This window comes from Rhineura floridana, chromosome 7 (assembly GCF_030035675.1).
Source record: "Rhineura floridana isolate rRhiFlo1 chromosome 7, rRhiFlo1.hap2, whole genome shotgun sequence".
Taxonomy (NCBI): domain Eukaryota; kingdom Metazoa; phylum Chordata; class Lepidosauria; order Squamata; family Rhineuridae; genus Rhineura; species Rhineura floridana.
Genome location: NC_084486.1, coordinates 74,472,326 through 74,544,414, shown reverse-complemented (window position 1 = coordinate 74,544,414; position 72,089 = coordinate 74,472,326). Strand labels below are relative to the sequence as shown.

Here is a 72,089-nt window from a genome sequence, read left to right as displayed (position 1 = left end):
TTGGAATGTTTTAAAGAATCAAATACAGTTATAGAATCTTTAGCTAACAGAATGAACTCTGAAAGCAAAAATTATGTCTTTTTTTTTGCTCAACTTCTAATGGGAACTGGATAAATAGTTATGGTTAGGATGCTATGATGTCCTGAAAAGACGTTCTGATGATAATGTTCTTGTACCATTTCCAGCAATAACGCTAGTATAAACATTGTAGAACTTCCATTGACCAAATCTTGCTTACATAGATTTTCTGACTATCCAAATCGACCCCCACCTTCTTTATAGAGTTTTCTACGGATAGACTATAAACAATACTGATTTTCAGGACAATTAAAATAATACCAAGATCATCTGGGATAAATGAGATCTAGTGCAGCTTATGATTTTAGAGGGAGCTTTTACATGCAAACCACATTTTAATGGTTTCATTGCCTAGTAGCAAATGCATGTATCCCAATGAAGGTAAAAGGATTTAGGAGGATGAAACTGTGAGTAGAAGTGAAGTGAAAAACTGCTAATATGAAGCCAGACTTAACTTCCATTACAATAAGTGGTGAACAGTAAGCATCCAGAATCTTTCTCTTTCAGCACTGTAGTAAACTGTGAAGTACTGTTGGTATTTATAAGATGTGGATCATCCATTCTTAAAGCCAAGTGTAAAATTCTTAACTTCTAAAGGTGGGTCAGATATTCCTTCCTTCTCCCCCCTTTCAACTGTTGTTGAAGCATGGGCTCAGGAAGCAGCTATTGTCTAGGAGTAAAAAAGGTTCTCGTAGCTGTTAGAACTTTTCCTCAGGAAAGACAAATGACTGAACTGCTAAAACAGCATTATCAGTAATAGGGAATGTGAAGAGATAACATATTTTGTAGTACGTGTTGTTTTAAGGGGTTACAATCATACAGATTTTTTATTGGATCAGATTATATGGTTCCTGAATGCTGTAGAATACCAAAACCCAGGCAAAAGCATGATTGTTTATTGGCTATTAAGGACAGGAATTTTGTGATCATGACAGTCTATGTAGGCTTTTGAAATGAGAAACTAATAAAAATATCACACTTTTCATGGTGGGTAGTGTGTTTAATTGGCTCACAGTAGGAAACAACCCAAGAGTCAAGAATGTTTTCGACTTCACTCAAAAAACTGTTGTATGCTCTTTCTGTTACTTGTGAATGAAAAGCAAAAATAAAATAAAATGCTATTTATGAAAGCAACTAGCAACGCTTTGAACATAACATAGTAATAGCACTGAACCAAACTGTAAAAATTCATTTTCTGATGGTATAAAATAGGGACTATGTTACTCCTTCAGAGATGTACTCTATGGAAAAAAATATCCAAAAGAAATATTCTACTTATGCAGTAAACTTTATTAGATCAGGACTCTTCATTTTTTAAACAATTCTGCTTTCTAGCAATTAAATGTTTCTTTCAACAGCAAAGTAAAATAAAACCTAATATTGTAGTATTTGCTCTTTTTTAGGTTTTATTTTTAATAATAGTTTGCCACCTCTTAAGGGTAGATTAATTTATGCACGCACAAGCAAAACATTTCTAGGTGGTTCAACATAGTTTAGGCTTGCAGAATTACTAACAAATGCTAAGTGTCGTACTTTATCCACTAGACATGGCTTTTTCACAAGTGCCTGTCTTCAAATCAGCTCTTTCTTCTAGGTTATACTTTACTGCCACCTTCTGTTTCAATTCCCTACAGCTAATAAGCTTGTTGAAAGCAGAAACAGAAAAACAGAAATATGTGTTACTTTAATATACTCAGTTTAAATTAGGCTCTATGTATGTATGTCTTACTGAAACCTGAACTCTTTTTGCACTCTATACCATTTTTTTTATGTTTCACAACAGATGCTTCAAAAAACTGCTGTGAAAATTACTTTCTGATAAGGAAAGGACTATGTGTCCACAAGTGAAACTTCACTCTGGTCATTTGTCCATCAAAGTTTGGTTGGTGTCAGGAAGCATAAAGAACAAAGGGAAGGATGGTTTGTTTATTTATTTACAAAAGTATTTTATAACATAACACATAATTAAAAACAGCACAAAACAATAATTACAATGGCTGGCCAGTCAACCCACCTTCAAATAGCTGCATAGACCTGTTGGCATGGCTACAGTAACATATATCACATCTTTAAAAATAAAATAAAGTATGGCTTGTATAATTTGATAAAAACAATAGCACAGTAATAAAATACAAATAAAACAATGCATAATAACTGAGGTAGCAAAGGTAAGTTTGAAAATGGTGCTGCTATCTGTAGTTAAACTGTTTTGTTAAATTTTATTGCATTTCATTGTTTCCTCAGTTTTATTGTAAATCACCATGGACAGCCTTTTGAAAATATATTGTTAAAACAAATAAATAAAAATGAGTTGTGTAGTGGTTCACAGGATGAGTGAATGAAAGTTCCTAAGTATGTAAACATTTAAAAGCTATGCACTATAAGGCTGCCAGATTTCCAGAGAAGCCTGACATTTCTTTTGGAAAATGCTCTGACCCAAGCCCTGGCAAACCTCCAGAAGAAGGGAGTTCTACAGCTGTGGAACAGCCGCCAAAGAGGATGCCTCTCTATCTGATTTTGCTGTTCATACTTGGCCCATTGATGGTGTCATCAAGAGGTCATTCTTAGCCAATTATAGGAATCACCAGCGGGCCTTCTTTCAGAAATGAAATAAAGTTTTTAAATCCACTTTTTTTTTTTTACAAAACTATTCTTTCAAGTCAAAAACACTTGAAGGAGTGTGTCTCCCAATACCAGTTTGCCTGTGTTTTGAGATCTTCAAAAGAGGCTCCTTACCACTTTCCGCCATTGAAAGAAGCTCACCCATTGGTGATGCAGGATAGAGCCTTCTCTGTGGTGGCACTCTGTTTGTGGAATGTCATCCCCTTAAGGTATGACTGGTGCTGACACTTATCATTTCAGCACCACATTAAGACTGATCTATTGGCCCAGGCATTCTAAGTCTTGCAAACATTATTATTTAATCTTCTCTGTTGTTTTTAGCTGCTTTATTTCTTTAATGGTGTATTTATGTTTTGGTTGGTTGCTTTTGTGTTCTGTATCTGTATTGCTGAAAGGCAGGGCAATCCTAGCCTGGGGCTAGGGAGGATTGAGGTCATCTGAAGCTCTGTCAGCCCATGTCAGCTGACATGAAATGTTGTGGTGCTGAAAGGAGGTAGTTGTGGTTTCTTGTAAAGTTTTGCTATGTCATCTCCACCTTTACATAACTAAGGAGCCCAAGGATCAGTGGCCTCAGGGGAGCCATAGGGCTTTGGATCTAGTGGATCCAAAGTTGTCAGTGTCTTGTCCCCACTCCAAAATGTCCCATTTTAGGTCTTACTGATTGGTACCACTAGTTGGAGAACTGCTGATGGTAGCTTTCCACCCACCTGGACAAATCTAGAGCATCCATTATAGTTAACTGCCAACTCCAACCAGCAGAACTTCTACCTGTTAATGGAGGCAACAGAGAGGCTACTGCATGCAGTCCTAACTCTCCCCAGTCATTAACATTGGGAGGGGGCAAATTGTACTCTAGATAAATACAAATATGCTGTAATTCAGAAAATTCTGAATTTGAGAACAAAAATACTATTTCTACACAACTCTGCATATTTGTATTCTGGATATATGAAGACATTTCCAGCATTGTTATGGCAAGGGCCTTTTCATGTTTACAAACATTTAGAGAAGGAATTATGAGAAATTTGATTTTCTTCTCCATATACAGCAGCCTGACATGTCCAGGTCAGAGCTGTTTGTCATTATTATATGAGTTTAAGGGATGGTGCAAATGTAATAATCAGCAAAGTGGTTTAATCGATCTCTAAACCACAATATAAAACCATGATCCAGGAAAATGCCACAATCTGATCCTGGTTTCACATAGTGGTTTGAAGTGAAGTCCAAAATTCATATTGTGGCTTGGAGTCCAAGATTAAACCACAGTTTTCCATTTGGGTCATGACAGATTTAAAGGAACCATGATACAATTACTGAAGCTGGTGGTTCATTATGCTGAGATTATTATATCCAAACCAGACCTAAGGTTTTCTGGCTCTGGAAAACCAACAACAAACCCTAAAAGGTGGCTTGCAAACAGGTCCACAAACAAGCTACAACCCTAATTGTAAGCACTCTTGTGGCAAAGGTCCATGAAATTGGCTCCCCAATCAAATATATTATATTGGAGTAAATGTGGAGTAAATTTGAGTTATTTGATACAAAACAATTTATCTACATTAGTCTGTAGATTGAAGGCCTGTTCTAGTGGTAGGCCGAAATACTCTGCCCACAGGTTTTTGGAGGTGGGGTGAAAATTCCCACTGAAGATTGGATTAATTTTCAGGAGATGAATGAATTCTTACAATTTGGGTGGAGAAGCTTTCAATACAAGGTGTCTAGGGGTCAATGGCGGAAGTCATTTTCCACCACTACCCCAAATGCCCTGGAAATTATGTTATGCCATAATACAGTATAACATTGCCTCCAAGCACAATCTGTCCCAAGAGCAGCCAAGCGAGGCCTTTCCCCCCATTTCTTTGTTCAACAAAGAAAGGAAAACCCTCAGCCACCTTGCATTTGTTCGTTCATCCTCTTGAAAGTCCCTGAATATCCACCCCCATACAAACACACTTATAGGGACAAGTGATCCCATGAAAGTATGTGAGAGATATTTGGCCCAGATTGAACATTTTCTCATGTCAATGTCAATGCCATGCAGTCCTTGCTGGTGAAAGCATTCCATAGGCAGGGCCATAACTTGGAGAGAGGCCCCAAGCTGCCACCCTTGAAGCTTCTCTCATAGGGGACACTCAGAGAAAGGCCTTGGAGAATGATCTTAGGGTCTGAGTAGATTCATATCAGGAGAGACATTCCATAAAATATTAGGAAACCAACATATAGGCATCCAGTGCAGCTGTGCCAAGACTGGTGTCATATGGTCAGACTATCTACTTTGCATCAACAGCAGCATTCTGCACCAGCTATAGTTTCTGAAACATCTTCAAAAGCAGCCCCATATCCAGTACATTGCAGTAATCTAGCCCAGAGGTTACTACAGCATAGATCACTGGACCCAGGTTATTCCTGTACAGATAGGGACACAGGCGGGCCACCAGCCAAATCTGGTAGAAGATAATCTGGGCCATTGAGACCACCTATGCCTCAAGCTACAGTGATGGATTCAGGAAAATCTATAAACCTGCTCCTTCAGGGGGAATGTGGACTAATCTAGAACTGTCTCTTCACCATTCATCCAGTTAAAGGAACCACCCACCAACAGCATTTTGGTCTTGCCTGGATTGAGCTTCAGTTTATTAACCTTCATTTAGTCCAATGTCGTGACCACATAACGTAATGTTAAAGCACTTCCAACTCCTCATCTGCATAAGATATCAAGGAGAAATAGAGTTGTGTGTCATCAGCATACTGATGGCAATGCACTCCAAAACTCCAAATGACCCCACTCAGCAGTTTCAAGTGGAAGTTAAATAGCATGGGGGATAAAAATCAACTCCTGTGGAATCCCATATCATAAAATCCATGAGCTCAATGCGTATCTTCCTAACATTGGCTGGTATTTTTCCATGTTTACCAGGTGTGTTTTTCTGGCGGGATGCATCAGAGCACTGTCTCATTACTTTTTCTACAGACAGACCTCTTCCAGCCCCCTCTGATCCTCCACCCCCACCACTGAGAAGGAGGAGGCAGGAGAGGAGGGGGGCAGACTGAACTGCAGAGGGGGTGAAATTAGATATTTGCCCTCCCCAGTCTACAGCCTGTCTCTTGTGCTGCAGTGTGGTGCCTCATCTTCCTGTTCCTCATCTTCAGTGGTCTGGCACTGCTGGGGAGGCTATTGTTATAGCCTCCATTCTTTTGTTTGGCCTGGGGGGCTCCTCTCCTGCCTGTTTCTTCTCTGTGGTGGGGGCTGGGTTGGCAGATCAGTGACGCCAGTGAATCCACAGTGGTTGTGTGTGGGAGAGAGAGACAAAGGGGAGAGTAAAAGTGAAAGGGGGACTGCGAGGGGCATGGCTGCCTTAGGGGAAGTAGCATGAAAAGACCCTGCATGTCTAAATTTGCCATTACACCACTGATATTTATTATACACCAATGGTGGAACTATATTATATGATAAGTTTAGGGCTGCTGCCCAAACTGGCAAACTTGTGAGGTGCTCCTCTCCTTTCTGTCTGTAATTTGTGGTAAAATATGTATATATTTCCAACTCTCTATCAATGCCAATCAATTACATGGAGTGGAAGTGGAAAAATATACTATGTGATGTCAGGCCAAAAGATAAATTTTACTACATGTTACAGAGGAATAGATAAAAACAAGTGTACCATTTTCAGAGGACCCCCATGTTTATGATATGAAGAGTTGAGTATTAAAAACAGTTCAATAAATCCAGAATGTCTGTCTTAACTGGTTTAAGGTTGTATAGGATGCAGTCTTTCACCAAAAGGCTTTCAAGATGTGGAGAATTGTTCCTATGTTTACTGGTAAAGTGCTGAGTGGAAAATGGTACTGGAAGGGATTCTGTCAGAGTGGTAAAAACACATATCCTGACTCATTTGTGCTTACTGTTGTAGAATCGGAGATTGTTGTCCTCTGAGATCAACAGTGCAGGTGTCCTACAAAGAAACAATCACCCCATTCTCTGATTGTGCTTCATCTCTTTCTTATTCGTAATGGTGCTTTCCTGTCATGAATAAGAATGTCAGGAAAGCATTAACATTACTCAACCATTCTGGTCACAGTAAGGAAACACCTGGAATTTCCCCAGGAGATCTATGTTTCTATAATAGAAAACTGAACATTTTGCATAAATTTACTTAAATATTCTAATTTATTCTAACTACTTGCATTTTTATTTTTTAAAACAATGATATATTGGGGCATGGGCTGAAATGTTTGAGGAGAAAGTACATACGATAGAATGTGGGTGGGTGGACAATTCATTTTGATTGGCAGAGCCAACAATCATGTTGAAGCCATGAGAAAACAAGGGCTGTGGTTGACTAAATTTCCTGTCCTTTGAATGCTTGTAATAAATAATAATATATCCCTTTAGCATTAGTGATTATAGCGATTATAGAGTCATATATCTATAGAATCATATCTGTATATAGACTTATGATGGAATACAGCTTTTCCTGGGATGATTTGACTTGGTTTCTAGGCAGAGCTTGGAAAAGTTACTTTTTTGAACTACAACTCCCATCAGCCCCAGCCAGCATGGCCACTGGATTGGGCTGATGGGAGTTGCAGTTCAAAAAAGTAACTTTTCCAAGCTCTGGTTCTAGGTGATCCTACTGAAAGTGTTCATGAAAGCATCCCTGGGAAAGACATATGGCTAACCTATAACATTTTTTTAAAAAATATTGCATATGTATTATCTACGGGGATCCTAGTCCTGGTTAGGTTTTGTTCATGGATTTAATCATGAAAAAGTTGCTTGAATTAACTACCCCTAAAGTAACTTTTTCAAGCACATACATTTGCAGGAGTACCTTAAAAGTCAACACATGAGGACTTCCCGGAAGGAGTGCTGGCTGGTGGTTGTCTCTGAGGGAGCTCTATCTCAGAGAAAGCTTATTTCAGTTTAAAGTCAATCAAGAGGAATCTATGACTGGCGTAAATGTTCTCCAAGATAAAAGGAGAACCGAAGATTATCCACGTAACTTCGTCGAGTTGCAGATAGCTGGATTTGATCAGGAATCCCCTGAGATAAGAAGGCTTACCTGGCAACGGAAGACGGAGCTTGGATTTCCAACATGCTGTGCTGAAAGTAAGAGAGACGTTTTTTTTCTCTCTTTAAAAACGTTTTTAACGAGCTAGCCTCCATCTGTCTAAATCTTATCTTGGACTCAAAATACTACTGTAAAAGAGGATTGTTTACGAATCAGCTAATTAAGAAACTTGGGTGAGTCACACTTTTTTTTTGCTTTGCATAAAGTTAAGGAAGAAGGGAGCAATTCAAAGAACCTGTTTTACTTTTCTTTTTTTTTATATGACAAAAAGCTGGCTTAAATTTGGAATTATAAAGATTAAAACGAATAAGAGGCAACCTATTGGACAAGATGTTTTTGATTATTTGAAGGAAATATATCTGAGACTATTTTCTATTCCTTTCTATTTTGGATTATGTTTTTTTTTTCAACGAATCTGCTGTTTGTGTATGTTACTGACTGCTGGACGCTGAGAACTGGATTTGTTTTACATTCTTGAACGTGCCGGAGATAAGAACTGTGTTGGCTAAGATCATACTAACAAGCCTGATTATATTAACTCTTTAGTTGTTGAGGAAAAGTAAGAAACAGTTTGCCACTAAGTTTGGAAACATTGGTTAATAATAGAAAAAGTTTTACTTTTTCAGAATGACAACCAGGAAAGCAGCCAAAGTTTTAGAGCGAAGAGTTTCAACTGATACACAGGAAGGAATAGACATGTTTCAGAAAATTATGGAGGGATTTCATGATTTTAAACAAGAGATGAAACAAGAGATGAAACAGGACAGACAACAATTTAAAGATGAATTTCACAATATGAAAAAGGACTATAAAGATTTACAAGATCATATCAAAACAGAAGTGGGTGAGATTAAAAATAATATTGGGCAATTAACACAGGAAGTAAAAAATGTTAAAGATAAGGTGCAAACCTTAGAGAATAGAATTGACATTGCAAATGTGGAATTAGAAAAAAATCTGGATTATTTTGCTGTTATGGAACTTAGAGATAAAGAATATTGCTTGAGATTCCATGCAATTTCTGAGGAAACAGGTGAAGACATCAGAGAGAAAATTGTTACTGTTTTAGCAAAATCCTTGGAAATGAATGAAGATCGGATGGAATTTGAAATAGATACAGTTTACAGAATTAATTCCAGATATGCAACAATGAAAAAAATCCCAAGAGATGTACTTGTTAATTTTCTAAAAAAAAAGACTAGAAATACGGTATTGCAACACCATTTTAACAATGGCTTCAAAATTGACGGTAAAGAAATATTGGTGATGAGGGAAATTCCTATTAGACTTTTGCGAAAGAGAAAAGAATATGCTTTTTTCACAGAAAAACTTAAACAATGTAAAATTCAATTTAGATGGGATATTCCAGAGGGAGTGATTTTTACATTCAGACAACAGAAGTATCGATTAAATACTGTTCAAAAAGCAAGGGATTTCTTGAGAAAAGCTTCAAAAGATATGGAAGAAGATAAACTCAAAGACATGGATACAATTCCTGGGAAACAAAGTCAACAGAAACAGGTAGAAGAAGAAAAGGATGATGATGAATCAAAGGGAGCAACAGGTACAGACTTTTCTAAAATACATGCTTAAAAATGGATTACAAATATCTAACTTGGAATATAAATGGAGCTAATTCATCGCAGAAGAGAAAGAAAGTATTTCATTATTTGAAAAAATTAAAATTGGATATAATTTGTTTACAAGAAACTCATATTAAGAAGAAAGACTCCAAATATTTAATCTGTAAAAATTTGGGCGAAGAATTTATTTCGGCAGGATCAAAAAAAAAATGGTGTGGTCCTTTACATTAATTCACAATTGTCCCCTAAATTGATATTATTGGATGATAGTGGCAGATTTGTGGGAGTTGAAATTACCATACAGGGTACAAAAATTTTGATAGTGGGCATTTATGCTCCCAATGAAGATAAAACAAGGTTCTATACTGGACTTATGGAAAAATTATCAGAGTTTGTATATGATCATTGGTGTGTCATGGGTGATTGGAATGGGGTAATTTCACCAAAAATGGATAGACTTTCTGAGAAAAATATTAAAGAGACACAGGGCAAATTGCCGAAGATTTGTTTTGAATTGATGGAAAATTTGGAATTGGTGGATGCTTGGAGACATATAAATAATAATGCAAAGGAATTTACTTATTTTTCAGAAAGGCATAAAACATTTTTGAGGATTGATATGATTTGGATGTCTAAAAGTTTAGTGAAAGATATTTCCAAGATGGATGTATTACCAAAAACTTTTTCGGATCACAATCCAGTGATATTGACTTTAAAAAAAAAAAAATCTTGGATTTAAATGGAGACTAAATGACTCTTTATTACAGAATGATAAAATAGTGCAGGAATGTAAGAAGAAATTAAAAGAGTTTTTTGAACACAATTTATATAAAGGAACAGATGAAAATATTGTTTGGGACACAAGTAAAGCATTTATGAGGGGATATTTTATTAAATGTAACTTTGAATTAAAAAAGAAGAAACAACAGAAAATGCAATTAATCTTGGAAGAAATAAAACAAAAAGAGGAAGAATTGAAAAAGAATCCAACCAAAACTTCTACTGTAAATCAAATTAAAATGTTACAGAAACAAGTGTCAATGTTGACAGTTAGAGAAATTGAAAGGAAATTAAACTTTGCTAAACAAAGGACTTTTGAATTTGCAAATAAACCGTGGAAATTGTTAGCATATAAATTAAGAAAAGAACGACAAAAAAATCTTATTTTAAAGATACAAGAAGGAGATGAGATGTTGACAGACAATGTAAAAATCCAAAGGGTTTTTCATCAATATTATTCAACTTTGTACAAGTGTCAGGAAATTCCCTCTGAAAAAATAGAAGAATATATATCAAAACAGAATTTGCCTAAAATTACAGATTTTCAGAGACAAGCTATTAATGGTCCTATTACGTCAAGAGAAATATCTGAGGCTATAAGTAAAATTAAATTAGGAAAGGTGCCAGGACCGGATGGACTATCAGCAATGTATTACAAATGCTTGGAGGAGGAACTTCTATTACCTTTACAGTACACAATGAATTCTATTTTGCAAGAAGGGAAGATACCGGATAGTTGGAAAAATGCCAATATAACATTAATACCTAAAGAAGAGCAGGATCTAACTAAAACAAAAAATTATCGACCAATATCTTTATTGAATAATGATCATAAAATTTTTACAACGATTTTGGCCAAAAGAATGAAAATAATATTGCAACAATTTATTCAGGAAGATCAAGTGGGGTTTTTACCTAAAAGACAATTACGTGATAACGTCAGGAATGTTTTGAATTTGTTGGAATATCTTGAACAACGAAATGACATACAAGCAGCCTTGATTTTTCTGGACGCTGAGAAAGGATTCGATAATTTGAATTGGAAATTTATGTTTAAGGTTCTAGAGCAAATGGACTTTGGAGATAATTTTATAAAATGGATCACATCGATTTATACATCACAGAAGGCACAGATAATTGTCAATGGGGATTTAACAGACTCATGTGAAATACAAAAGGGCACAAGACAGGGATGTCCACTGTCCCCTCTCTTATTTATTTTGGTTCTAGAAGTGCTGCTTAGAGACATAAGGCAAGACAAAAGGATTTCGGGAATAAAGATAAAAAAAGAGGAATATAAATTGAGAGCATTTGCTGACGACTTGATAATTGTATTAGAAAATCCCTTGGAAGGAATCAAAATATTGATGGACAAATTAGAAGAATTTGGACCATTAGCAGGATTTAAGATCAATAATCAAAAAACGAAGATGCTGGTGAAAAATTTATCTTTAAGAGATCAAAAAGAGTTAATGGAGAAGATAGATTTTAAAATAGAAGAAAAGGTGAAATATTTAGGTATCATTATGACAAATAAAAATTCAAAGTTGTTTCATAACAATTATGAAAAATTATGGTCAGAGATTAAGAAAGATTTGTTAAGATGGGATAAATTACAGTTGTCATTAATGGGCAGAATATCTGTAATAAAAATGAATGTATTGCCGAGAATGATGTTTCTATTTCAAACAATACCTGTCATATCCTCTGATTTACCTTTTAAACAATGGCAAAAAGATATTTCTAAATTTGTTTGGCAGGGGAAAAAACCAAGAATTAAATTTAAATTACTACAAGACGCCAAAGAAAGAGGAGGATTGGGTTTACCAAATTTGAGACTTTACTTTGCTGCTTGTTGCTTAGTCTGGATAAAAGAATGGATTGTATTGAGGAACAAAAGATTATTAGATTTGGAGGGTCATAACCTGAAGTGGGGATGGCATGGATATCTATGGTATGATAAAGTAAAAGTTAATGTGGATTTTAACAATCATTTTATAAGACGTCCTTTGTTGAAAATATGGAATAAATACAAAACAAGATTCTTTTCGAAAATACCACTATGCGTTTCAAGTCAAGAAGCATTTTATAGAAGAGAAATGGCTGGAAAAGAGAAATGGTTAACTTACCAAGAATTATTAGAAAATGTGCATGGAGAATATATAATGAAAGAGAGAGAACAACTAATAAAGGAAGGATATAGTTCTCAATGGTTTGCCTACTTACAATTGTTAGAAAGATACAAAATGGATAAAAAAATGTATGGGTTTGAAATAAATAAATCTGATTTTGAAGTAGATTTGTGTACAAATGATGAATGTATAATTGCAAAAATGTATAAATTTTTATTGAAAATGGATATGGAAGAAGAACATGTAAAAGAGTGTATAGTCAAGTGGGCCAAAATTTTTTGCTATAATATACAAATGGATCAATGGGAAAATATGTGGAAAAAAGGTTTGAAATTTACATTATGTTATAATCTTAAAGAAAATTTTTATAAAATGATGTATCGTTGGTATATGACTCCAGAAAAGTTGTCAAAAATGTATAGTAATGTTTCTAATGTATGTTGGAAATGTAAACAACAAGAAGGATCTTTCTACCATATGTGGTGGTCGTGTAAACAGGCAAAATCATTCTGGGCACAGATAGGTAGGATGATGCAAAAAATCTTGAAGATAAATATTCAGTCAAAGCCAGAATTTTTTCTATTGGGCTTTATGGGTAAACAAAAAGAAAAGAAATATGGAAGAATAATATTATATATGATCACGGCAGCAAGATTATTATATGCACAAAAGTGGAAAATGGAATTAATACCAACAATGGAAGAATGGCTATTGAAACTAATGGACTTAGTCGAGATGGACAAATTGACATGCCTTCTCAGAGAAAAAACGACAGACACATTTCTTAAGGAATGGAAGCCTCTTTTGGACTTTTTGTTGAAAGAAAAAAATGAAATGATGATGATGGGATTTGATGATTAATCAAGATAGACTATGGAAAAAAGTGAACTTTGTATGTTTTAGGGGTCAAGTTTGATATATATTATGTACCTATAGCTGATCTGTAACAAATCGGAAGTCAAGTTTTTTCTTTTTATTTTTGTTGTATTGTTTTTGTTGTTTGATTTTGTTGTGTCTGTTTTATAAAAATTTGAATAATAAAAATTATTACAAAAAAAAAAGTCAACACATGAGTGCTGAATAAAATTATTGGAATTGGTTCCAAATCTCCCACAGCTTTGCTATCTTAAAGGGAAAACATGGGGTACAATCCTGAAAATATTAATGTTAAAATATCCTAGTGAAATCAATAGGACATAAAGTTGGTCCATCCATCTTATGATATATGGCTCACACATGGTCATTCAGGACTGTGCATGCTCACAAACACATAGGGAATATAATGAATTAACTGGAATGCTCATATACATTGCTACTTGTGATTGCAGTGATTACCATAATCTCAGTGGCATTTGTGAGGCTGCTCATAGAAAATACTGTAGATGTGTCAACTGACAAGTAATTATCTAAAACATAAATATTTAACTGAAGTTTCTGCTTTAGAACACCTTGATTTCAGTGGGACGCCTATATTTCTCTGGGATATACCTGTAGTACTCTGCCTGTTTTCTATATTAGGAGGAAGGAATTGGAAAACTGGAAAAGTCATAAAAATACATACAAAAATGGGTGCTACAAAAACCTAAATAGATCCTCTCAGTCCTAGCAGTACCAAATCAAGTTCATAACCATATATCCCCATCTTGCCAATCATCAATTAATTAACCATCTTTTACTGCATTTGTACACTGTTCCTTTTTCAAAGGGGAAGGGTTGCAGAGCAGATTCTTTGCATGACATAGGTCCCAGATTCAATCCCTGGCATCTCCAGGTAGGGCTGGAAAGACTCCTGTCTAAAACCCTGGAGAACTGCTTTGAGTCCGTGTCTACAGTAATCTGCATGGACTATAGAATAATAATAATGACAGACAGACAGATAGATAGATAGATTTTGACCCACCTTTCATCATGAAGGCCCAGGGCAGGTTACAACCATTTAAAATGCAATATTAAATACAGTTAAAACAAATTATAGTCAAGATAACAGGGTGGGTCCTAAAATATATATTTCAGGTGTCCAGGGTAAAGAGGTATGTCTTCAGCATATGACAAAAAGTACATAATGAAGGTGCCAGACACACGTTTGTGGGGAGGGAGTTCCACAACTTAGGGGCTGCCACAAAGAATATGTTTTCCTGGGCCACTGCTCCCAAACAACTACCAAGCTAGTCCCCTCCCAATCTTAACACCCGTGAGAGTCTAGGGAAGGAGTCAGGCTTTCAGAAATTTGAGGCCTAAGTTGTTTTGAGGTTTAAACACCAATGTACGTTCTTTTAGAGTGTCCAAGAGTGTAGATGGAGGTGATCCAGTCAACACTGTACTTAAGACTTTCAAAAAGCTTTTAATAAAGTCCCTCATCAAAGACTCCTGAGTGCTGGAACAGGAGGTGAGGTCCTCTTATGGATCAGAAACTGACTAAGGAACAGAAAGGAGAGAGTAGGAATAAATGGAGGGATTTAGAAGGTAGATTCCCCCATTGATTGATATTGGAGCCTGTGATTTTTCACTTGTTTATTAATGATCTAGAGTTAGGGGTGAGCACTGAGGTAGCCAAGTTTGCTAATAATACCAAATTGTGAAGGATAGTTGAAACAAAGAGAGACTGTGAGGAGTTTCAAAAGATTTCTCCAAACTGAGTCAATGGGCTGTAAAATGGCAAATACAATTCAATGTAAGCAAGGATAAAATATTGCACATTGGGGCAAAAAATGCTAATGGGGTCTGAACTGGCAGTGAATGAGATCTTGGGATTGTAGTGGATAGCTCAATGAAGATGTTGACCCAGTGTACAGTGGCTGTGAAAAAAGCAAATCCCATGCTAGGGATCATTAGGAAAGGCACTGAAAATAAAATATGATAATGCTGTTATACAAATCTTTCATGTGACCACACTTGGACTACTGTTTACAGTTCTGGTCATACACTTGGAAAATGTTCAGAAAAGGTAAACCAAACAATGAAGGGGCTGAGACCATCTTGGCTGTAAGACCCTCTCCCTGCTTGCTGGCCTGTTTCCACCTGGCCTAGAAGGGTGGGCCCTTGACTGACTGCAGCTGTAAAAGCTATCACTACCTGAAGATGCCAGAGACCACCTTGGCTGTGGGGTGTTGTTTAGGGGCTTCTGTTTGGGTAAAAGTTTAATTTCTGATGGTCGGTTTTTTGTTTTGCTGTTATTGGGATTATAGAATCATAGAATCATAGAGTTGGAAGGGGCCTTGTAGGCCATCAAGTCCAACCCCCTGCTCACAGCAGGAAATCCTCAGCTAGAGCATCTCCCGCAGATAGCTGTCCAGCCTCTGCTTGAAGACATCCAGCGAAGGGGATCCCACCACCTCCCTAGGCAGTCGGTTCCATTGCCGAACTGCCCTTACTGTCAAGAAGTTCCTTCTAATGTCCAATCTGAATCTATGCTCCTGCAACTTAAAACCATTAGACGTAGACCTACCCTCTGGGGCAGCAGAGAACAAATCTGTACCCTCCTCTATGTGACAGCCCTTCAGGTACTTAAAGACTGCCATCATGTCACCCTTCAGCCTTCTCTTCACCAGACTGAACATGCCAAGTTCCTTCAACCTTTCCTCATAAGACTTGTTCCCCATACCGGCTATCATCCTCGTCGCCCTCTTCTGAACCTGCTCTAACTTGTCTATATCTTTCTTGAAATGAGGCGCCCAGAACTGAACGCAGTATTCCAGATGAGGCCTGACTTATGCTTCTGTATTTTATTGTTGGATTTTATTAGGAATTATAAAGATGTATCTATTTATTGTATGTTTTTATGATGTTTTTCTTAACTTATTGACCATTTGAATTTATTTCTTACAGTCAGTTGTGTAACTTTTCCGTTCATGTTGTGAGCCGCCTTGTGCATAAATTGTTATGGAAAGGCGGCATACAAATAAACAGTGATGATGATGATGATGATGATGATTGTGCCCTGTGAGGAAAAGTTACAACATTTGAGCCTTTTTAATTTAGGAAAAAAGGAGAGATATCACATGTGGCATGGCAAAAATGGTTAGAATTTTTCTCTCATAATACCAGACCCCAGGACCATCCAATGAAGCTGAATGTTGGAAGATTCAGGAGAAACAAAGGAAAGCACTTCTTCACACAGAACATAGTGAAACTAGGGAATTTGTTCCATGAGATGTAATAATGACCACTAACGTGGAAAACTTTAATAAAAGGGATTTAGAAGGATGATGGCTATATTCTATCTCCTTGGGCAGAAGTATTATGCCTTTGTATACCAGTTGCTGAGAATCACAAATGGGAGGAGTGCTATCACACTCAGGCCCTGCTTGTCAGCTTTCCATATGAATCTGGTTGGATTTTGGACTAGATGGGCCATTGTATAATCTAGCAGGGCTATTCTTATGATTTTATGACTAATGGTCTGACTCAGTATAATACGGCTTCCTATGTTCCTGTGTATGACAGCATAGATAGTCTCCCCAAGACCAGATCTGTTTTACTTCAGCAGCAGAACACCATTGTATGCCTTGAGACTGTTTCTGTTATCAAGCAGCAATATAAATCTAATCCCTTTGTCTTGAATTTCCAATCTGAGAGTCAGTTCTTATGCTGCAAAAAGCTTTGACATTTCTTTTGGACACTGGAAGTGAGCCACAATTACAGTGTTCATTTCAGAACCATCTTCCCTTTTTGAATATGCATTACATTTTGAATGTTCAATGCATCTACAACTTTATATATATATATATATATATATATATATATAGTCACACACACACATGCATACACACAAACCATTGTTTTGTCTATTAAAATGGTTTAATCTTAACAGACATTTGTTTAAAAATCACAAAAATGTTTAAATAAGCAGTACCACACGTTGAAAGTTCAAAACTCTTAAGAAAATGGCAAGTCTAGGATAGTTTTCCTAGAACAGTCAAGAGGAACAAAGAGTCTTGCTGCATATAAAACTAACCCTATTAGCTTACATAGCTGGTTTATCAGAAGTTTCAATCTGATCCTTTTGTAGTGGGCATTGGTGATTATTTTATCCAGGAACTTTTCTTTCTTTCTTTCTTTTCTTTCTTTCTTTCTTTCTTTCTTTCTTTCTTTCTTTCTTTCTGCAATGTCATTGTAATCTTCATAATGCCATGAGAGTTTTTCACTATCTCTTCCAGCTTACAGCTCACTTCATTTACATCTGAATGTGATTTGCAGTAGTTCTGATTTCCTATCCTACAGGCACCTTTGACATAGAAATGCACATTGAGTTCTCCTCTCTGCTTTTGACCACATTGTCATTTTGGCGTTGTCATCTTTCTAGTATGTGGCATAATGTAGAAATACTTGAAACTGATACCTCAGCGCCTGTGATGGTCTTCAGATCCTTTCTAGATTTTTTAAAGTCTGTAAACTTTGCAACCATTCCTAATTTTTACTCAGTTAAGATTCACATGTGATTTTAACTATGTAGGGTTTCTACATGAAAAATATCTTGTAAGCTCCAGGATGTAGATAACAACCTAGTTCAGTAACATGAGCCAGTTTGGTCCTTATTTTAGACTTTCTACCTTCAGCAGAAGCAGAAATCTCTGGATGTGGATTAATCTCCCCAATGAGAAAAATGAATTGCATGTTACTGAAGCATTATTGCCAAGCACTGATTTCACAATAATTAATCCAAGGCTCTAAAATATTTCTTGTGGTTTAAAAGAATCTTTAAAAAGTAAAGATGACTCTTTTTTTCTGGTTAGGCATCTGCAGTCTTATTTTGAGCACTCCTGTTGGGACTCCAGGTTGTTTTAACACTCAATTAAATTAGAATAATTGGGATAGAGTTGCAATTCCTTTGCCTCCAGCTGTGAACCATAATCTGTTTAGCACCTGAATATTATTTCACTTTATTTTTAGTAGCAAGCCCATGGCTTGAAAAAGTGGAGATGAATCAAAAGTTTTTAAAGGTGAAGATCATTTATCATTAGTTTCAATGAGGTATTGCTAAAAAGCAACTTACGTTTGCCAAAACTAGAAAGCAGAAAACTACAACTAACTAACTAACTGACAGATGAGTTTTTAATGATGGAAACTGGTGGGATAGAAGAACAACAATAAAATTCATGAATAAAAATAGTTGGAGCTAGCAGTTGGGCTAATAAATGAAAAAATCCTAACATTATACACTTTAGAGCACAATCCAAACTTTTCCCCCACCTCAAATTGATGCTGGATGGGTGGGATGCTGAATAGATTTATCACCTTCACTGGCCAAGAGAACCTCCCCTGGTTGGGGGGGTAGGCTTGGTGCGGTCATTCTCCCATTAGTGGTCGAGTGCAAAGCATTTCAGGACATTTAACTATCACCATTTACTATAGAGAAATAGGATATATACAGTATAGTCTGATCACATAGGATTGCAGCCCGAGGGTAACAAAGATGAATTATCATAATCATATTTATTGAGTTCAACATTTTTATTAACGACTTGGATGAGGAGGTACAGAGTATGCTTATCAAACTTGCAGATGATACAAAATTGGGGGGCATAGCTAATACCGTGGAAGACAGAAACAAAATTCAAAGAGACCTTGATAGGCTGGAGCATTGGGCTGAAAACAACAGAATGAAATTCAACAGGGATAAATGCAAAGTTCTACACTTAGGAAAAAGAAACCAAATGCACAGTTATAAGATGGGGGATACTTGGCTCAGCCATACGACATGTGAGAAGGATCTTGGAATTGTCATTGATTACAAGCTGAATATGAGCCAACAGTGTGATGTGGCTGCAAAAAAGGCAAATGCTATATTGGGCTGCATTAACAGAAGTATAGTTTCCAAATCGCGAGAAGTATTAGTTCCCCTCTATTCAGCACTGGTTAGGCCTCATCTTGAATACTGCATCCAGTTCTGGTCTCTGCACTTCAAGAAGGATGCCTAGACAAACTGGAACAGGTTCAGAGGAGGGCAACAAGGATGATCAGGGGACTAGAAACCAAGCCCTATGAGGAGAGACTGAAAGAGCTGGGCATATTTAGCCTGGAGAAGAGAAGACTGAGGGGAGATATGATAGCATGCTTCAAGTACATGAAAGGTTGTCACACAGAGGAGGGCCGGGATCACTTCTCAATCATCCCAGAGTGAAGGACACGGAATAATGGGCTCAAGTTGCAGGAAGCTAGATTTTGACTGGACATCAGGAAAAACTTCCTAACTGTTAGAGCCATAAGACAATGGAACCAATTACCTAGAGAGGTAGTGGGCTCTCCGACATTGGAGGCATTCAGGAAGCAGCTGGACAGCCATCTGTCGGGAATGCTTTGATTTGGATTCCTGCATTGAGCAGGGGGTTGGACTTGATGGCCTTATAGGCTCTGTCCAACTCTACTATTCTATGATATGATTCTATGAATTATCTACCCACATTATCTGTTCAAAGATTTTAACACTTTTGAGAAGCTTAACCAGAATCAGGAAAATGCGTGTGGTAGATGAAGATTTTGACACAGTCTCATTCCATAGCAGACACTGGACTAATTACCAAGAAGTATTTGCTTATATTCACCCTAGAACATGAACAATAGCTTTAAAAAGATCAGAACAGAGAATCATGCTATGAGCTAATGACGAAAAAAGGTAGGTAATTATTATTATTGCAGGAACGCTAACCGTTGACTGAAAATGACTAAAGAACTCAGCAGATTTCAGGCTTGTCTTTATGTAAAACTACACACAATGGCAAGCCATTGGATCAGAAAGCTGTCAACAGAAAAAATGATGGATGTTCTTGAAGTTTGCCTCTTGCCCAGACTCTTTAATCAAATTGTAAAATTGAAAGCAAATTGAAAATATCTTAATGTCTAAGGCTCAATGGAGCACTCTCGGAATATAGTTCCAAGTACATCAGTATTTGAAGTTCCTACACAGTCATTAACCAAAATGGAGACAATAGTCAAGAAATCAGATTCTAACAATAATATTAGGTGTTCCTACAAATATACAAATCAGAAGAAGGCTAGGACTGGGGAGGTCAGCTGTGAGAGAACTAGAAAAGGTCCTCAAGTGTAAAGATGTATGACTAAACACTAAAGTCAGGATCATTCAGACCATGGTATTCCCGATCTCTATGTATGGATGTGAAAGCTGGACAGTGAAAAAAGCTGATAAGAGAAAAATCAACGCATTTGAAATGTAGTGTTGGAGAAGAGCTTTGCGGATACCGTGGACTGAAAAAAAGACAAATAATTGGGTGTTAGAACAAATTAAACCAGAACTATCAATAGAAGCTAAAATGATGAAACTGAGGTTATCATACTTTGGACACATAATGAGAAGACATGATTAGAAAAGACAATAATGCTGGGAAAAACAGAAGGGAGTAGAAAAAGAGGGCCAAACAAGAGATGGATTGATTCTATAAAGGAAGCCACAGACCTGAACTTACAAGATCTGAACAGGGTGGTTCATGACAGCTGCTCTTGGAGGTCACTGATTCATAGGGTCGCCATAAGTCGTAATCGACTTGAAGGCACATAACAACAACAACACTACCTATGTGAATAAGAAGACCTCTGACGATTAAAAATCTTGTGACAAAATCCTAACCTGGGCATAAAAGGTTCCCTGTGGGGAATATGCTGGTGAAGCAGACTCCTGCAGAGAGCAGGAATGAACCCTTCACTCATCAGCTGGTGAGTGGAGAGTTCAATCCTACTTGGTTCTGCTTCACTAGTGCTTGGACCCCTGCCCCCACCTCATGGATCAACTTTGACAGATGAGTGATCCCGCCCACTTGTCAATGCTTGCCAGCAGGGTGAGGAAACAGAAAGATTTGGGCCCCAGGATCAAAAAAGATTCCTCACCAGTTTTAAGCCCTCTGGCAAGGAACTTAAGTGAAATGACTCACGCAACCACAGGAAACTCATCACCTGTGCCTTATGAGCCTCATAGCCTTTTCATGAGAAGCTTTTTAGATTCAGGACAAGTTTTAGTGACAAGATTTCCCTATAACTGGGTCCATATTGCATCCAGAATTTGTTCAGCTTTTGGGGACCATTCCTGAAGCCTGTTCCATGCTACTTTATTTCAGTTATCCTATCCCCGTGACTGGTCTGTGGGAGCTAATCTCTCTCTGTCTTTTCAACTTTAGCTACATCTCTTCATTGCCTCCTCTCCTCTCCTCTCCCCACCCTCCCCCATTGCCCTTGCTGAGCTGTGTTTGTTGATTTCTTCAGGTTTAGTCAAGAATTCTCTACAGAAAGACATTCACTAGTGTCTTTCTAAAAGGTGTAGGGCATTTAGCAAAACCCAAATTAACATAAAAAGGCAGAAATTTAAAGAATGGAGTGAAGCACCTCAACCTTTCAGGGCTTGTGGTGGATGAGGGCAGGCAGTGAATGTCTTTGTTCGCGTAGTGGAATCCAACCCTGGTTTCTCCTGGCAACCCAGAAGGCATTGTATTGGACTCTTGGATGTATCTCTATAGCCAGGGTGGGACATAGGGTGCACCACACCCCCAGAGCTGTGCTCCATCCTTGATTTTTTTTTGGAAAAATGTCTATTTAATTTACAATATTACAGATGACAGCTTGTTTTAAGAAAAAGAGCAATTTAAAAACAGGACCCTCTGTAAAATTCAGTGAATGAGGCAGGGTGAGTGCACAACAAAAGCCTCATCAGGAACAGCACCACAAAATATGTTCACTCAAGTCTTCCCTGACTGAGGATGGATTTTTCACTATCACAATCACCTTATAATTACTTAAATGATTCTGGAAAAAGCAGCCTGCGTAGTAACATGACCCTTAAATTTTAGAACTTTGTATTATGGGCTAGAGTTAGACTCCAGCACTTGGACTTTCCTTTGCTCTGCTTTTCAGTTTCAGTTTCAGTTGTGTTCTCTACCCAACCAGCAATAAAGAAATATATTTGTTTGCCTTCAGTAAGTAAGTGTTTGTTTATATGGCGGATATTATGACGAGTAGAGCAGAATTGGGTGATAAAGGGTGAAATGAAGAGATAAAGTTTGAAAAATAAATCTGCCCTAAATTACTGTAAACTACTCTTTTAAAGCACTCTCCATACTCACAATCATAGTGGCTATTTCTTCTTCTTTTTCTTACTTAATGGAAAAAGATGAAAACAGCCCTAGAGAAATAGAAGCATTGCTGGCCATCTGTACTATAATTTAGGCCTAATTTCTGATTTTTCCAGTGTGTACAGCTCAGCATGAGGCCTTTCCAGGGTTTCTGTACAGAAACATTCAGCATCAACCCAGCAACCAGTAAGAGAATCCCAATTGCTTCCCACAATTAGTTTCCAATCACTTAGTCCTTTATATAGCAACAAACTAAAACATTTCCCCTTCATTGTCCAACAGGAAGGAAAATCTAAAGGTCAGGAACAAGAACTGAAGGAGAGACCCTCAAGGAGGAGTTAGCAAACACATCCTAAAGTATATATTTTCTCTCTGACCTTCCCTAAGCCTGTAGTATGGGCAAGTTTGTTTTTCACATGGAATCTAAAGCCGAGGTACATAATCCAGCCTCAAAGCCAAGCTCAGGAGTTCATTGTCATTACTAAAGTAGTTCAGTTCATGGAAAATGAGAACACAGGGTCAGACCACAGGTGAAAGAGGACAGTAGCTATAAGCAAAGTCAAGCTTTTGATTCTGGTATTCATGGGGATGTTTCAAAAAAGGCTGAGATAATTCAACCATTTAAACTTCATTCATACCCGGAGAACAATGAAACCCATAATTTCTGACCAGAATGGTTCCAGAAATATGAATGGCTAGAGTATTCTCAATAAGATGATGCAGTTTTTTGCTATGCTTGTTGAAATTTCCATTTTCCCTTTTTCATTGTATCCTTAACATCTTTTTTTCTTATGAAACCAAGAAGAAAATGCCAGTCAATAACTCCTGGTGCTCATACTAAATTTTCTGTTAACTTATTTATATTTATTTATTTATTTATTACATTTATATACCGCCCCATAGCTGAAGCTCTCTGGGCGGTTTACAGCAATTAAAAACATTAAAAACAAATATACAACTTTTAAAATTCAAAAAACAATTTTAAAAACTTGACCTTTATATAGCCCATTACGTAGGTTAACACACGCTTTGCATGGAGGAGGGGGAAGGTCACTTTCCCTTCCTATGGCCTGGCCCTCACATCCTGTCGACCAGTGAGCAAGGATTGGCTGGCATTATGTGCTTCCCCCCCAAAAAATGTCCTGCCTAGAAATGTGGCTGTTCCACCAAACAAGGAAGGCTGGCTACAGGGCTGCTTGGTGTGAACACCAAACCCATTCATGCCAGCACTTCTAAAGCCCAGCAAAAACCCAGCTCTTTGCCTCCTCGTTTTCTTTCTTTCTACCATCACATCAGAGCTTGGAAAAGTGGCCATGCTGGCTGGGGCTGATGGGTGTTGTAGTTCAAAAAGTAACTTTTCCAAGCTGTGCATCAGATAGGTACCTATCAGCTTCCTAACTCTCTAACTTATCTTGAATGTGTCCTATTTAACTGTCTCTCAGCTCTTGTGAGATCAGGAATGCTAGTACTTTGCGTGTGAACTTTCTACTTCCTGGTTATTTCTCCCTCACCATAGCTAAGTTGGGTCCTTATCTGGAGTAAATATTTGTTCTTCATTGGTCATTGCTAAATCCCTCAAAATATGCAATGTAATTTAAGGTTCTTTACTGTGTGGTAGCAGGCCAGATTCAGGCTCCATTGCATGAAACAAATTTTCTAGACCCATTTCAGTCAGGGTTTAGGCCTGGTTTTGGCACAGAAACTTTGGTTGTCCTGGATGGCAACCTCTTTCTGAAGAGAGACAAGGTGAGTGTGTTCCTGTTGATCTTCTTTGATCTCTCAGTGGCTTTCAATATCATTGACCATGGTATTCTTCTGAAACAGTTGTCTAAGTTGGGTGTTGACACCACTGCTTTGCAGTGGTTTCAGTTCTACTTGGATGACTCTCTACAGAGGTTGGTGTTTGGAAAGTCTAAATTCATTACTGTCACTTGAGGCTCAAGTTGCTTCTGTGGCACAAGGTTCCATCAGCTTTTCCTGGTGACCCAGCTACGCTCCTATCTGGACAGAGACAGTATAACTTCCGTTGTCTATGCTCTGGTAACCTGTAGGTTAGATTACTGCAGTGCATTAAATGTAAGGCTGCCTTTGAACATGGTTCAAAAACCACAAGTGCTGAAGAATTCAGGGGCAATGTTGCTGACCAGGGGAAAACTGTCTGAATTTGCCTGACAAGTTGATGTTTGGGGAAGGGTATACAAAATTCCCTGATCACAACAGCTACAACTTCTCTAAACTCTGCTGAAGCAAGTATGTGTTTGGTAGCATTTGAGCTATCTTGAGAGGTTTGGGTAATAAGCAGTCCTTTCCAGAATCAAATCTTAGAATGACTGTAGATGTTATATTAGTTGCTCACCTGGTATGAAGCAGTACTGGCTGAGGGCGGATGAACTATTGACATTACATCCAGCATACTCAGAGTTGGCCAGGATTGTAAGAGATCACTCAGTCGAGACACTGCACTATATAGTTCCAATTTAGTCCAAAGGTAAACAATTTGTTTAAAAAATAGAATGCAAAAGTAAAAATAACTTGCAAGTAAATTGGTTTTTCTAAAACACCCAGGGGAAAATTAAAATAGATCTTCTTTTTTTTAAAGTATCTCTCTCATTTTAGTTCCCTTTTGTGGAAAATGTTTATTTCAGTCCACAGATGTGGTTGTGTCATGTTTCCCCAGTGTTTTCATTCATTACTTGTGGTTTTCCTTATTTGTGATGACTTTAGCAAGTGGAGCCATTTGTACCTGAACAAATAATATCAAATCTGAATACTTTATAAATATTTACAATATTTGGTGTGTCTTACACATCAAATGCAAAGTAGCAGGGGAGAAAGAAAAAAAAGGAACCCTATTGTGTTACCTTATAATAAATATTTACTGTCCGTATTGCTGACTTAGCTTTTCCATAGAGCTATTTAGGGAAAGCTGGTGGCATTGTTTATTTCAAGTTTCCTATATTAAAATTCTTTAAATGAAATTGTAAGAAAATGAAATGCTGCATGTTAAGCAATGATTGACACCACGAAATGTCCCCCCTCCCCTGCAACAAGAAGCCTCCCCTGCAACAAGAGCGGCAGAATTGTACATGTGGGTAGTGAATTAGGCAGGAGTTTGGGATTTTCTGGTACAGCTGCAGAATTCATTGGAGTAAACCTGGAAACACCATGACCTTTCATGCCCTCCCGTTTCTTTTCCTTCTCCCTCCCCTTTAAGTGCAGAATCTAATTGCAAACATGCTGCCTGTCCCCGACCTGCTTCCTGCATTGAATGTGGAGCCAGCAAAAGAACAACTCTGTTCCTGATTTATAAACAAAACAGCATTCAAGGAATGTAAGAATGCTCCAAAGTGAGTCATTTATTTATTTTTTCCTAATAGTTTTAATATTTTGGACACTGAGATGCTCACTTGAAAGAGAATGCAAGCATCTCTGGTATTTTTAAAAAACAAACCCCCATCAAGTCATGCTTTGAGAACTTGATTTTGCACCTGCAGACATAGGACTTCATTTTTTTAATGTATCATTTAGGCTGCACATTTATTAGGTGTAAGTCTCATTGAACTCTGTGGTATTTAACCTCTGAGTATGGTGTAGTGGTTAAGGTGTTGGACTACAACCTGGGAGACCAGGGTTTGAATCCCCACACAGCCATGAAGCTCATTGGGTGACCTTGGGCCAGTCATTGCCTCTCAGCCTCAGAGGAAGGCAATGGTGAAACCCCATCTGGATACTGCTTACCATGAAAACCCTATTCATAGGGTCGCCATAGGTCAGAATCGACTTGAAGGCAGTCCATTTCCATTTTTCAAACCTGTATATAGGATTATGCTACTTATAGTGTAAGCCTACATCCATCTATTCAAAAGTAAGTCCAGCTGAGTTGCCTAATGGTGCAATCCTAACCGTGTTTACTCAGAAGTAGGTCTTATTGAATTTAATAGGGCTTACTCCCAGGTAAGGGGCTATAGCCTTACTTAACTTCCACTCATTTTGCGATGGTGAAGGTGAAATGAAAGGGGATGAATGTGTATTTCTGAGTCTGCTGTATTTTCGAACTTTCATTTTCTTCTACTATACTCAACCTCCTTGAGACTTTCTTCTGATTAGTTTGATCTTCTATACATTCTGCCCTCAGATGTACATGTGTATCTTCACCACTGAATGTATAGTCTGATTGGTATGTTTCCTTTCAACAGGTAACCGTTCATTTCACGCGGTTGCAGAAACCATGCCTTGACACCAGTTAACAGTTCTGGGCCAAACTAGATGTGACATGCAATTGCATGTCTTTCCCCCAATGGTTTAATTTTAAAAAAATGAATAGCAATCTCTGTGGTTGCAGTCAGGGGTGGAAGTGTTCTGTTTAACCCTTTTTATTTTAACCTTTTTATGTTTAACCAAACAGCTGTTTGTACATACAAAATTGACCCTCATGCTGCTTTTCTTCCTGTGAGGAAAAGGATATGGCGACCTGTATCTTTTCCACTGCTGGCAGAAAAATAACTGGGAGGGGGGTGATTTTGAGCAGACAAGTGGTTGGAGGACAAGTGATTAACCATTTTTCTTGCTCATGGCCTCCAAGGTTATCTTTTGTTACAAACTTAAGTTTAAAGAAAGAAACCTGTAACTTGCCACATTTAGTTTGGACCCAAAAAGAGACACTTTCAAGTCAGAAAAAGCAGTCCCTTGAGAACATCCAGAGGGAAAGCTTCTAAGTTTTAGATGGAAATGACTGAAATGTGGTTCCTATCCAAACCCTTACAGTGCATTAACCAGGCCCAGTAATGAGCTGCAAAAAGCACTTTAAGACATAAGGAATGTTTGTAAAAAAGATTCAGGAGTGTTATCTCTGGCTTCCACTAAGAACTGACACAGGAATGAGCTATGGCTGCTTTCAGACATGTGGCTTACTGCATTAGTTTAATGAATTAAAATGGTAGCATTGCTGTCTCGATTCCTAAAATTCCTTTCACACTGCAGTAAGCTGTTACGTTAAGGAACCGTGGCTTTTTTTGGCTGACATGCTGGCATTTTGCACAAATGTCTTTCACACGGCTGCAATGAACAAAGTCTTTTTGCCTCTCACCCATGATACATATGCACACTGTAGTTTACCACTGTGTAGAAGGTCTAAGATGTCATCCTGTTGCCATGCAACCCCTCTCCTTTTAGCACCTGCCTTTTTTTTTTTTAGTTGTATAGACACAGGTGTGTGTGTGTGGAAAAAGGAAGAAGGGAATGCTGCTACCTGCGCCTATGCCGGAATATTAGAACAGTTTTCATCAGGCAAAAAAAAATTGGCACGCGCCTACAGGGCAGGAACACATTGCATGCCGGGATGCTTGTCACATGAGCGGCTGCAGCTAGCACAAAACTCCCATAATTTTGCTCGGTTCCCAACCTTGCACACGGATTATTTCCAGAATCATTTATCTCGAAAATTAGTGCTAAACTTCCACTCTATTCCATTAGATTTCTGGAAATAGCTTTTACATCATGTGAAAGGTCAAATAAAATGTGCAGATTACCAGGTAAGAGATCATCAGAATAACAGAATAAAGTGCAGTGTTAAAGCAGCCTAAAACTGCTTTTAGGCTTAAAGCCTCTAACTATAGTCAGCCATCTAAAGAGCACCAGCAGGAGCAGCAGCAACAACAACACTTCTTCCCACCCTGCTCCTGGGAGGCAGACTATCTTCACTCCACTGCTGATTCTGGTTGGCCACTGTGAGAACAGGGTGCTGGACTAGATGGGCCACTGGCCTGATCCAGCAGGCTCTTCATTCTGTTCTTAAGGTATCAAACAATGACTTGGAAAGCAAACATTTAACTTTATTGCCATAAATTCATTCAGTGTTTGAGATTCCATTTTCAAATTATCCCTGAAAGTCAAATTGCAAAACTGAAATTTCTATATTTCAAAATGTGAAGCAAAATTAAGTTTTACCTTTGATTTTTGATTTGAAATAAAGGAAATCAGATATTTCTTAGGGAAATCAAATGTTTCACCAGGCATGTAATGAGTGGTATCTCCACCAAGAATGGAGTGAACATTCAGGGCAGAGAACAGAGGTATGCCGTATGATTTGACTGGTATCTGCATCTTTGGGAAGCAGGCTGATCTGTTTCATAGACTCTCTGTGTCTTTCCAGTTTGACTTGTTATTCAGGACTGAATTAGAGAGGTTAAAAACAAAGCACTGTTCCTATTCCCATTCACTCTAATGGATAATATAAACATGGCTAAAACCTTTTTCTCCTTTTCACAGAACTTGATGAAATTTACAGAAATAGCAGCCCCTCCAGAGTTGATTAAGCCTGCCAAATTGCAGGCATATACATCCAGGGGTTTTCATACAGGACACCTTTAAAGTTTGATTTTTTAAAACAAAGGGAACGTCTGTAACCTTTTCATTTTTTGCCAGAATTGGATATAATTTGCAGACATGGTTTCCTCTTCTAAGGAGATAAAGCCTGCCAAATTTCAGAATGATAGTTAGAGTGGTTCCTGTGCAGACTTTACTGTTCTGGGGTAAGTACAATAGGAATCACAGAAGGGTGGGGGTGATTAAAAAAAGGTTTCAGGAAAGACTTGGGGTGGAGAAATGTCACCCCTTGAGGATCCTGTTACATCAAGGGATAATGATGCAGTGGGCTTCTGCCCCCCCCCACACACAGAGAGAGAGTTATTTGGAGATACAGACTGTTCTCCCTTAGAGAAAAAATATCTCCATTGACTTGCATAGGGGAAGGGTAATAGAAACAATCACATAAATCCCTAAGAAAGACTCCTCTGCAAGGAACCTACTAGCCCAAGAGTTGTTGGTAGGGGATGGGTTTCTGCCCCCTCCCCCGCCTGGATTTTTGGGAATGGAGGTCTCTCCATTGGCTTGCACATGGATAGGAATAGATCCACATGAAAAATAAACATAGTTTGTAATCTGACTCCCAGATTACTGGGATTTGAGTGCCCTGAAAAAATAATTCATTGTGATTAAAACGTAGACTACTCTGTCAAAATGAAAGATTCCCTCACCACTCCACCACCTCATCTCTTTAGCTACGGGCATTTCCCTAGTAAGCTTGGTTTCATTTCTCAGGAAGAAAATCAAATGGTTGTGTACATTTTGGACATCCACGACCACAAAGCCACTCAAAAGCTTATGGAGTCCCTGATCCACCTTGAGATGCCTTGTTAATGGTATGATCCAATTTGGAAACGTAAGAATTGTCCCTGAATCACCTGATTCACCTCATAGTTTGGGTACCAGAAAGTCAACGCACACCCCCAGCAGAGAAGCTCAAGTTTCAAATTTTTGCATCTGAAATATGGCTTTAAGGTTAACTTTGAAATTCAAGTCAGGCAAACACCTCTTCAAGCTGGCCCAACTTGAATTGGGACTTACGCTCTTTCTGAACTGTTTGCAGCTGGGGATTATGAAGGCCTGCAAGTTTTTAGGATCCTTGGTTCAAATGACAGCCCTCCCACCTGAGGAAAGGGCCCACAGGTTGGACCTCTCTATGAGCATGGAACTGTTCTTTGCAGTCCAAGATCATGGGTATTTGCAAGCACCCACACTCTTAGGTCGGGCCACAAGTCCAGGCCAGGCATGCCCCCAAGGCACTTCCTCTGTGTTGCATTAAGCTGGTTCCATGTTGACATACACCTAGAGATTTTGGGTACTTACTATGGTGTATTTATCTGGAAAACCATTCAAATAAAAATCTAGACACTATTCTCTTACTGGTTTTGATATTTGGTTTAGCAAATGGGTGCTGAGTCCTTATAGCATTTTGTTAACTTTCCATCTCCTTGTATAGGTAGATAACTCACTTCATCATCATCAACAACAACAAAAAACACATGCAAGTACAAGGGAGCTTTAGGGCCCTTAGGAGAAGAGAACTCAGCTCAGAGATCAGCTGTCAGCTATGTTTTTACCCACTGACTTCAATTTTTCTGTGATGCTAGGTATATATGCCTTAGGCCTCACACACATAGGAAGGTTGCCCCAGAGACAAATACCTGAATAGCAATGGTTAAGTGTTTACAGTCCATGAAACTTAGTGCCCCAGAGCAAATTGGCACTTGCCCCTGAGCAGTTTACTTGGTAGTTATTAAGGATCAAATTGCCCCAGGAAAGTTGCTGTAAGGAAGTTGCCTGTGTGAGTGCCATTTGCAGAGGAGTCCAGTTGCCCACCTCAGAAGCATTAGAATGGCTCTGAAGGCAAAATACTGGGTGAATTCTACAATTTAGAGAGACAGGCCATAGAATTTTGCTTATGAACTTTGGAGCAACCTCTTAACCTCAGTGTATGGTACAAGAGAGATGTTTCTGGGGGCCAGCTGAATTGGATATTAAACATTACATTTGGGTCATTTGGTTGCTATGGTTCAATATGGCCACATCTCCTTCATACAGCATATGCCTTCACAGCCACGTCTTCTTTACTGTATCCAAATTGCCAATACTAGAGATTGCTTTTTACACTAGTTAATTCTGGACCTATTCCTATTAATTATACTTCTAAGCCAGGACCTTCAGCATCCTATTTCATTCAGTTCTCCCTCTGGAAAGAATCATATCACTGTAAACATTCACTTATTCATTTTGTTGAAAGCCCAGAAGACAGACAAAGAAAAATGATCAGTTAACCTACAGATGTCTCTTTCACTGCTTAACTGTGTTTCCCCCCTTTCCCTCACTCCCAAATTCTTTTTTTCTCAGAGCAAAACTTTTTACAAATCTTTCCCCCTGAGAAGCCCAGCTGAGTTCCCCCCTACGAGTCCTTTAATTCCCCTGCTGTCAACTCGAACCTTGCTGATTATGTGGGTCTGGTTCAGTTTGCAAGAAAACTTAATTCAGCAAGTTCATAGTCTTCCATCCCCAGACCTTACGGCCCCAAAGCTCCATTCCCCCACTGAAACAGATCTCTTTTGTCTTTATTTAAGGTTGATTCCTGTTCATTTTAAGTAGTGAATTGGAATTCATAAAGAAAGTACTTTGAATAAGTCAGGTGTGTCTGTTCTCTAATATTTAAGATCTCATTTAGATGGCAAGAACATGTGAAAGAGATGTTGAAGAGGTTTAGCATACCTTGCAGATATTTGGTGTGAAGGGGAAGTGCAGGTTGAAGTCTCTTGGATATCTCTGTGTGTGCTGAAGCTGGGGAATCTAGGCACTGATTGGCAGGGATGTAGTTGTCCAGGGTCTCGGGGGTCTTAGACCCCTTACATTTTTGAGAGCAGGGTCCCAGCAGGGTCCCTATGTCTCCAGCGTCCTATGAGTCAATCAGCATGAAAGGGGAGTGTGTTAGTCACTGAGAAGAATATTTTAACATGCTTCCTTGAACTTTCCCACTGCTTGAAGCCAATCACAGTGAAAGGAGATGAGTCAGCCACTGAGAAGACTCTTTTCAGTAGCTAACATTCTCACATTTTATGCTGCTTGGCTCCTAGGGACATCTGTTGTTGTGGGAGAAGGCATTAACAAGGATCTCATTCTCAACTCAGCAGCAAAACAGGGGGAAGGGTGTGGTTATGACTACCTTCTGAATTTGCCACTATGCTACTGCTGATTGGACACATCTTCCAATAACGACAATACATCTCTGCAAGCTCCAGTAGCCTTCCCAGATACCAGGACCATAGCTGGGATTGCAGGGCTTGAAGCATGAGGAAGTTTCATCACTGACTTGTCCCAAGTACTTCCTGTTTTTGCAGGTACTTTTGCACTATCCTTATTAAGTCAGGATAGCCACTCTTTCAGAGCTCTGAACCAGAGAAAGCCCATTTTCCAATCATCCTGACTTTAAGGAAATAGCCACATTTATTTTGAGTGGAATAACTACTGACCAGTCACAAATACCACTGTTCTGGGGAAGGTGGTGGAGAAGGTAGTGATAGGGCAACAGCAAGCATTCTTGGATGACACAGATTATTTACATCCCATTCCAATCTTGATTCAGGCCTTGGGACTTTTTTTTTCATTAATTTTTTTATTCAAAGTTTCAAAAAACAAAACAAAACAAAACAAAAACAAATTAATAACTAATACAATAAAATAACATGTTGACTTCCGATTTGTCGCAGATCAGTTATAGGTCTATAATATATAACAAACCTGTCTCTTAATATATTACAAAATCACTTTCCTCCAGTAGTTATCTTAATTAATCATCAAATCTCATTAACATCACTTTATTCTTTCCGCAAAAAGTCAAAGAGAGGTTTCCAGTCCTTGAGAAATATATCCATCAATTTTTCTCCAAATAAACATGTCGATTAATCCATCTCATCAAGTCTGCTAGGTCCAGTAATTTCAATAGCCATTCTTCCATTATCAGTGTTAATTCCATCTTCCATCTTCCATCCTTGCATCCATAATAATCTTGCTGTCATAGTCATAGTCATATAATAAGAGTCTGATGGGAATTTCCTTCCTCACAAATATTTCCTTGCCATCAATTCTGAATGTGTTACTGAAATGTTGTTGTAAAGTCATATCTCTGTTCCTCTTTTTTACGAAATGCACTAGCACATCTCTTGAGAGTTTTTCCATTGTCACATATCTGTAATTAATTCTATAAAATTTCTCTATTTCAAGCTCCATCACATCATTCCAGTCCAGAAATTTTTTCAAAACATTGATAGCTTTATCTCTGATATCTTCATCAATTTCTTCAGGGACAACGCTGAATTCCAAACAATAATCTTTATCTCTAAGGTCCATAAACTCCAAATCTTTTTCCAGTTCCACATTTGATATATCTGTTCCAATCTCCAGGACTTGCATCTTCCCTTTAATTTTTCTTTCTTCTTCTATTGCTTGTCTAGTTATATGTTTGATCTCATCAACCTCCTCTCTCATAAAATCCCCTATTTCTTTCAGCTCCTGCTTCATTTTGCCAAATTCAATTTTCATCTCTTGTTTGCCATGTCTAAGTTCTTGTTTCGTTATCTCAATCTCATCCATTATTTTCTGAAACATATTTACTTCCAGGGTCTCAGCCACTTTCTTAATTGTCATTTTTAAAACCAAGAAGAAAAAAAAACCCTTCAATTTCCAATATAGCACTATTCCCAAGCAAAGAGCAATTTATTTCTTTTTCCAGCAACAAAGGAGTTAATATTCCAAACCTGATGACATCATAATGTAGACAGCACAAACTGCCTTATCTCTTATGTGTCCAAGAATGCAAAACAAATTTAGTTCACAGCATCCAAATAGTTAGTGGCATAAAGAACAAGCAGATTCATCAAAATGAAGTAGACCAGAAAAAATAGTCCCAGACATATAATACTCAAAAGTTCATATAAATCAATTTTTTTCTCCTCAAATTAGATATCTCTCATCCATTTGTATCTTTATAATTCTCAATTCCAGGCCAGCTTTTTGCAATAAAAACAAAGATAAGCTATTTCAATTTCCTTCCGCCTTAATTCCGTGTATAAAAGAGAAAAGTTATAACTCACCCAGGGATTCTTTACTGCTGATTCTTTTAACAAATCTCTTTACTGCAACAATTTAAGCCAAATGATAAGGATAGACAGAAGAATGCTTGCCTGTTAGAATCTGTTTTTCTTTGAAGAAAAGAAAAATGTCTCGCTTAATCAGTTTGAGCTTGCTTGAAATTCCTTGGCTCCGTCCAATGTTGCTGGCTGGTCCTTCGTTCATAGGCAATCCTAATGAATTCAAGTCCCCCAACAAACACAACGAAGCTTGTGGATGATCTCTTCATTTCTCCCTTGCCTGGGAGAAAGTTTTTACCAGTCAAAAAAAACCTTTTGACTGGTTTTAAAACTGAAAAAGCTTCCTCTGAGACGAGAGCTTGTCTCAGAGGCAGGCACAAGCGAAGCAATCCTTCCCGGAAGTCCCTCCTGGCCTTGGGACTGAGACATCCTTGATTGCCCTGATGGATGACCTTTACAGAGAGTGGGACAGGGAATACAACCTTACTCCTGGTTTTTGATCTGTTGGCGGCTTTTGACACCATTTCCTGCCCTCTGGACTGTCTCCATGGAATGGGAATTGGAGGCACCGTGTTATAGTGGTTCTGGTCTTACCTACAGGAATGGGTCCAAAGAGTAGTGTTGGGTGATCGTCTTTTGGTCCTCTGGCAGTTGTGCTGTGGGGTGCTACAGGATACCACCTTATCCCCAATGTTATTTAATATCTATATGAAGTCGCTGGGAGTGGCTCCCTGTAACGAGCCCTTTATTCCATGTTCTGCACTCTGGGATGATTGAGAAGAGATCCTGGCACTCTCTGTGTGACAACCTTTCAACTGCTTGAAGAGTGTTATCATATCTCCCCTCAGTCTTAACAGGCACTGTTAAAGGTGTCGGTTAATACTCATTCTGCACTTGTAAGAAATTCTTTTAGTGTGGCAGCACCTACTCTCTGGAACTCCCTGCCTATTGACATCAGGCAGGCACCTTCACAGTATTATTTTCAGTGCCTGCTTAAAGGCTGGGGAGTGGACCCCATGGGGTTTGGGACATGCTCCCCCAGAATTGGAGTTGCCTACATGGCAGTGTATCTTGGTTTTTCGTAAACGCGAGTGCAGGCCATCAGAAGGGGAATTTATGGGGCATACAGGAAACATTTGCCCCTTGGGTGAACCTGAGGTCCAGGAGCCTGACTGTTCACAGTTGTTTTTGTTAGGTTGCTGGATGGGGACAGAGCAGATGCACATACTCCTCTGTATCCATGGCATGATATTCTGGCCTGACCTTGGGGCCTCAAACTCATGTTGGTTCGCAGCTGGGCCTCAGACAGTGGGCCACTGTTCTGTGGCTGGGTCGATTGAGTATGCAGTGGGATGGGCTCCTACCCATGTTATTCCAACAAGGTTTGGTGCGGATGGTTCCGCTTGTGGTGGTCATTCACCTGGGTAGGAATGACATTGGTTTACTTAAGGGCAAGGCACTCAGTTTGCAGGCATGTGAAGACATGCAGTCTGTGAGGTAATGTTGGCCTCTGGTTCGGCTGATATGGTCAGACATACTCCCTTGCAGGGTATGGAGTTGCTTGGGGGAATCGAGGGGTATCAATAGGGCATGCAAGAGGGTCAACCAGCAGCTTCAGTTGGCCCTTAAGGCCCATGGGGGGGTTGGCTTTATATCACCTCAATATACGGCACACGTGGGCTGAACTTTACAGGGCTGATGGAGTTTACCTGATGGATGCAGGGAATGACATCTTTCTGGATGACCTGCAGAGGTGTCTGCAAGACGTGGTTCTCAGCAGTGGGGTAAAGGGGGACTAAATAGAGATTTGTCCCCCTTCTGTGGCGGCTAGGTGCATGAAGGGAAGTAGGTAAGGACAGCTAGGTGGCCCCCTTAGGCACCTTTGGAGGTGGTTGGTGGATCTGGAAGCCTGTTTGTCAGGGCTTTATGGCCCAAGGGCTGCTTTTGGGGCCAACTTACCACATCCACCTGGAGTTGTAGGGCCCTGAGGGGTGATGTGGGAAGGCCCCCCTGCTCACCTACAGGTGTGGCGGGGGTAAGGGGTAAGCAGAATGGATTGCCCTTGCCCCAGCAAGGGCTGGTCGCCCAATAGCTGTATTAGAATGGCTTGCTTATAGACAGTTCCCGCACCTATGTTTTCCCTCTGCAGGTTAGTTTAAGGAGTGTGTTTATAGTTTAATAACGTGGCTTTTTGTTCAACCCAGCTTGCTGTGTCTGTGTATTAGTTCAACCCTCGACCACAAAATACTCATTCTGCACTTGTAAGAAATTGTTCATTTAGTGTGGCAGCACCCGCTCTCTTGAACTCCTTGCCTATTGACATCAGGCAGGCACCTTCACTGTATTCTTTTCAGCACCTGCTTAAAACATTGTTGTTTAGGCAATTCTATCCAGAAACATAGATGTAGATGTGTTTAATCTTTTTAGTCTGTTGCTCTTTTAATTGTTTTTAAAATGTTTTTCATTACTTGTTTTTAAATGTCTTATTGATAATTTTTGTTCTTTGTAAACTGCTTAGAGGGTTTTTTAAAAAAACCATCAAACAGTATATAAATTTTGTTAAATAAATAAAATTTCTTTCTCTCTTTTTCTTTTTTCCAGCACTATACACAGTAATGGCAACTAAAGTGAATCTTGGGGTGGGAATCAGAAATAAGTTGTCTACCTAGGTATTATCTTGAATTTTTTTTAAAAAAGAAAACCTTGTGGTAATAATAGTCGATCACATAAATATAAGTTGTCACTCAGGCAAGCAACTGAACTGATGTAAAATATGTTCATTTAAGTGCTATTTCTGATTTTTCTCCTTCTGAACTTTGCTCCCCAAAGCCTTAGTGTTATTTCAAATTAGATGCTAAAATGCCTATCCAGAGGGAGTGGCAAAGGAAGAATCCCAGGAAAAATCTAAAGTCCTAGACGGTCTGTACTGGCAGGGAGAAATATGGTGTGATGTTTTCGAAGACTTTTTCTTTTATGGGCTGGTGTTTCTCCCCCCTCCCAAGATATTTCCTCCCATTCTGGGGGTACATCAGGGACATGAAGGATCCGTAGCCTCCACTGATATGCCCCATTTTGCCAATAATACCCCTGTGTACAGATGGCAAAGTTGCAAAGCCAATTTCTGTGCGGGCAACAGGGAGGCTTGTAAGGAGAGAGTTCCTTCTCTACCTGTGGAACCCCCTCTGGGTGGGTGGAGAGTAGGGATGGAATCCTCTCTGTTTTTACATTTCATTTTTAAGTGTGGCCCCCTGGTGGTTGTTAACAATCTGATTCCTTTTTCCTCTATGTTTTCATTTTTCCAATCTCCTTTGATTTTTGTTTTGCTTTGCAGAGAATTAACAAAATTATAATTGCTATTTATTCACAAGTCTCCACTGGCATTGATCTTTATTCCAAACTCTGTAATGATTGCCTGTTTACATTCCTTTTCAAGTGCATTGCAGAGCAGATTAAGGTAGATAATCAAGTCAATGTCTTTCCCCCGCTGCTTACAATCAAGACCTCATTCCTCCCTGCTGCTTTCTGCCAGACAGTTACAAACAACATTTCATTGACATCAGTGAAAGGGAATACACGTTTGAAGAGCTCACATAGAAAGTAGATCAATAAAAGTATCACTCACACTACAATGATTTCAACGCGAATTTTTTTAAAAAAATCAGAAAAAAAGAAGAATGAATCAGAAACCAGGAGTGGAGAGTTGCTACTACAAAATTCTTTCTGCAAAAATAGAGAATATCAGAAATAATAATTAATCTGATAGCAAATTCAATTATTACAGAAACAGAGACCATTGCTAGTGGATTCACTCCATCCTACTTATAAAACAGTGAAAACTGCAACAGAAGTAGTTCATTCATGCACAGGAGTGTCCCTATTTTTATCTGTGAAAAGCTTTACCAGTGAGGGATGTACTCATGAATCAGAAAGCAAATAGGCATTCTAGACCACAAAATAACGCAGCTTTGAAGCTATTATCAAACCACTAAAAGTCTGGTGTTTTGTTTTATATCCAAAGAACCATAAAACTTGGTGAACTCCAGAAACTAGCTGTGCAGATATGTTATTAGTATGGAGTGTTGGACTGGACAGTATTTTGGACTATTCCAATTAAGTTTCAGAATATATAGTGAAATAGGGCTGTTGGACAGAAACCAACAAGTGAAGTTTCCCCATCCTTAATGCTCCTGGCAAGTTAAAACTTCATTGTTAATTGTTGTCTGATTCATAACTGTTAAAGGCCCTGAGCCATTGTCCACAAAAAGGCAGCAACCTTTCAGTTAAAAGTAGTGCTTTCTAGCTTACTTGCTTGCTTTTTTTTTTTTAAAGGGTATAAATAATATTAGGCATTGTTTTCCTTCTTGTCTGTCCATAGAAGCTTTCTCTGTGTGAAACTCTACACACAGCTGCACTCCTGACATGCTTTCAGTTTTTGACAGAGTGTGAAAGGTTACCTTACAGTGGCATGTACAGTATGTGAGCCAGATGTTCCTGCCATCTCTTGATTTGTTCTCATGCAATTAGTTCCGTTAATGAGAGAGGTTATGGGCTGGCAGACTGGGTAAGCCAAATAATATGGGAGAGGTTAAACAAAGGCCATTGCTGACCTCCATGAGCTCAGTTTACACTCCTGCGTGTTCCTCTTTGAGAACTGTTGGGTGTACAGAATATGCTCACAAGAGTTAGGAATGTCTCCGGTCTTTGCCAGGTGCCTTTCAGAATTTGTGTATAATGTGGCTATAGGAATTCTCCTCAGTACTTTTCAGGGTTTTGTGATAGGAAAAGGAAATAGTGCATACATCTCATGAAACCTGATGAGTGCTAAGAGGGTGTTTATCTGGCTCTGAACATCCTGATGAGTGAAAGGACTGCCTAGGCCAATAGCAACTGCCCATTTGATCTGGACCGTTTGGTGACAAAGCAAGCCAAAGCTTTGATGATGAACTGAAGGAGCCTATGAAAGCAGCTTATCAGTTTGATTGGCATAACGGTAAGAATGGCATAACAGTATGGCCCATTGTGTGTGTGTGCGTGATTAATGCAAAAGACAATATAGTCTAATTTGTGATTTGGAAAGGGAAGACTCGACTCTTGGATTTTTCCCTAGTTTCTTTGGGAATCTTAGTGTTGCAAGGATAAAGCAGAACACAATTAAAGGAGCATTCAAAATCTACAAATAGGGAAGGATACGTTGGGAGGTGGAAAAGACTGGGTGCTAAGTATTGCAAACCGCTGCTATGAGCCAGTAAAAAGACCAGGTAACAGAGAAGAACATTTTCACATTCAGAATATAGGTGATCAGATTTCTATTTCCATGTCCTGTGCAACCAATAACTGTGACCGTCTCCAGAAAATGGCATCTTATGAGTCACATACGGATTCATTAGATGCATATAGGCTTTAAGGTGCATCCAATACAGTGTTTGTGGATGGTGTAGATCACATTTTGTAGGAACTCTGATATAGATGAAATTAATCCATGTGGAGCAGGTATAATACTATACAGTATTATGGTATTACACTTGGACTAGGACCTGGGAGATCAGGGTTCAAATCCTCACATGGCCACGAAGCTACTGGACAAACTTGGGCCAGTCAATGTATCTCTCAGCCTATTCTACCTCACAGCGTTGTTGTGATGATAAAATGGAAACAGGAGGAACTATGCATGTGATCTTGAGCTCTTTGGAGGAAAGGCGGGATATAAATGCTAGTGTGAATGCTAATGCCAATTGTAGTAATACACTGCCACAGCTTTAAGCATTAACAGTGTTTACAAATGTTATACTGTATGTCTTTGTTGCATGCATTTCCTCTAAAACTAGCAACTGACAGTTTTAAGTATATATAAAAAAGCCACTCAACAGCTTCAGGTATTTCAAGGAGGCCACAGAATTCTCTGAAGAGATTATGGGTAGAATTCTAGTGCAGTAGAAAAACAGTGATTTGACCAAAAATTAGTACAATTGACCCAGTAATTCAAGGGGAAACAGTTTTGTCAAATTGGCTGAATAATTTCATCAGCACTTTTACTTGGGAGCAAGCCCCACTGGCTTACATTTGATAAGACCCAGCATAGGACTGCACCATTAATCTCTGATTCTGTCCCTTCCCCCCCCCAAAAAAAGATGGCATGAGATACCTTTCAACTCTTTGGGTCTGCTAGTATTTTTCAATTTTGCAAGACATTATTTAAAAAGAAGGGCGGGAACAACTACGAATATTAAAAAAGATTTTCTCTAGTATTTCAGGTTTAAAGTAACATTGCATGGAATAATTCTACTTCCTCACTGCCCTTTTTGGGGGAGGATATTTTACACTGTATCTCAAGTGAACTGAACTGATAGGGGAATGGTCCATCCACTCTGGAAAACTGCTTTTCCTGTATATTTACAAATTCTGTCCATTATAATGGTATCCTCCCAGTGAGTGGCAAGAAGGCAGCCATTTTTATGGCAACAGCAATATTGAATTTTCCAGTTTTCCATTTTCCATTTTTTTTTTTAAATCTTGCTTGGGACAACAAATGGTGGTCAGTCTCATTCTCTTTCTACCCCCCTCCTTTCTGCATAATTGCCAAACTATACTTAAAACAAAATGCTTGTTTTCAAGGTGGGTGAAATGACTGAGAAATAGTCCTTGACAGTTTGGTACAGACATAGCAAGATTCAAAACACTGAGAGAGGCCTTTGTTTACAAATATTCCATGGAGAATCTTCATGGATTTTTCATACAACAATATTGTGGCATTGTTTTCCCCCTGTCCTTTCCATTCAGAGATATAAAAATCACAAGGAAATATTTTGTATAAGCAAGATGGTTTAGGAAGCAATAAATATGGCCAAACCTCATGATTTCTCACAATGCAGTAACTTTTTACTTCTCATGACTATGATGATCCTTGAATTCCTGACCTCCACAACCTTAGATACTATTCTGGAAATACACTAGGATAAAATGCCATTGGCACTGTGACTGTATTATTTGCACTCAGTAATCTCTCTCTTATTTTCTCTCTCAATTTTCATGGTGATACACAAAACAGTCAGAAAGAATAGAGAGTTCAAAGTGTACAAAGAGACAGAAAAAACTCAGACCCCTTTTGGACTATTTTCTGTCAGAGTTCTCATAATTTGTTGAAATGAATTAAAAATCAGGCATATTCACAGAGTAATCCTATTAGTGACCTTGCCCCATACTCTGACCTTCATCTTCTGCAGTTTAAAAGTTAAAAAAATGTCTGGCTGATTTTTAATTAATTAATTTTTTTTTGCATTGAACTGAATGATAATGTCGGCCATGCTCAGTAAGAACCAACTGTCAGTGTTCTAAAAGCCAGACTCACAGCTGCTGGGCTTGCCTAATCGGGGCCACACCCACACCAGACCTTTATTTCACTTTAGACAGTCCTGGCTTCCCCAAAGAATCCTGGGAAGTGTAGTTTGTGAAGGGTGCTTTGAGGAGACTCTTATTCCTCTGACAGAGCTCCAGTGGCCAGAGTGGTTTAAGAGTCAGACGATCTGACTGAAGCTCTGTGAGGGGAACAGGGCATCTCCTAGCAACTCTCAGCACCCTTCATTAACTACACTTCTCAGGATTCTTTGGGAGAAGCCATGACTTTCTAAAGTGAAATAAAGGCCTGGTGTGGATGTGGCCAGGGACAGATTTGGTTTAAATTTGGGTGGGAGGTTACATGTACCTGCTGTAGAATAAAAAGGTGGGGAAAACACTGAAAAAGAATGATACTGTTTTGGAAAGGAAAGGGACTTTCCCTCTGCCCAGTGCTCATCTATCCAATCTCCTCCCTCCCCTTCCCCACCCCTCCCTCCTGTCCCTCTATCCTAAGCATGATTGTAGAGAGCCAGTGTGGTGTAGTGGTTAAAGTGTTGGACTATGACCTGGAGACCAGGGTTTGAATCCCCACACAGCCATGAAGCACACTGGGTGACCTTGGGCCAAACGCTGCCTCTCAGCCTTGGAGGAAGGCAATGGTAAAACCATATCTGAATACCGCTTACCATGATAACCCTATTCGCAGGGCTGCCATTAGTTGGAATCGACTTGAAGGTGGTCCATTTCCATTTCAAGCATGCTTGCACGGAGTAAATCCCACAGAACTCAAAATGCATGCAAATGATCATACCTGCCCTCTCCTCCTCCTGCCTCCAATCCCATCCCTCTTGTCCCTTCCCTCCCCCTTCCTTCCCCTTCCCTCCCCTCTCTTCCTCCCCCTCCCCCATGGTCAGTTTTACCTATCCTAAGCATGATTGCACAGGAGTAAATCCCATTGAACTCACTAAGCATGCAAATGATCAGACCTGCCGTCCCCTCCTCCTCCCTCCCATCACCTCCCTTTTGCCCCTCCCCTCCCCTCCCCTTCTTTCACACCTCTCCTTCCAATCCCCTCCTTTCTTCCCACTTTCCAATCCCCTCCTTCCCCCTCCCCTCCTTCCCCCTCCCCTCCTTCTGCTCCCCTCTCCCTCCTTCCTCCTTCCCTCTACTCTCCCCTTCCCCTTCTCCTCCACCATGGTCAGTTTTACCTATCCTAAGCATGATTGCATGGGAGTAAATCCCACTGAACTCCATAAGCATGCAAATGATCAGACCTAGCTTTCCCCTCCTTCCCCTTTTCACTCCCTTCTCCCCTCTTCCTCCTTCCTCCTTCCCTGCCCACTCAAGCTATCCCTCCCTCCCCCCGGTCAGTTTTACCTATCCTAAGCATGATTGCACAGGAGTAAACCCCACTGAACTCAATAAACATGCAAATGATCAAACCTGTCCTCCCCTTCACCTCCCCTCCTTCCTGCTCCCATCCCTCTCCTTCACTCTACCCTTCCTCCCCTCTCTCCTCCTCCTCCCCTCCCCTCCCCTGTGGTCAGTTTCACCTACCCTAAGCATGATTGCAGGGGAGTAAATCCCACTGAACTCAATAATCATGCAAATGATCAATCCATTCTCAGCAAACTTGCACAGGATCCCATTTCTTACTTCCTGGATTAAAAAGTAGAGAAATTCACTAACAGGCAAAAAACCTTGTGGTTTAAGAATGTACCTATAGTCAACAGATATTTCTATCCAACTTTAAAAAGCAGGGAAATTGGGCAGTTATAGTGAATGCACCAGGGGAGCAGGAGACCTGACCTCTTCTCCGAGATGTACTGCCCTACAAATTTGTCAATTTGGGTTGGTATTTCACAGTCCAATCCACTTCCTGTGTAGCTTGGAAGAATTTGGTAACATGTGCCTCTGAGCACTCAGAAATCCTCCGAGGAATCCCTTGAACCCCGGGCTTTAGCGAGAAAGGAAAGACCAGCCAACTTACCCTGTAGGGTTCTAACCGAAAAACCGAAAGACCCCGTTGTCTGCCTTCCAGGAAGAATTCCAGTAAATGATACATGATGGCTCTAAAGTCATGAAGTTCCCTACCTGCTCTGTTATCATTGGCAAGCATGCTGGGGGCGAGAGATAGACTCATATCCTTCTCCAACTCTGCTCTTCAATCTCCCAAAGTGGGGGTGGGACGACATCCAGCTGAGCCCTGGCAAACGGTGCCAGCTGACGAAACCTCTCCATCTGGTTCCACAACAGAGCATCTATTATCAATGCCAGGAACATGTTGGGCCCGAAAGAAAATATTGAAAAAGAGACACTGGAGGACAAACACCCAAACCAAGCACATAACGTTGGGATTCTTGGATGTAAGGGAGTTGATAACTTGAACAGTAGCCATATTATCACACCAGAAATGAATGCTAGCATTCTGTAGCCTAACAGCCCACAATTGCTCTGCCTCCACAATAGGAAAAAATTCAAGGAAGGTTAAGTCCATAGTTAACCCTTCCCAAACCCATGCCTCTGGCTAGCTGCCCTAACACAAAGAAGCACCAAAAATCATCTCAAAGCCGAGAGACCCAGACGCATCCAAATGGACCTGTGACTCAGCCTCCAGAAAGCGATCTTCCTGCCAAAAAGACACTCCATTGAATCCCTGAAGGATGTCTACACAGCCAAATTGGAGCACAAGGCATCCGTGACCTGAACTCTATGGTGAGGCCATGAAAGCCCAGCCATACCATCATACATGCACCTCAGGAATGCCCTCCCAGGTGCAGTGACCCTGCATGCAAAATGTAAATGCCCGGCCAGCTCCTGGAGGGTGGAAAGGGAAACTTTCCTGGACTGAGCCACTGCCCCTATCCTCTCTTGCAGTACACTGAGCTTGGCCCCGAGGAGCCGACAACACTGAGCCCCCGAGTCAATCTCAGTGCCCAGAAAGGTAAGTACCGTTGATGGCCCCTTGGTTTTCTCGGTGGCCAATGGGACACCCAACTCCTCTGAAGGCTTGTAAAATTGGGACATCAAATAATGGCACTGGCCTGAATCCCTATGGCCTGCAAATAAAAAAATCATCCAAATAATGTAATACAGAATCCAGCCGGGTTAGCTTCCTGATAGCCCATTCCAAAAAGGAACTGAAACGCTCAAACACTGAGCAAGAAATCAAACATCCCATTGGCAATGCACGGTCAACATAAAATTGACCTGTGAAGGAAAAGCCTAGCAGCTCAAAATCCTCTGGATGGACCAGCAGGAGACTGAAGGCCGACTTAATGTCACATTTCCCCATAAGGGCACCTACACCGCAACAGCACACCATGTGCACAGCAGAATCCAAAGAGGTGTAGCGAACCATGCATAACTCCCCTGGAATAAAATCATTAATCAACCTACCCCAGGGAGAAGAAAGGTGATGAATGAGGCAAAATTTGCTGGCTGCCTTCTTAGGAACTATATCCGGGGTGAGATCCACAGAGATGAGGTAGAGGGGGGTGGGAAAGGACCCAGAACCCAGCCAGCTTGAATCTCCTTATTAATCTTTTCCTTAACCACGCCTTCCAGCCCCGCAACCGACTAGAGATTGAGGGGCATGAAGGCTATCCGCAGGCCTAAATAAGAGTTCCAAAAACCAAACGAAAAACCTTGTAACAGAAACTTAGAGTCCTTAGCAGACGGATACCTTGCCACCAGTGCTTTAAGAGTGTGCCATTTAATTGAGGAGGGGCCCTGCAGCAGGCTGCTTCTTACCACCATGGGACTCCCTAGCCCTTCCCTTAAAGGGCCGGCCACAAGGGCAGCTGGTGCCACAGTGAGATCCTCCCCAGATGGAACACTCATGCTTAAAACAGCATGGATTCTGTGCACAGAAACCCCTGGAGCTGAACTCCCAACACAGCAGGCGGTGTTGAAACCCCTCCCCCACAACAGTGCAGGAAGGATGTACTACTGGTTGCCAAATCAAAAGGTGCCTGCTGTCACTCGTGTCCCCTGTCACAGGCTGAGCAGACACCATAAACTGGAGCCACAAGTCTGGTTCCTTCTTATCCCAAGGTAGTGCCATATCATACGAAAGACCTCATCATACAACAGCCACATGGATCCTGTAAACTCCGTGTAGCCCCTGTATATGATGTCCAAATATTTAAGAGGAGTGGCCCCCTCCGGGGCTGCTTCTGCAAAATAACCCCTGCATATGTCAGGTAGGCAGGCAACCAATTGCCCCAAGTCCTGTCCACCTTTTTGCGTTTGGGCCGATCATACTCCTTATCCTCTCCCTTTTCCTTTTCCTTTTTGGGAGGCTCCCAATATAGGAGGGAAAACAAATCTACATATTCCCCCCATCACATTTTATCCTTTGTTGTAGGGAGAAGAAGAAAGCCCAGCAACACCGAAGTCTCCCCAAAGGGAATGGCATTCTCAGCAACTTAACAGGTCCTCCATAGCTGTGGAACTGGCTGAAGACAAGGACTGGTCGATAACAGTGGAAAGAGCTTCACTCACAGAAGCGGGCTGACCCACTGCTTGTGGTTGCTACACTTGCTCTCGCGCAGCTGTAAGTGGATGTTGGCATTGTGCAACACCCCCAGCTCCCTGTGTAACTCCTTGCTGGGACCCTGCCTCCATCACTGCCAGGGGTGAAAAAGGCCAAGCATGGCTCATGGCCCTGTACAGGAGCCCCCAAGGTGAAAGCCCCCACCCAGGCCAGTCCCACTGCTGAGCTGAATAGGTAGGCTCACCTGGCAAGACTGTTGAGGCAGGCTCCACTGTAGGACATTGCCCTGAAGTTGGCTAAACACTTGCCTCACCCTTCACTGGAGCCGGAGTAACTCTGCTAGGTCTTGCTTCCAGCGCATCCAGCCGGGCTAAAATTAAGGCCAAAGCACTTTGGTTAGCCCCTTGATTGACATCTTTCTTCCCTGCTTTGGCCTACCTAGTTGGCTGACTGGCCAGAGGCCTTGATACCACCCTGGCCTGTACATTAAGACTTTTCTTAAGGGTTAGGAATGCAGGCAATGGCTGCTCCGCAACCTCCTCAGATGTAGCAGCTGGAGGAGGGCATTGGGTGGGCTAGGGCCCCTGCCTTTACCCTTAGGCCCCCAACCCCTTTTTAGGAGGCATGTCTGGTTAGATATGTTAAAAAAATAAGGGGGCTTAAAGGGCATTGTCCCCCCCCAGATGGGTCCTACTGACTACCCCTGGCCTACTGTGCAAAAGCCCAAAGTGGCCCACCCACTTGTCTCAGACTGCCCCTCCACCGAGTACAACCACCTAAAATGGCACAAAAATAAAAACAAAATGGTGCCAAAATGCAAAATGGCCCCTATAGGCCTGCTGCATCTGCATCAAAAGGTCTGTTGGTGCCTTGTGCGAGACGCCCCTCCACTAAATACAACCACCTAAAATGGCACAAAAATAAAAAACAAAATGGCACCGAAATGCAAAATGACCCCTGTAGGCCCGATGCAGCCACATCAAAAGCCCTGTTGGTGCATTGTACAAAATGCACCGTGAGGCAGGCATGGCTATCAGCCAGTCACACCACTGATAGCTACGAGGGGGGGAGCCGCCCCAGCCACCGCCCCCCAAAACAGCTGATTGGCGGGCTGCAGCCCACAGCCGCTAAGCAAGCCGCTGATCAGTAGGTGGGGCTATTGGGCAGCCAGTCATGCCATGGACAGCCGTGGGGGGAAACTGCCCCAACCACCATTCCAAAAAACAGCTGATCGTCGGGCCGCAGCCCACAGCCACTAAGCGAGCCGCTGATCTTCAAAGGGGGGGGTGGACCGCTGCCCAGCTGATCCAGGTAGGGGCTGGACACCACCCTGAAAAAACAGCTGATCGGTGGGCCGCCTAACAGCTGATCGCCAGACTGTCAAAGAAATCGAGGAAGGCCTGCAGCCGTTAAGCTCACCTACGATTATCTCCTTTGGCTGCTGTGAGCCAATGAGTGAGGATCGTGGGCAGCGCGAGCTTAAGCCAGCTCCATTGCCCCACCTTCTCTGTGACCACACATGGCATGCAAGCACTGGCCATGGCAACATCACCCTCCTTCCTAACGTGGCGGCTGGGACTTCCAACCCTGGCCACAAACAAGCCCTGCTGTCCCAGGCATTGCTATAAGTGCGGAGTGGGAAATTCACTTAAATGTTCTTTTCTTAATCATTATATTTTGCAATATTTTCTCATATTAGTCCATATCATGTCCTACTCAGATCATTGAAATATCATTTAGATATGATCATTTAGGTATGCATTTCAACTCTTCATCTCATTTTAGACTGCCCAGACTTTTAAAGAATCACTACAAGGATAAAATGAAGGTTTGAACAGTAGTGAAATGTATTTAAAATTCTCAATGACCCTTTGCTTTCAAACACAAGACCCAGCCATTTTCAAAAGCCCCCCTGAAGTGCAGAGAACATGCCTTGACTCTGGAGTGGGAGAGATTCTATTTCAACAGCATTTAAGTGGAGGAAACACCCAGTTGATTCGGAAGCAGAAGTGTGAAATAATTTATATAGCCAAGAGCCAGCAGAGGCCATAATGCCACTGTTCCCGAAGTGTCCATGCCTGAAAACAAGCCCAGCTGGCCATTTATAATCATTTCCCACTCTCTCAATAGGAAAACACCACATTTGTCAAAATCGTATGCTGATGCTTTCAGTTTTAGTTCATTAGCTCTCATTGTGAATGGGAATGGATCATTTCGAACAAGCACCAAACAATTTCCTTGTGCTATCTTAATTATGTGTCAGCACCTTTACAGCAAAGGAGCTTTCCCTCTTCTGTCTTCTTACCTATGCAACGTCCAAGAAAAACAACTGGAGGCAAAGACAATGCATCTCCCCAGTAAATTGCAGGGCTGGATCTGTCCCCTCCCAAATGGACCCCCTGCTGCCCTGATTTCCTACTACTTTCAGTGTCATAATTCCACCCATTAAAAATAATTTGAAAAGATTCTAGACCCTGAATGAGGTTGGTTTCCTGGGCTAGCACCAACAAATTGTTTCATCTCATCTAAGACAGTCTCTAAACTGATTTTTAAACTTGATCTATATTTAGACTGAATGAAAAAACAACACCACTTTGATTATACAAGGACGATCAGCTTGCTTTGAGAGAACAATCCTCTTAGCATTAACTACTCATACAGGACAAATTAAAATTAAGCTTAAATTTGGCAAAATTTCAGTATTCCAATTTGAAATGATGCTTTTAAAATTTAACTTTGAATGTGCTAGGCTATCTTCCTCAGGCTCCTTAAATAAAGGCTCCTTACATACTGCCCAACCTTTGCATATTCTACAGAACAAATGTTTTGGTTTAGACTGATACATTGGGAATGACTGTACAATTGATTTAACAAGGTTCGAAGGGCTGTTATAGCAGGGCAGGCACTTAATGTATGTATTACAAGTTCTCCAGCTTTGCTGAGTCAATCAACCAGAAAAGTGCTGAGCAGTTTGATCCAATTTCTGGCAAAACTGATTTGCCTACCTCCAGTGTTGGGAGTAATATGTTTGATGGATTGTGCAGAGTTTGGAGAAGTTAGAACGGCTGGGAGATCCAATGAATTGTTGAATTTGAGTCACTAGAATTAGCATATGACTGCCTTTGACTGTGTAATAGTATAATAAAATTGTATCATAGATTATTGTATACTAGTGGTTAGTGTGCCAGACCAGGATTGTTTCAAATTTCCATTCAGCCATGAAGCTCACCGAGTGATATTATTATTTTATTTATTTATTTATTACTAGTATTTATTAGTCGCTTTTTTTTCAACAATAGAACTCAAAGCGACTTACAAAAAGGAAGCAAGAACACAATAATTGAAATAGCTTGCAACAAAAGCAAACAATTACAAAACAATTTCAAGCAAAATAATATAACCATAATAGAAAAAATAACAAATAGCAAACATTACAACAACACAAAAACTATTTCCACACTATAAGTATAACATAACACATTATAGGAGGCCGCATTACACGTCTAATCAACATTGCAGGGGTTTTAGTCTTTGCAAAACTTCAGTTGGCAAACTGAGGGCAACAAAACACTTGCAGATCCTCTTTGCTTCATGCATTGTGAGGCTTCTCTTGAGCAGAGGCTTGGAGGGAGGCTGTGTTCTCCTGGAGCCCTGACTAGAACAAGTACAAAATAAAGAAAAGAGAGGGTGGTATGGAGATCTGGGAAAAGTGAAGGAAGGTGAGTGAGCTAACTAACCCAAGCTGAGCTTCCAGAGAACTAAGCATGGTTTATAGTTTAGTGTCCTTTCTTAGATATTTGGTTATGTGAGGGGTGAGTTCCTACATCAAAAGTAGAAGAAGCTGCATTTCCATTACTAGTAAGACCCAAGTTTTTTCACTGTGCTGGATGCAAAAGAGGTTCTATGTGAGCCCAAGAGAGAAACACTGACTGTGAGATTGCCAGACCAAGTGGTAAGGAAAAGGGGGCATGGGAAGAGAAATAAGAAAACCATTCTTCCCCATTCCCTGATAGCCTAACTGGCCCTTGGTGTCATCTTGTTAGGACAGAGCAGTGGAGGAAGTGAGTAGAACTAGCTGCAGTTGATAATCAACATCTTACCAGAGAGCTACAAAACCAGCACCACTGGGCAGGGCAGGTCATACCACACAGGAGTCTCCCCTTTTGGCTGTGCCTTTGAGGTTATGGCAAGGTTGAAAAACCCCTCCACCCTTCAAGCTGGGTTACTATTTTTCTATGGTGTGCCTCTTGTGTGTGTTCAAATTGTCTGAGGCCACTGCTTGGTGAGAGAAATAAATATCAGGAAAGTTGTGTGCAGATCCACCCATCCTTGAATGAAAGTCTGGAGTGGAAGTTAGCAACCTGGATGAGTGTTGGTTTGCTGTCTAGGTCAATACATTTGTGTGATTGAAGAACAGGGATTTGTTTTGATAATTCATATGGTTCTGTCAGTGAGTAGCTTCGGAGTCTTATGGTGGTTTTGCAGTGCATTTTAGTAGAGTGGGTGGAGCAATTGGTGATACCAGTTTAGTGATTGAAAGGAAGATGCTGGAATGATTGAATGGATAGTGCATTTTTGTATCTTTGCAGGTGTTTGGGAGTAGAATAGGATGAGTGATATTGGATGAGTAGTGAGTAAGTATGATTTGCATTTATGTAGTGTGATGTTTATGTAGTGTGAATGATTTGGGTTGTGAAACTGGTTGGGAATAGATGCATGGTGAGCTGTGCAGGGGATATGGTTGGAGGAATAGGGTCTGGATGGCTGCACACCATACCTCACCTTGCAGGTACCTGATAGCCTGGCTACTGGATCTTTTCCCTGATTTTTAAGATGTTTTTAAAATGTGCTGCTATGCTTTTGCCTTTCTAGGATTTCACTGTCTCATATGGTATTGGAGGCTTTTAGTTTCATCGTTATTTCTCTGTAAACCTAATTAGGGTATATGTTCCTAACTTTGATGGAAGCTAATGTTTTTACCAGTTGCTTCCCAGTGCTTCAAGCATGACGTTTTCTCCATCAGGGCTCTGAGATGGCCAAAAGAGTGGCTATTACTCAGATGCCTTAATTGATTACATTAGGGACTCAGCAGTGAGGAAGACATTTGCATTTTCCAGAGTTCTCACACCTCTATGCATAATTGACAAGAGTCACTTCTAGTGAAAATGATAAAGCTCTGTCCTAGTCTCACTAAGTCTTTTCTTAGTTCACCTCTCTGGACAAAATGGACTTTTAGAGTCCAGGTGCTTAAAGAACTACTAAAATGGGAGCAAGGCTGTCCTCAGTAATACCTGTCAACCTAACAGGTTTGTTGTGACGATAAAATGGAGAGCTACATATGCTCTCTTGAAAAAGCCAGGACATAAATGCCATTAAATAAACCAATAAAATATGAATACATTTGTTGAATAGATAGGATTCTTTACGGTGCAGATTGCCCCACCACTGCAGCCTTCTGATGAACAAGCTGCATTTGTGAATATTTTGTGCAACTATTATATGCTCGAAGAACCTGTTCTAGGTAGAATCTAGCAGGCTAGATGGAAGCAGAGAAACTGACCACAAGATACAAATTGACCTATTTTGTTCCTTTTCATATGACATATAAACTGAATGTCATTTACTGACAATGAATTAGGAAGATGTCTTGTTACACATCTTAGTGTTTGAAACTAGATGCTGCAATAGTTTTGTATCTGTAAAGACATGACCTCAGCAACATGTAGTTGCACACAGACTTGTTCGGGCAGCTGCAGTTCATGACAGAAAGAGGATTCCTTGCAGTAAACGTGAAGGGGCAAAGCCTGTCTGATTTCCTTCCCTCTGGTTTGCAGTGAAACTGAGTATCAGTTTGGCATTTTCTTACCATCTTCTATTTCCTCACAAATAATAGTTAGTTCTCTACTTTTTCTTGGTTGTTCTCTCATTTTAGGCTGCTGGAGAAGACTTATCCCTGATACAGTTCAGCTCTGTCACTAATTAGGCTGACTTACCATATATTTAGTTCCATCTCATGTCAAGGCTGGAGTTATAATTGCAGGTGACACATTTGTGAGCTCCTATTGTCATGCAGAAGAGGGCTGTGAGCAGGCTATCCTCATGGCTACGCTTGGATTATTGAAAAGCAATTTGTAGGGGAAGTCTACAGGGGAAAGGTATTTCACCTCACTAAGCCTAAAAAAGAAAGAAGGAAAATCACTCTGGTGATAGATAGCTTGAGGTCTCTGAAGCAAACATGTTTAACAAGATCTATTTAAAAAAATAACTTAGCATATCAACAACCATATTTTAATGCATATGCTGCTAAAGGCAATATTAGCTTTTTTGACATGTGGTTGCAATAAAGTGCTGTTGCGGGATATGTTGTCTCTTTCAGCAAGCTCAGTGAGGAAGTGAGAAAAGATGTAATAACCTAGCTAATTGCTTTATTTTGCATACAGCAGCTTTTTTTAGCAAGTATAGACAATTTTCTGTAATTTTATATTCGATGCCTCCAATATTTAGGTTAGAAACCTCAAGATTCTTGAATAATTATGGCCTATCTACATGAAGAGCAATTCCAGGTAAGCGTGCACAGGATTACAGCCTTAGGTTTTATTTATTTTATTTATTTATAAATCAAATAAATCAAATAATAATAATAAATAAATAGGTTTTGTGCATGAAGAAAGTAAAGAATAGGATCTCTTGAATACAACAGTGGTTAAGGGGGGCAAGAGTGCATGAATGTGTGTGTGCATGCACACAACTCTCATACAATTGGCACCCTCTCGAAGGCACGCATTCACCTTCTTTGACATGCATGCATGCACACACATATGATCCATCAAGGAATTGAGGGGGGAGGTGCAGGACAGAGAAAAGAACAGTATTCAGTCCTAGAATCTTCCTTGTCTGTTCTCCATAGCCCCCCACTCCCATGCAATCAACCTAACACTCAACTCCCTATCTTCCTCTCCTTTTTCATCCAAAGAACCCCAGTTCATTATCAGGGCAAGCACAAGGCTGCTCACCCATCTCTGTTCCAGTTAGGGATGGGATCTGCTTGTTGGTGCCAGTTCAATCACATTCTGTCAAACTGGCAGGCAGTTCCATTGTGTGTTGCTTTGTTTTCTGCTATCTTCTGCTTTTACCATTTTGATAAAGTCAGTTTCACATTAGCAAAGCAAAAACCCAACATGGTCAGTTTCCTTACCAAAACTCCAGGGTTGGGGAAAACTGCAGAAGCTCACAGCATTCAGGATTGGTCTGCAAACAATTGAAAAGTCCAGTGCCAAGTTCAATTTTAGCAAAATTCTGGCCCACCCCTAGTTCCAAGACATACCTACTTCCCATTCCTCTTCAGACTTGTCATAATATCTGAGTGGCTAGGTGAGGGGTGGGAGATTGCTGCAGAAATGTGGAGAACTGAATTTAAGTTTGGAAAAAATGAGAAACTGAGAGGACCAAAATTGATAGATTCTTCCATCACTCCTTCCATCATTATACCCTTTTATACAGGGGTATAAAAATGTATCCAACATGGGCTTTTCCACTGCAAGGTGAATTGCAATAATACTTGATTATTTGAGTGAATATAATTATTTTCCCTTGGTAGTTATTAAGAAGGCAAGCCAAGTTACAATGGAGCATCTGACTATTCTTTTTGCCTTTTCTGGATAAAGACTCACAAATACAGATGCTTATGAGAGGTTTAATTAAGCTGCCCACAGCTCCTGAGAACCAACATTATATGACATGAGTTGTTCTCAAATATGGGGCCTCACTTACTGCGCAGCTGGTGGGTGGGGCCTAGTTGCAGCCAGGAGTGAAGCTGCTGCCTCCATATCTCGTTGGGGCAGAGTCGCGCGTCGCGGCTATTACGCACGTGCGATGCACAGCGTGAAGGGGCGGGGCTTAATGGGCCTATTTAAGCCCAGCCGCCCCTTCCAACCTCCTCCTTGCTCAAGCGACGTTGAGAATGATGGGGGATCAGACGGAGCGAGGAGATGAGCGGTGGCGGCGGCGGCCATTTTGCGACTGGGTCAAGGGACAGGCAGTTTGGTGGAGGCTGCTACTCTGCTACGGCAGCCATTTTGTATAGGCCGCATGGTCGACGCCATTTTAGGCGTGCGATTCACGGCATTTTGCCTTATTTTTGGGCTGATTTAGACCCCATACAATTAGTTCTGGTTGCAGGCAAGGGTGTTTGCATTCCATAGGAGCGCCTGCGGCCAAGGTGGGCCTTGGTAACGGGGCCTACCCGGCCTAATACAGTGTGCACCCACCCACCAATACTCCCCACCCTAGCGAGTAAGGAAGGGAGACACAGGGGCTCTCTTTTAGCGCCACTTGTGGGTTACCTGCCTCCCAGTTAAGCAGCACATTTATTGCCTTATATGGACGGCGAGGGACAGAGCAGCTGGGAGACGGAGCTGCAGAACAGCAGTTTTTTGCGGTGCAAGGAGCCTTTTGCGGGCCGATGTTGGCCTCCTTATTTCCCCATTAGGGGTGTGGGCTGCAGGCAGGGTGGTCGCGTGCCTGGAGGAGCGGCTGCGGCTGGAGTGGGCCTTGTTAAAGGGGCCTACTCAGCCAAACGTGGCTGGCACACACACACATGGCTGGTGGGGGAGGGAGACGCCTGTACTCTCCAGCAGCACCACCTCAAGGCTGCCTTGGCAGCCAGTTAAACAAGAACTCAACACAATTATAATCTGAATTACATGATTAGATTCTATTGAATATAAATAAATTATAGGTGCTGCATGGCTTATGATTAGGGGTTTTATACATTAAGCAGTGTCTTTACTTTAATAATAATATTGGTATTGCATTGTTTGACACTGATACTGTTTGTGTATTTATTCTTGTGAGCTAAATCACCACACAGCATTTCTAATAATTATTATTTCATAATTATAATTATAAGCCAATGACTGGGAATAAGGGAATCACACATACAGTCATGGGGTATAATATTAATATTAATAATAATAATAATAATTAATAATAATAATAATAATAATAATATAATGATAATGATAAGTCGGGGTGGATTTAAAGCAATAATGCCACCCAAGAAAGGAAATGGTGTGTGTGTGAGAGGTCCCCTCATAAAATGCAGGCCTTTGGGCATTTTTAAATTACCCCACCCATACGCCTGGGATAGGTTTTGGTGTAGTGGTTGAGGTTTGGACTGCAACACGGGAGATCAGGGTTCAAATCTTCCCAATAGCCGTGGGCTGCAGGCTTAGAACTAATTATGAGAGAGGAGGCCGCACAAGCCTTTTGAGCCTCAACAGGCCCTATTCCCCTCCCCCTTTGGTTGCCAAGGCTGGGTGTGAGTTCAGCCTAGGTAGGGGGCGCAAGACTGTGAAGGATGTGGTTGACACATTGGCAGCCTCTCTTGGCCATTGTGCAGGGTTCTTTGGTTAGGCTTATGTCCTTTGCATGACTTGGGCCTATATTAAGTTCAAGATACTTTATTCTATTAATTTTATTACATGGTGGCTGCTTTGGGGGGTGCAGAGCTCTTTGGTTAGGCTTCTGACTTCCTGCTAGGCCCAGGAATATATTAGGTTGAGGTAGCTAATTTTATTGTTATTATATTACATGTGGCCTTTGTAGGGTCGGGTGAGCCTTTGGGGCCTTTCGGTCTTCAGATTTGGATACTAATGCTGTGCAGAGATGACAGGATTTGCTAGAAAACGTCTACATCACCATAACTTAGATGTCAGTGATCCTTTTCCACGTGTCAGTTACACATTCCTTGTTAACTATGAGATAGAAGTTGCATTTATTTGAATTTGGTCTCATATCAACAACAAAGCATATGGCATATGTTATATTCAAAGAGGAATATGTAAACTTCTGCAGGGAATTGAAGGTCTAGCAGATGATAATGTGGCTTGATGGGTGGATAGGAATAAAGAGGAAAGACAGGCTACTTATTAGGCTCTTATCCTCATTTCTAGGATTTTAGACCTTACTAAAACAGGGGGTGGTCTTGACAGGATCTTAGACTATTGTGACACGGAAGCTGCCTTTTAAGATTCAGGCAGACTCTTCATTCTTTCTTTATGATTTTACAACAACATTTCTGATATCATTTACCTGAAGTCATATATAGCATGCAACTTTTACATTGACATGTCTATTTTAATATGTAAGATATCAGTTACTTGAAATCAATATAGCATGCACATTTTGCAATTTGAACACCTATTCTGATTGGTGCTTTGGAAACCCACTAGGAAAAAACTGCAGTGGGTCCAACTATTGGTGACAGCAGCATATCCTCAGTCTCTGTGTGTTGGGGTAACTGGGTTAGCTGCAACAACATAGTAGTTTGTAAGGTGCACTTACTCATAAATGATTTCCTTCCCTTTGCAGAAGGATATGTGCAACAGTGAGATAAGAGGCAAGAGGCCTTCAAAGGGGTTAGAAGAAGCCACCAGCATAAGCTGCTCAGGTTAGACTCAAGTTAGACTCAAGGTACTACAAACTCTGTTTGCAGGCTACCCGGTTTAAGGGGAGGTTTGTCTGTGTTATGGTGTTTTCCCCTGTTGGTTTCACAATCCCATACTCGAATTCTCAGCTGGCCTTCATGGCCTCCAACTCCCGGCTGGCCTTCATGGCCTACAATCTTCAATCTGTTTTAGTTATGGCGGTAATTGCCAGGGACGGAGTGTAACCTTTCTGGAATTCTTCCCTATAGTGGTGGCTGTTTATTTATGGGCCGAGAGGCTGAAGAACTCTACGGTCCATTTTTGGTGTGATAACCTGGCCACGGTCCATGCTATCAACTCCCTTACATCTAGGAACGGCTGGGTTATGAGCCTTGTCTTGGGTTTTGTTCTCCAGTGCCTGCGAGGCTGAAGAACTCTACGGTCCATTTTTGGTGTGATAACATGGCCACGGTCCATGCTATCAACTCCCTTACATCTAGGAACGCCAGGGTTAGGAGCCTTGTCCGGGGTTTTGTTCTCCAGTGCCTGCGTTTCAATATGCTTTTTCGGGCACGGCATGTTCCTGGCATTGACAATAGTTAGACAGCCGCAAAAACGCCCTCCCCCGGCACCTGGCTCCTCGGATGAGGAGACAGTGCCGCCATGGACTGCCATCTTGACGCGCCTGGAGGCTTTAGGTGAGGTGGTGGCTGGATCCAAGGGAGATTTGTCTCGACGGGCCCTCCAGCAATCATATGTCTCCAGGGAAGGGAGTTGTACCTGTATAACATTGATGGTCCGGCAATGTTGCTGGACAGGGATGGAGCAGTTGTGCACCCTATCCTGGGCTTACAGTTAGGCCTCAGTCAATGGGCTGCAGTGTGGTGGCTTGGCTGGCGAGGAATACTTTGGGACGGGCTCCTACCCACTTTGTTCCAGCTTGGTTCAGTGCGGACATCTCTGCATGTGGTGGTCATTCCCTGAGTTGGGAATGACCTCAGTATTTGAGGCAAGGCCCTCAGGTGGCGGGCATGTGCAGACATGCAGTTCGGGACGCAACGATGGCCTCGGTTACTTAAGGGCATGGTCCTCAGTTTGGCAGGCATGTGCGGACATGCAGTTGGCGAGGCAATGGAAGGGCATGACCCTCAATTTGGCAGGCATGTGCGGACATGCAGTTCAGGAGGCAGCGGAAGGGCATGGCCCTCAGTTTGGCAGGCATGTGCGGACATGCAGTTCAGGAGGCAACGGAAGGGCATGGCCCTCAGTTTGGCAGGCATGTGCGGACATGCAGTTCAGGAGGCAACGGAAGGGCATGGCCCTCAGTTTGGCAGGCATGTGCGGACATGTAGTTCGGGAGGCAACGATGGCCTCAGTTACTAAGGGCATGGCCTTCAGGCAGTGGCCCTCACACTGTTTTTTGGTGCCTTCCGAATTGGGGAAGTCCTAGCTGGCTCCAAGCGAGACTCCTCTCATCGTGCCCTTCAATTGGCAGATGTTATCATAGCAGGAGGTTGCATTTGCATAAAGCTGAGACGGTCTAAGACCGACCAAAATTGTAAGGGACAATATGTCCGGTTGGCCCCATCCACAGTGCCTGCCCTCTGCCCAGTGCGGGCTTTACATGCGTTTATGGCAGAAAGGGGGCAGAGGGATGGATATTTATTTGCCCACGCAAGTGAGGTTCCCCTCACAAAATACCAGTTTTGGGCTTTAACTAAGCTAGCTTTACATAAGCTGGGGTTTGACCCCTCACAGTTTGGAACCCATTCCTTCCGAATTGGAGCTGCTTCCACGGCAGCAGATATTGGATTTCCCCAACCAAGAGTACAAGCAGTCGGACGTTGGTCCTCTGGTGCCTTTAAGGCCTACATTCGCCCCTTTAAGGGGCCTGGGAACGCGGAAGCCTGATACGTTATATTTATTTTGGCAAGTGGCTGGACGGGGCAGGAGCGGACGCGCATCCTCATATGCGGCCACAGCATGATCTTCTGGGCAGCCTGGAGGGCAGCGAGGTCGAGCATGGGCTCGCAGCTGGGCCTCAGTCGTTGGGCTACGGTACAGTGGCTTGACCGGCAAGGAATGCGTTGGGAGGGGCTCCTACCCACCCTGTTCCAGCAGAACGTAGTGCGGACGGCCCCGCACGTGGTGGTCATTCACCTTGGCGGTAATGACCTTGGTTTGCTGCAGGGCAAGGCCCTCAGGGTGCAGGCATGTAAGGACATGCAGGTGATAAGGCAAAGGTGGCCTTCGGTACGTCTGCTATGGTCAGACATGTTACCACGTAGGGTATGGCGTGGGGTCTGGAATCCTGGGGCTCTCGACAGGGCACGGAAGAGGGTCAACCGGCATATTCGGTTGGCTCTTCTTGGGCACGGGGATTTAGCCATTCCGCATCCCCATATTCAGCATTCCACGGTTGAACTATACAGGGCCGATGGTGTCCACCTGTCTGACGCAGGTAACGACTTTTTCCTGCAAGACCTGCAGAGGTGTCTGCGAGAGTTTCTTCTCGGCAGTGGGGTAAAGGGGGACTAAATAGAGATTTGTCCCCCTTTTGTGGCGGGAAGGTGCGGGAAGGGAGATAGGTAAGGACAGCTAGGTGGCCCCCTTAGGCACCTTTGGAGGTGATTGGCGGTTTCAGAGGCCTGCCTGTCAGAGCTTTCCAGCTTGAAGGCAGGATATGGGCTGCCTCTGGGGCCAACTTATCTCATCTACCCAGGGGTTATCCAGCCCCGGGTGGGGATGACGTAGGAAGGCCCCCCTACTCACCTACAAGGTGTGGCCTGGGTAAGGGTAAGCACATGGGCTTGCCCTTCCTCCGGCAGGGGCTGGTCGCCCAAGAGCTGTATGGCAAGATACTTGCTTAGAGTCAGTTCCGCACCTAGGTTTCCTTCTGCAGGTCACTTTAAATTGGGTTTATTTTAATATAATTTAATAAAGTGGCCCTTGTTCAACCCAAGCTGATGTGTCTGTGTTTTATTTCACACCTCGACTGCAACTCATTTGTTGCCTGACTGCAAGTGTTCTGGAGAGAGAAAGGAGTCAGAACCAAGAGACCAAACCAGGAATCAGAGCTGAAGAACACACCAAATACATAGGGCCAGGAAGACCACTATTGTTCAAGCAAAGTCCCTAACCAAACAGTTCACTGTAGTCCTTTCTATCTAGGAGAGCCCAATGGCTAATCTTGTTGGGCAGTACCACTCCAGAGCTTGAGCATACATCCCTGTCTCATAATACTAGAAGCCAGGGTCATCCAATGAAGCTGAGTGCTGGAAGATTCAGGACAGACAAAAGTTTTTCACCACTGCACGGTTAAACTGTGGGATTCGTTGCTAGAGGATGTAGTGATGGCCACCAATTTAGAAGGTTTTAAAATGGGTTTAGACAAATTCATGGAGGATAAAGTTGTCAGTGGGTAGAAGTCCTGATGGCTCTGTACTACTTCCAGTATCGGAGGCAGCATGCTTCTAAATATGAGGTGCAAGGAAGCACATGTTGGAAGAACACTGTTCTGCTCATATCATGCATGTGGGCTTCCAATAGGCACCTGGTTAGCCATACTGAGAGCAGGATGCTAGATTAGATGGGCCTTTAGTCCGAAGTGGTAAGTTAAGTGTTCATATAGTGGCTATACTAGTATAGTATAGGGAGCTACATTCCTCTTCCACGTCAGGATATAGTATGCTTTCGCTTGTGAAATGGGTGTCTATCTATTTTTGCACATCTATTTTCTGGAACGTCTGAAAGCATCCATTTCACAATCTGCATAAGGTCAGAGAGAAAGAGAGAAATGGCCCACACAAGGTGGGCAATAGCTATTACTTGTTGCATATGCTTTGCACACATTCTTTCCTACAAATGAACACCAACACTCTTATAATTGTCCCCAGATCCTTTCATGCTATGCTGTCTCCTTTCTTGCTCAGATTCTTTGACACTGAGCATATAAGATCCCATTTCAGCAGTATATCACTATTTTCCTTTTGTAAAAGGCTAGCCAGAGGATCATGGCTTATCTCTTATAGAGACTCTAAACCAAGGATGGGGAACCTGTGTCTTCCCGCAGATGGTGTTGAACTGCATGTCTCATTAATCCCAGCTAGCATGGCCAATCCGGAGGGCCATAGTTTACCTATGCATCTTCTAAAACGTTTAAAGCCATTCCAGTAATGAAGCCAGATTATGGATGCACCTCTTCTCAGAATGAATCTTCATGAAAACCTGTCTGAAATACTTAGGCCAAGGCAGATTGTTGTGGAGGCCCACTAGCTACATGATAATGCCCAACTGGCAACCCAGAGCTTAGTAGCAAACACTGTATGAGTGACAGACCAACAAAACCTTATTCTTGTTAGAACTTTTAAAAATGTTCAGTATTCTTATCCTAAACACTTTTTTCCTCTGGAATTTCCTGCTCCTTTGACAACAGCCTTTTACCATGTAGGATAACTTTGTCCCAAGTCCTGCAGAAATAACACTCTCTAGGTCACTGTAACCTTGGACCAGAAAGCATTTCAATTTGCCTTTAATTCAGCACAACCCATATAATGAAAGCAACTCTCTCCCACTCTCTGCATACGCACATTGATATGATTTACCTAGCTCTTTCTGACTCCCACCCTTCCAGCGGAGAAGTTCTAGATCACAAGAAAATTATTACATGTCAGAGCCCTTTCAGCTGTAACTTGAGACAATTCAGGGACCACTGATTTACGTATTTCTAATTTGTCTATTGTCAGGAGCTGCCAGGGTTCCGTGGACCAAGGCAAAAGTTGAGTCAGTCTGGCTACTGCCTCTGATGCTCACAGCCAGAGTTACAAGTGAGTGCCAGGAGGCAGTGTGCTAACACTGAAACAATCATTGCTGCTGTCCTGTCAGTAGAGCATAGAAGTGACAATGGGGGGCTGGAACAGTTGCCCTCCTGAATGAACCAGGAACCCATGATCCCCAATTTCTCTCTCTCTCTCTCTCTCTCTCTCTCTCTCTTTCTTTCTTTCTCTCTTTCTTTCTTTCTCTCTTTGAAGAGTACATTTCTAGTGTTTGTAGAACCTGAGAAACTTGCCTGCTCAGTGTTTTAATTTGCTCCCCCTCCCTCCCAGATGCCTATGGTATAGGATATGGAGCACAAAAGGCTTGAGGTCCCCTAACCCCTTCCTGCCCCCACATGACACCCATTCCACTGGTTTCTGGTGTATATCAGTAATTAACCCTTGTAACCTTATAAAAATCATTTCACTAGTTACGTAATGGGGTCGAATCGACCAATACTATAAATTTAACATTAGATGTAATAATTCTCCATAGCTGTGAGATTTGCTCTCCTTGTCTGTCTGTACCTCATCATTCAGATTTGGTACATGGACAGAATAATAAAAAACTAGTGTCATTTTCTGCAGAACTGAATATGATAAGGAGAGGAGTCTGTACAAAATTAAGAAGTTTAGGCGTTTCTAGGCAGAAACTAGCATGATTTATAAATATTGGGACACTGGGGTAATATTGTCCCCCACCTCACTTTCAGGAACATAAGACATCTGTTCAAACTGCTTTGACTGCTTTGAACATCAAAACAGGTAAGCATTATTATTGGTATTAATGTATTGATCTTGAGGCACTGGAAGTTTTTATCCTCATACTCCCATATATCCAGGTGTAAAATTACTTGGATTCAAATACTCCTTATACTAAGAGAGAGAGAGAGAGAGAGAGAGAGAGAGAGAGAGAGAGAGAGAGAGAGAACAAATAAACAAACAAACCTTCTTCCTCTCATTTAGAAGAGCACCTGTATTCATGCAAGGGTGAAAAAAGATCTTAGATCATTCTACTAAAAAAGAAAGTATATTCTCTTTTATCAGAAAGAAGAAAAGATGTTTCACCAAACTCTTTGACAGATACACTCCAACACCTGTCCAAAACAAGGTGGGTTTAGAGTGCCTAAAGAAAGCTTTAAAACACCAGACCTGGGGGTACACAATTCAATGTATATCCTGGGGTTTTGTTTTATTTTATTTTATTTTTCTTCTAAACAGAGAAGAATCGCAAACAGACCCACAAGAATCAAATTCCAACAGCGAAAACAATCAGTGTTGGCCCACCTCAGGGGAAAAAAAATGAATGCCAGCCTTTCAAGAGAGACTCACCCTTCTTGCACCAGAAGCACTTTAAAATATATTTGAGCTCTTGCTAAGCATGGTTGGGGAAGTTTTTGTACATGATCCTTCTCTCCAGAGAACTAACGGATCATTTTCCCTTTCTCTCTGGCCTTTTCTGTGTTGTTTGTATTTTTGCTGTGTTCTACCCAATCCAATGATTATGTGAAAAGAAATGAAAAAGCCAAGGATATGGACTGAAGCTTCCATTCTGTACCCTCCAAATAAATCCCTACTATTCCCTGATAGAAGTCTTAAATCCTTAGGCTGCCTGCTAGTCTGTATATTTATTTAATAGTACACCATACCACATCCTGAAAACACAGGGTTTGTAACACATTTTTAAATCAAAGTAAAAAAAATCTTAAGAATCTAATAACAGATGCTTACCCAACCCCCACCCACCCAACCCTGAATATTGTTTACAGAGCATACCCTCTTCTGTTCACTGAACTAGTAGTAAAATACCATGGTAATCAACAGAAGCCTGAACTTTGCATTACTTAGCTCAGAAACAACAATCAAACATCTTTCATGTTATAGTATATGTGGTATGTCCATTGGTCTTCCTGTCTGGGTGCAACAAAGAGGTTTTATAAAGCTATACCATTAATTCTAATGCAGTGTGGTGAACCTGTGGCCCTCCCGATGTTGTTGGACTACAGCTCATCCCTGATCACTGACCATGATGGCTGAGGGAGAGGCTGATGGCAGTTGGACTCCACTGGGACCACATTGGGAGGGCCACAGATTCCCCATTCCTGTTCTAATAGAATGTGAATTGGAATTTCTGCTTATGTAGATGATAGTGGAGCGCTGTTATTATACAGCACAGTGCTAGCTTGCTAATGTCAGGGCTGGGGTTACAGGTTGATAGATCACTTGGTATCTTGACTTGTAACAAACCAACTAGACATTCATATTCTTAGTATGCTGCCCAAAATGTCTTGATTGGTCACGGTTGTTTAAAGAAGAGTACAAGGAAATATTTACCTTTGTATCACAACAGAATTTGATTTTCCATAGTTATCCCTTAAATGCTCCTTGATGGGAGTTGTCCAATGGTAATGCAAGGGACAGGTGGCAAAGGTCATGCTTTGCTTCAGCAACTTTGGATGAAGAAGCAGCTGATGATTTATAAGGTTGGAGGAGGCTTTACTTCCTATCTTTCTAGCAGGATCAAAGATCAAGTTCTGTTCCTCTCCCTTCAGCAATTTATCTAGTTTTATAAAATGGAAAAGCAAAGTAACAGGATTGTAGTATAGTTCAGTTTAACAGAATGACCAACCTCCCACTCTATCACTTACCACTTTTAAATCAAGGAATATGGAGATTTTGGCAGAATTCATCTTTTTTAAACAAGCAACCAGGGTGTGAAGCAGGACCAGTGGGATGTGTTCTGGGTATAGGGGTAGGTGGTCAGGGGAGAGTTCCAGTGGTCAGATACAGAGGTGTGGAGGGCCACTTTTGGCCCACAAGCCTGAAGTTCCCCACCCTTGCTATACATACTCACCTGGTAGTAAGTCCAATTAAACTAAATGGAACATCTAATTAAACATATGTAGGGTTGTGCTGTAAATTGGGTATCCCCAAAAACGAGATATTAAAGAAGATTTAAAAAATCCAACAGGTTAATTAGAAACATTACAAAGAGGAACAGTACCTTAGCTGTCAGAAAGAACGAAACATCACAAAGCAGGTTTGCTTAAGATTAGGAGTGTGATTGAGTAGTTTACACTTTAGTGCTGAAGATGTGCTAGTTATTCTGTAAAGAAGTTTCCTGACTCGCAATCTTAATACCATTAATGTATTCTGGACAGTGTTTCCACAGGACGTTACACCAACAATCTCCCACCACCTTTTCCTCTTTTTAAACATCTAGCATGGGAAAGAGGTCTGTGAAACTTGTAAGTTACCTTCCTTTTGTGTAATTGTTTAGCATGTTCTAATAAAGGCATTATGGCACTGTGCATGTTTGGATTTTTTTTTAATGGGCAAACATGTCTGCCTACATTTTTGTCTACCTTTAGTTAGATTCCTGTTTACATGGATGCAGAAAGAAAGCTGTGGCACACACATCACCATCCACATTCCCATGTGTCACTCATTTTCTTTTGCTTTCCTTTTTATTTTTTTAACTGCCTTTCTGGGATTTTAATTTTTTTAAGCATGTGGGCTAAGCACTGAATTTCCTGTGGCTACAAGGAATGGGGTCTGACGGATTGTAATAAGGGACATCTAAATGAAGTGCTTGGACTTGCCTAGGGCTGTTCTAACTGCAGGTGCTGGGAAGACCTCACCAATAAGAATAGCTTCTTAGAACATAAATGATTATTTCGAGCTGAGCCAAGCCAAAGGCTGTACTTTTCCTTGCTGCTCACAGCCTGTGGTCTCCAACCGGAAATGCATTTTATTTTCAAATCCCTCTCAGAGTGAAATTCCATCAAAATAGCAATAAACATTTGTGTGGTCCCCTCCCAATTTTGCAGAGGTGCGTGAGTGGCGTAGGGGATGAAACTGGGCTGACTTTTGACCTTAGAAAGGATGGGTAGTTATTGGGTGAAACTGAGAGAAGAGATTCACCTTTCCCTCCCTTCCCACCTCCTTCTTTGTCAAAAGTCAATGAATCACTGAAGTGATGTTTTCCAACAGTGATCACATAGGGCTTGTTGTCTGATCCTCCTCTTTTCTCAATTTGTCATTGATTTCCCCATCAAAATAGCTTGTGCAATCACACCCAGCTGTATCCCTGGCACTTTGCTAGCCAGTAAATAAAATCCAAATGTTAATTCTTTGGAGCAGAAGCTTCAATGCCAAGAAATGAATAATCTGTGTGAGGCTGAACAAGCAGTATATTGATGGGGAGGAGTTGGGGGGTGCAGGTGGGGGGTGACTGAGCCAGCGAGGCAGACATACAGAAGCATAAGGGCTGCAACTGATGCATCAAAGAGTCTTCTGTATGAAGACTGGGCCACATGCTATTTGTTTTTTGTCCAATAATCTGGTTACATATTAAACTATTAATATCTACAAACAGTGACTTGGGCCTTCTTAAATAGACAGACAGCAGGAAGTAAGGAAGGGCTATTCTTCTGCATGGCAGTATTCAAAGTTGGTGTATTAAACAAGGAAACTGCAAGGAGGCAGCAGTGCTAGGACATTTGCAGACACACATTTTGGCTTCTTTTGCAAATTGGCTGGGTCTTAATATTTAATGTCTTCTTATGAGCAAATATAAGGAAACTGCCACCATCCCTCCTGTGGAACAGGATGCTGCTCATGTGATCAGTTTGGAAACTCCAGCCTATATTCCCCAACCATTTATTCTGGAATAACTTGTGATTTGAGGATCACAGCTTTTATCATTTGTCTAAGATTGAAAACAATTTAACGGCAGAAGAGAACACAAAAATCTGATTCCTAAGTTTAGGGTTGTAACTCCTAAACTTACAAGTGACCCATTATTATATTAGATGAAGGAACTGATGAGCTCCCATTAGCTTTACTCAGATCAGATTATTTCCACAGTCTGATCTATACAGGAACCAGTTAGCACTTGACTCTAAAAGTTCTGTGTATGTCTACAGATGTGTGACATATTAGTGGGTCTACCAAATACACTGTAAGTAAGTGTGGAAAGGTCTATCAATTTAGGTTCTTTCAGTTTCTCTTTTTTTCAATCTTAAATTCTATTCACATTTCTACAGCAATTTGCATTTTTCTTAAAAGAAATCCTCATCAAAATCTTCAGTATTTTAGTGTGAATTTCTAATAAACACATTTTGTAAGCAGTTTTGACTAATTTACACATTTTTGCAAACAACGTTTCCCAAAATAATTCATTTTTGTATGTTATTATCACTAATAATTTATTTGCATGCACATTTCCCCCAATATATACATTTTTGTAAAAATTCTTTGGTTGTAGAACTGCATCACAAAATTCGGATCCATGCAAATTTTGAAAGATGGCTGTGTTTCACTCCTCATATTGTTTCGGAAAGAGCAGATGTGATAGATTTGGCTTTAAAAGTGAACTGAATCAAATTTCTCCCCAATTCCTAACTGTATGGTAAAGTATTGGATTAATACCTTATCTCCTCCATTCAGGTTCAGGAGGGGGTGATGAAACTCATCCTTTAGGGGTGGAATCATAGCTCAGTGGTAGAAATGGGTCTGGCTCTACCATTAGGCAGACTGATATGGCCACCATGTAGAACATTTTACATAAAGGGGGTCTTACGTACACACATTCATATGGACATAAACACTGCTCTCACAGTCATTCCACCTCAAAAAGAAAAGATTATTAAAAATACATTTGGCAACTGATTTATGAAATGCAGCAAGATGAAAGAGGGTTTAGTTCTCTTGATACATTGGTCATTTGAAGGCTGAGGTGGGATAAGTTAGCCTGAAAGGCTGACGCTAAAAGACTAAACCTGTGAGCTTCATGATTCCACATCAGAAAAACAGAGGAAGGTGCCTTATCCTGGGTCAAACTGTTTGTTCATTTACCCAGGATTGAGAGCTAGTGTGGTGTAGTGGTTAAAGTGTTGGACTATGACCTGGGAGACCAGGGTTCAAATCCCCACATAGCTATGAAGATCACTGGGTGACCTTTGGCCAGTCACTGCCTTTCAGCCTCAGAGGAAGGAAATGGTAAAACCACCTCTGACTACCGGTCACCATGAAAAACCTATTTGTAGGGTCGCCATTAGTCAGTCCATCTCCATTTTGTCTGCTCTTAAGGCAGCTCTCCAGGGTCTCAGGTATGGCTGGGGTGAAATTTGATTGACTTTGCATTAAAAGCCAAACCTACTATTAGGAAAAACTGCTTTGCAAAAATGTGTATATTAGGAAAAACTGGCACTAGAATGCTGATAATCTTTTTGGGGACTTAGAAAAAAATAACAAATGGATGAGTAAATGTGGAGAACTGAAGACTGGGGGGGAAATAGAAACCGAAAGAAACTGAAATGGTCAGATTTGCCATCCCTAGTTTCAGGCAAACATCTTTCCTATGAACTACTACTTTATCCTTTTAAAGCAGATGACAGGGACTCAGCCTATAAAGCATGTGGCAGGGCCAAACAAGATATTCTGTCTGAAGTGAAGGACAAAATGGTACCTCGCATTCCACGTACATAAACTGGACTGGTAGTTGAATCTTACTTTATATCTGGGACAGCATCTTCTACCTAGTTTATGGAGCTCAGGGCAGACTGTGTGCCACACAACCCTGTCTTGTCCAACAGAAGGAAACCGCCAGGGTGCTCTGGAAGAACAGCCAGGGGACTGTCACCACACCCCGAGCATCTGCAACCTGGGGCAGCCATATCAAATGGTAGGGCCTAATTGTAGGGCCAACCCTAATGGTAGGGCTGCTGAGTTATTGCTCCCTCTCTAAAAGATGAGGATCATCCCTCATCCAGAACCTCTTCTGCCAAAATTATAAAAGAAGGAGATTAGATTAGGCACAACATCTCCTTTGAGATCTCTGATATCCTCCCGATTATCAGCTGTCTCCTCCTTATTACCCATATGATCTTGTAAAGCCAAGAACAAATTTTCTGAGGAAGCATTGCCTGAGTCACCCACAGATGTTCCCAGTCTAAATGGAAAGTCACCTGTAACAGCAGACCACATAAATTCTTCCTAATCTTAACAGGCCCCTGTGTCACTGAAATCAAGCCCTCAGTTGCCTTCTTCTTTCCTCTTCTTCCACTAGATGGAAGGAGGGTAGGATGGTGGCCATTAATTTTCCATACAGCCTCATTCTGGGATGACACATCAGGCACCCCAAACAAAATTAAAACAGATTTAATGAATTTAAACTGTAATCTCCTGCTATTACCTATGAGTAAACCCTACTAAACTCCATTGAAGTTACTTCTAAGTAGTCAAGTATAGGATTACATTGTTAGGCTGCAATCCTAAACACACTTGCCTGCAAGTTAGTCCCAATGACATTAATGGGAGACCAGACATAGGACTGCAGTGTTACTCCTCTGCAAGGAATCCTGTGAATGTGTTTTTCCCTCTTAAAGGGGGGGGCAGTAGCGGCACCAGAAAGGAATTTGGGAGGTGGTACAGAAGGGACAAATTATATTTCTAGGTAGGCAAAATGTACCACATGGCTGAAATGCACCACAGTGTATGTCTTGTAGTATCTATTCACAGGATTTTTCTAGAGATTTCACAGAAAAGTGAAGAGGGTCAAGCTGTTCAAAAGTGAGGAGTGCGCCAGTAGTCTAGAATTGCTGGTATTTATATGTCCAGTAAGATTTGTCAGGTTCTCCCTTAAGGCTGCAGTCCTATATTCACTTATCTGGGCATAAATCTCATTGTCCCTAAATGCGGCATACTCCTGAGTAGATACTGTATATATAGGAGTGCACTGTCAGACTGTTACTGTGAAAATAGACTAATTTGTTTTAATGGAGCTACATTATACAGTCTACTTTATAGAATTCAGACACCTATCCCAGTCAAGCGAGTTACAAGTTTTCTTTGAACTGAAGAGGCTTGTGCCCAGAGTCAAAGCTCCATAGCAGTTTCAGCCTTGGAGAAATACCACATATGATAGATGCTCTGACCAATAGTGCTTACTTTCTAAAATGAAGGGTTTTGGAGCTCAAATGTGCTTGGATATCATATCCGCTATACTGGAAGCTTTCTTTCCTGATCCCAGGTGCGTACAGAATTGTTGTGACTTTGCAACAGGCAAGGCACTCTACTCATGTTCAATCATACCCACTTTATTATTATTTCATATGGTCTGTGGCTGAGTCCTGGCCATGAAAACAGGTTCCAGGGCTAAACACTGAACACAAGATCTTCCCACGTCCCAGGTTTTGTATCAAACTCTGAACCTCAAGCCAGGGCCGGATTATCCATTAGGCTTAGTAGGCTGAAGTCTAGGGGCCTGGAGCTCTTGAGGGCCCATGGGGCACTGTCCCAAGGGCCCCTGGAGCTACAGGAGGCCCTCCGCTCTCCTTCTGCGATCCGCGGAAACATCCGCAGACCACCATCCCCCGTTATCCCCCTGCTTCACCTACCTTTCCGTTGTTTTTTGCGGTGCACAGATTTGCCATCAACTACATGTTGATCAGCTACACGTGCACATTGCTGCCATCAACAAAGATGGCGGCAGAGGCTTCAGCTCCTTAGGGAAACCTTGGCCGCCATCTTGATTGATGGCAAACCTGTGCGCGCCGCAAAAAACAACGGAAAGGTAGGTGAAGCGTGGGGATAGGGGGGCCCAAACACCAATCAGCCTAGGGGCCCTCCTCAGCTTAATCCGGCCCTGCCTCAAGGGAGATACTGAAAGATCCTTTTGAGCAGACTCTCTGTATGTCCATAATTTTCAACATAGCCTTGCTGGAAGTAGCTAAATATTGTCACTTTTTCCCATAATCACTGTTAGACTTTACTCTTCTCCCAGGCATTTTAGCATGTGTTTTTAAATTGTTTTTTAAATTGTTTTTTGCGTTTTAAAATTTGTAGATTTGTTTTTAATGTTTTTAATTGCTGTAAACCACCCAGAGAGTTTCGGCTATGGGGCAGTATATAAATGTAATAAATAAATAAATTAGTAAAAAATGCTGTTGAAAATACCCCTTTATACACACCTTACCCCAGCTTGCATCTTTTGGAGGCAAAGATGTGTTTGGGTGAAGCATTAGGTTTACCCATCAGATTATATTATTCTTTCTGGTGCTCTATTATAACACTCAGCATAAAGTCTCCTACACTCATATTTGCTATCTGGTTACCCCTATTCTTTAGCACCTTTACTAAGTGATGATGGTATCAAAGTAGAGTGTCTACAGATCCTGGGGTTTCCTCAGATATTGGTCATTCACTATTTTCACTGTACACACTCAACACAGAAAGAGAGAGAAACACATGAAGCTACAAGCCTTAACAAAAGCAGAATAATATGCTGAGCCAGGCATCCCTGTGATGTACTCTTTGAAAGCAGGTGGCCATAGAGATACCGCTACCAGCCTCTATCATTTGAGGGCACCTTGTGCTTTGATCTGGGCAGCAATTAGCTGCAGGAAGAGCACAGCGGCCACCTCTCTTGATGGCAAAGCTGCCTCTCACTGAAATGTTCTATTTTCCCCCAACCCCCTCCAGGTCAATGCTGCAGGGACATGCTTCTTTATTGATGGCAGGAGCACACACAGGGCTCATAGATCACCAGCCTTATTGGTGCACTGGGGATTGGAGTTGAATTGCCTAAAGGAGGGGTGCACTGGCATGCCAGCCTCACTATTGATTAATGCTAATTATCATTTAATTTAACTTCCAATTAGTTTGAATCAATTGTCACTCTCTAGCTTTGTCACTCTCTTGCTGAATTTTTCTGCAAATATGATTTACAGCAATTGTCTGGAGCCTTTCCCAAATGGCTAGTTGCCTTTCCCTTTTTTTCTCTTTAATTTTTATAGTGTTTAGTGAATAATTCATTGCCTGAAATTAGCCTTCAGGTCTGTCTGTGGGCAGCTTTGGTTTTATTCATTAGTCAAAAATTATTAGTACAGTAATTGAGATGAATCATTGTTCAGTATTGTAGTTGGAATCTGTTAGTAATAATGGTCTAGCTGATGTACCTAGCCACATCAGCACCAGTACTTTGTTTTTCACTGAACTCCTACTTTGGAAACATCGTATCATTTGGCTATCTGGTTGGACATGCAAATTCAAGAGAATTAAGAAATGGAGTAATTTGTGCTTTTGAACTGAAAATAAGTATTTTGTGATTTAAAAAAATCTTTAGTTAGAGTTTAGCCAGAAAGTTGATATAAAAAATGAAACAAGAATAACATCTTCTGCATCATTCACTTACAAGGCATGAATCTACAATATTTCAATTTTGCATGAACCAATAAGATCTTAATGTGAATTTCTGTGTTCAGTTGTTACTATTAGTTTTGTAATACTACAGGAGATCAAGATAATTGTTCTTTTTCCTAATGCATCCTTTTCACTTAATTGTTATTTCTTATTTTTCTGTCTCCATCCCTTAGCTGGCAATTCAGTCACCAGTGAAGTGAATCCTGGGGCAGGAAGTCATAATTTTACTTTCATTGCCTGTCATAATTCCAGTCCACACATTGCATTTCCTATCAGCACAGACATTTCACAAATTCTCATGTTATTCCAAGTCTCTCTTCGCTCCTGTGCCAGTGTAACCCCCACAATCTTGTTTTAGTTGGTTCAGTCTGGTGGGTGGGGTTTCATAGCAGAAAAACACTGTTTGAAGAAGAAAGCAAGTGTGGAGCAGAAAAGTTGGTCCTGGGTGTGGCTGCTAGGGAAGTTATTATTTAGCTGGTCTTTAACCCCTTGATTAAGGTACATATGTATATCTGTATTGTACAGAAGTAGGGAAGGCTATGAGGAGTATATATATATATTTGAATGGTGGTTATTTGTATATGTATTCTTTAATCATAGGACCTTGCTGAATCTGTGGACTTTCTGGGTCTAGCTGAAGCTGCAGTGTTTCAGGGCAGCAGGATAAAGCTATTCATCTCCTGAAGATTAAGAAGTAGAACTTTTCAGTTGATTGCAAAGATATTTTGCCAAAAAAAGAGAGAAAGGACACATGGACAAGGATCTTTTAAGTATTTGGAAACTGAGAACCATATAAAACTGTGTTATATTTAATGTTATGTTTTCTTTATGGGGAAAAAAAGTTCACAAGTTTTTCATGGAATCTTTGCAAATTCTTTTCATTTTTGGCCCGTAAGAACCTGCAAGGGATTACACCTTACATGTATACATGGTGTTGCATCACCCCTGCTGTTCCACCATGATGAAAAGAAAGGACTGAGCTAGTGAGCAGTCACATGTTG

At 41.0% G+C, this 72,089-nt stretch overlaps 1 long non-coding RNA gene across 5 annotated transcripts; it reads left to right on the top strand.

Moving 5' to 3' along the window:
* Nucleotides 1–23,960: 23,960 nt before the first annotated feature.
* On the top strand, nucleotides 23,961–64,173 carry LOC133389054 (uncharacterized). 5 transcript variants are annotated; one of them, XR_009764012.1, is made up of 7 exons: nucleotides 23,961–24,086; nucleotides 25,560–25,687; nucleotides 44,021–44,087; nucleotides 45,513–45,701; nucleotides 61,596–61,647; nucleotides 61,930–61,993; nucleotides 62,104–64,173. It is a non-coding gene; the product is annotated as an uncharacterized LOC133389054 (long non-coding RNA). The 5 variants fall into 5 exon arrangements; XR_009764013.1 differs by having other exon boundaries at nucleotides 25,555–25,687; XR_009764015.1 differs by lacking the exon at nucleotides 61,596–61,647.
* Nucleotides 64,174–72,089: the final 7,916 nt, after the last annotated feature.